The sequence below is a fragment of the Chiloscyllium plagiosum genome, unplaced genomic scaffold (genome assembly GCF_037043375.1).
Source record: "Chiloscyllium plagiosum isolate Xiang-an unplaced genomic scaffold, Cpla_swu_hap1 HiC_scaffold_37, whole genome shotgun sequence".
Taxonomy (NCBI): Eukaryota; Metazoa; Chordata; class Chondrichthyes; order Orectolobiformes; family Hemiscylliidae; genus Chiloscyllium; species Chiloscyllium plagiosum.
In genome coordinates, this window is record NW_028270175.1 from 17,270,284 (window position 1) to 17,321,392 (window position 51,109).

The following is a 51,109-nucleotide window of genomic DNA, read 5'->3' on the forward strand; positions in this document are numbered from 1 at the left end:
ACAAGGGGTCGAAATCATGTTCTTTCAGAAATTTTCTGGGGCTGTGGTCAGAAAGAGGAAACCCTATGATGAAGTAAAGAAGAGACTGAGAGACTCGAACATTCAATATTCTTTAAGGTACCTGGCAGTGTTCAGCAGAGAAGGCAAAAGATTTCCTAGATACTTTAAAATAGACTGGTTGGATCAAATACTATGGACCATGCTGTTTCCTTTGTTCTCCCGGCTGTTTACTTCGTTTGCCTGACTTGGTGCCTGTAATATGTGGGGTTAGTGAGTTTTGAGAAGATTTGTAACTCCGGTTGAGGTTTTGGATGTAGGTTTGCTCGCTGAGCTGGAAGGTTCAATTCCAGATGTTTCATTACCCTACTAGGTAACATCTTCAATGGGCCTCAGGCAAAGCGCTGCTGAAAATTCCTGTTTTCTATTTATAATTTTGGGTTGGTCCTGTTCCTTTTCTCACCCCCTAAAACGTAACCGGAAGTGACTTCACCACAGGAAATGACATCATCAACCCAAACTACAAACTTCTGGGTGGCACGGTGGCACAGTGGTTAGCACTGCTGCCTCACAGCGCCAGAGACCCGGGTTCAATTCCCGCCTCAGGCGACTGACTGTGTGGAGTTTGCACATTCTCCCCGTGTCTGCGTGGGTTTCCTCCGGGTGCTCCGGTTTCCTCCCACAGTCCAAAGATGTGCAGGTCAGGTGAATTGGCTATGCTAAATTGTCCGTAGTGTTAGGTAAGGGGTAAATGTAGGGGTATGGGTGGTTTGCGCTTCGGCGGGTCGGTGTGGACTTGTTGGGCCGAAGGGCCTGTTTCCACACTGTAAAGTAATCTAATCTAAAAAATCTAATCTACAAACAGAAAGCAGGAATATTTAGCAGTGCTTTGCCTGAGGCCCACTGAAGATGTTGGCTGAAAATGTGTTGCTGGGCTTTTCCAGCAACACATTTTCAGCTCTGATCTCCAGCATCTACAGACCTCACTTTCTCCACTGAAGATGTTACCTAGCAGGGTAACGAAACGTCTAGAAATTAACCTTCCAGCTCAACGAGCAAACCTACATCCAATATGGGGGCTGTTTCTTCTTTCCCTTTCTTGTTATCTTTACTAGTCCCTTTTATATCATTTTCCTGGTTAGGGGTGGTCATTTCTTTTGTTGATAACAAGTGGGATCAATGTATGGGCTAGATGCCCACTTTTAATTTCCAGGTATATAAGATATATGCGATTAGATTCCCTATAGTGTGGAAGCAGGCCCTTCAGGTCCACACTGACCACTTTGGATAGTTATGGCCAACTGGTGTCACTGGTCACTTTGGATAGTTATGGCCAACTGTTTTGTTTACATCGTGCACCTGGAATATAAAGGGGCGATACTCACCGGTTAAAAGAAACTGCTCTTGAATCTCAGAAAGGAGAGGGTCGCTGTTGCTCTGCTACAACAAACTCATTTTGATGATAAAGGACCATCTAAAGGTACAGCAGGGAGGGTTCTTCTCGGATGAGCTTGGGCGATCTGATCCTCAAAGCACTAATACACGGGGAGGAGTCTGTACAGCCCCTCACATTTTTAAGTCATGCATTTTCCAGGCTGATGGCCCTTGGAGTGCGCCACACGATTATAGGGGGAGACTTCAACGGTCTTATGGATCCTGATGTGGACAGAATGCCAAGGGGTTGTCTGGGCATCTCCCCGCAATCCAAACAGTTGGTAGACCTATGTGGGGAGTGGGGTTGGTGGATATGTGGCGATGTCTTTACCCTAAGGGAAGGGATTTTACTTTCTTCTCTAACCCGCACAAGTGTCATACATGGATTGATATGTTTTTTGCCCTGCTGACTTTTTTGGATTCGGTACTAACCTGTAAGATTGGGAATATAGCTATCTCGGACCATGCGGCAGTGTATTTGGAGATTAAGATCGGGGTAATAGGAGAGATACGTGGCATTGGCGCATGGATCCTTGTCTTTTGAAAGACAGTAAGTTTGAGTATTTCACAAGGGAGTTTAAGACTTTCTGGAATATTAATTTGAGTATGACCGGTAACCCATTGGGGATCGTGAAGACTGTCAAAGCCTATTCAAGGGGTAAAATTATCTCGTACTCAGTAAATCAGTACTCGAGTTATACCAGTCAGAGGGTTGTGGGGATGAGTTGGCGAGGATGGAGTCCTTTTTGGGAACTTGGATCTTCCAGGTATAACTTCAGAGCAAGCCTCCCTGCTGAATACTCCTCTGACAACACAAGAGATACAAGTAGTGGCAAAGCGCCTGGCCCAGGTGGATTCCTGAGTGAGTTTTATAAGGATTTTATAAAAACATTGGCCGAGCCAATGTTGGGCATGTATAACCATTCGTACAGTCAGGACTACCTCCTGCCCTCTCTCAGGGAGGCTAATTCTTTCCCTTATTCTTAAGAGAGGGGAGGATCCTCAAGACTGCATCTTGTACAGACCCATCTCGCTGCTAAATGTGGATTTTAAAATTCTGTCCAAAACATTAGCAATGACGCTGGAGAAGGTATTGCCCTCTATTGTAAAGGAGGGCCAGACAGGCCTTATTAAGGGTCACAGCTCCTCTAACAACATCAGAGGAGTGTTGAATATGCTCTATGTATGCTAGCAAAGGTCGATCTCTAGCTTGGTAATCTCCCTAGATGTGGAAAATGTGTTTGATCGGGTGGAATGGCCATACCTTTTTTACGTTCTTGGTTTGGTTTGGTCTGGTCTTGGACAGTGGTGGTGGGATGGGGTGGGGTGGGGGAAAAGATCTTTACTGGCTGTTGGATAGTGATCCCATGGCAGTGGTTCTCACAAATGGCATAAAAAAATTAAACAATTTCAGATTTGGTAGCGGCAGCCGACAACAGTGCCCCCTTTCGCCGCTACTGTTTGCTTTAGTGATCGAGCTGCTGGCGGAGAACATTCAGAAGGACCCCAAAATAGTTGCCCCAGAAGTGGGAATAAGCGAGCATAAAATCAGTCTCTGTGCCGACAACAGTCTTCTCTTTTTGGCTAACCTGCCAACGTCCGTGCCGTCTAGTACAAAATATTAATTTATTTGGCTTTTTCCAGGTATAAAATTAATTTGACTAAATCAGAGGCCATGTTCATGGGAGATCTTGTCAGATTGCTTGACCTTGAAGATGAAACTATTTTCTTTTAGGTGGTCACAGGGTGGTTTCCTATATTTAGGCATTTTCATTACCTCCATCTTTCATCAATTGCACAAAGCTAACTTGTGTAATTGCTCGAGAGGATAAGACAATACCTTCAACGTTGGGACATGGTACCAGTATCTTGATTGGGTCAAATAGCTCTGATCAAAATTAATATTCTTCCTCACCTATTATACCCCATGGGAATGCTCCCTCTGGTGCTACCTAGGCAAGTGCTGTGGAGACTTAATGGTTGGCTTGGATCTTTCATCTAGCGTTGCAAGCACTCTCAAAGTTGCTAAGCTGCAGCTTCCACAGAGAAGGTTGGGGGTGGGGGGGTGGGAAGAAGAGGGAAGGGTGTGCGTGTGTGTAGATCTCCCAGACTTCAAAATATATTAAGTAAGTTCTTACGTGAATGACTGGCCTTATCAGGATCCAGGCAAAACGCCCCCTTTAATCTGCTATTTATGGATAGGATGAGAACTGTCGGAATATTGTGAAAATTCAGTAGTCATTAACATGGTCAAAGCACAGAATGATGCAACAGAGCGAGGGTAATTTACATAAGACCTCCCTGCTCACCCCGCTAGTAGGAATATCAGGATTTAGGCCAGGATTGATGGATTCTGGTGTTAAGTTATGCAAATCTAGGAAAGTCTCCAGTTTGAGAGACTTATTGGAGGTCTTGATGTCCTTTGATCACCTCAGTCACAAATATGGATTTATCCAGTGGGACTTTTGCACCTATTTTCACATCAGGAACTTTTCCAGAAAAGGACCTCACTATTGGTTCATCCCTATAAGTCTGATGTGGAGAGGAGGAGTGTGCTTTGGCCCACAGACCCCTCTCGCTTAGTACCCCCAATCATTTACAGGGACAGGGGTGCCTTGCAAGATATTGAAAGGCTCTACAGAACCTGGAATCAAGAATTTGGAGCAGAAATTTTGTCAGCAGTATGGGAGGATATCTGGGAGAATGTTAAAAAGATTGAGTTGTAATAAACACAGGCCATGCAACTAAAGATTCTCCACAGGGCCCATCTGGCTGTGGAGTGGCGAGCAAAATTTAAAAATGGAGCATCTCCCAAGTGCCCTAAAATGTAAAACAGACATTAGTACTCTCATACATTGCTTGTGGTCGTGCTATAAGATTCATAGATATTAGGGCGCCATCGCAAATCTGTTGGAGGAGATCTTGGGGAACTGAGGTTAAGGCAGATCCGGTATCTTTCCTTCTGGGATTGCCCAATCTGCCTTGACTAGATGAGCAGGAGAAGAAACTTGAATATTCTCACATACTGCCAAAGGAAGAACATTCTGATGAGCTGGATCCCCTTCCGGATGGCACAAGTTAGCGATGGAGCATGTTCCCCGTGACTTTCCTGACAATTATGGTGCACCAGAAAATGGAACTTTTTTTAAAAACATAAGGCCCTTTTTGTATCACGTAGATGAAGACTTATCAGCTAAACTGATTAGGGCCTTTGTATAGCTGCAAAAACTGTCTGGCGGGCCGGGGACCCCGAAAGGAAGAATCCTGACCAAATTCAGGTTTGTTAACTGATGCTCCAGATGATGGCAGCTTTGGTGGAGTGACGCTGAGTGGTGTAAGTTCAGTCAGTTTAACTCAATTCAACCTAATTAAACTTAATATGTTTAATTATTTATTGAAGTATGGGAAGGTTTTTTTCCTTAGTTTATTATTATTAATGCACAATTAGATTGTTATACTTTTGTAATTTTATAATTTTGTAAAAAAAAATCTTTTTCAATAAAAAAAAAGCACAGCAAGGTCAGAGTGGGTATTTTCCTCTGTTAGTGAGTTGTGAGAAGATTTGTAGCTCAGGTTGAGGTTCTGGATGCAAGTTGCTCACTGAGCTGGAAGGTTTGGTTTGCAAATTCCCCCCCAAAAAATCTTGCACCTCAATCTCATTTACATAACAATTACCTCCACTACTTTATCAATAAATACCTAGTCGAATTTGGTAGCCAACCCACTAACCGAAGGAATGGACGAGACAAACAATTTGTTCCATCACATCTAATTTCTGCTATGGCCTGTTGAATTCTCCTGCCAACTTCCTCAGGTATGCAAAGAGGATTGAAGTGGAACAGTTGCTTTGATTTTTTTTCCTAGCATTTTCTCCAGACTTCAGAAATGTTGTAGCACTTTTTAAAAATAGAGGACCAGAGCCACTTTCAACTTGAGTGCATTCACTGATCATGTGCCAAGTCTCTGTTATTTGCTTAGTTCAGCTCAATTTGACATTGGGTTTCTTACAGATAAAGTCAAGTAACTAATTACCATCTAACAGCTCACTGCACACTTAAGTGATGATTCCAGGCATGTGATCTAAAAATCTTTGCAGGATCTTTCTTTCATTTAGCTACCTCACAAAATATTAATTCACCATAGCCAGCACGGAGTAAGAATTTACAGCGAGTGGTGCCAAAAGGCTGTTGTGAAATAGAGTTCACAATCTCAGCTTTTATGACACGCGTGAAGTCGCACCATACCTTTACCCACTAAAGCATGCCGATCAGACAACAGTAATTGACAAGAAGGAAAATCAGAATCATTTCTACAAAATTGCAGCAAAGCTCACATTAGCTTTGATAGAAACTAGTTTCTTGAGTGAAATGTTTTTTCCCTCAAGCACATACCTTTCAACTCTTGTATATATTGTCCCTTGTTATCTTGTTAAGGGGCAAAAGGAGAAGATCCTCTAGCGATTGTGCACAAAAAACATAGCTTTTAAAAGGCATAATTAGCTGGGCTGTGTCAGTCATGTCAATGAATTTATCAAGTTGCACTAAGTATTATTTAGTCTTTCAGATTCTGCATAGTTCCTGGAAGATGATGTCTTTGGATAAAGATTCCACTTGTTTTGCTCATTAGAAAGCACCAAGTGACATGCTCTGGATTGCCATTTTTCTTTGTTCTTAAAGTCTTTGAATTCAGTGACTGTAGATAGTGAAATTTTACTATTGAATGGCATATTTTGCTAGAAGATGGTAGATGTCAAGATTATTTTTCTAAACCATCAGCAAAAGGTGCTGTCATGTTCTCCATCCACAGTTTTCAGGCAGTGCCTTTCAGATCACAACTTACTGCAAAAAAAAACAAAAAACACTTTCTCTATATCACCTATTGTGTTCTCTGGTTACTGACCCTTCTGCCACTAGATGCAGTAATTGCCTACTCTCCATGTCTGATTGAGATTTAATCGAAATGTTAACAATGCTTTCTGCTCCAGGTATTACCTCCATTTCTTCATACAACTTCAAGTCTTGACACTAAATATAGTAGGAAACTAACTCTTCCTTCAAGTATTTGTAATAATTAGGACTTTCATGAAAGTTTTTGATGGGTGTTAGAATTTGGAAAGAGGTGGAATGAACAGTACTTCATTCACGTGCATGTCAAATAAACTACAGGTCTTTGGATTGCAAAATGTCTTTAATTAAGGCTTCTTTACAATTAAATACAATTGAACAAGCTTAGCTGCAATGCCAACCTGAACAATTACACTTTGTACAAAAAAGGTGAAGTGGGACACAAATAGCTCAAGAGGCACTTGTTTGGGTTTGAGTAATTGCTGGGCACTTCTGAAACCAGAGTAGCAGCAATTACAGCACTAAAGGCTGACAGCACGTCCTGACAAAGAAACACAAACCAAAGTTAAATTTGCAGGCTGAAGGCATTAAGGCACCCCAAGTTTACAAAATCATGTCAACTAATTTTCAAGAAGATTATTTGAAAAATACTGTTTAGAAAAAGATTTTTCGTGATCCATTATACTGACAACACAGCAGTGATGGTTAATTCAAACTTCAGTTTTCACAAAATGCCAATGAGCTTGACTAGACAGGCATCACCCATCAGGCACTAGATTTCAACCCCTTTTGAATACACCATCCCAATGATTAAAACCAGCCAATTAATGCTGCGATTCAGATTACACATTGGGCATGGTGGTGAAGTTCTCAGTTTGGATTCTCTCCCTATTCCAAAAAGGACAGCAAAGCAGCATCTGAATCACTTTGTGATTCAACACACAATAGCTGTTGGCGATGTCTACAAAATACCCATCACTAATGTATTGCTTACAATTTGCCAATAGTGCAATAAAAGCTAAACAGTGCTAGACAATATTCAACATTTGTCAGAGACCAATCATCAGCAAATAAGTGAACGTCAAGTGCAACCAGGCAGCATTATTGATGAGTGGGAGTGAGAGGTGGAGAATAGCCAATAGTACTCGCCCAACCATTCAGATGCTGTGTATGTGTTGACACTTGAAGTCCTATTCAGGAGTGTATAAAATTTCCTTTTAAAACTCTTGTGCGAAAAAGATTTTCTTGAGTTCATGAACCTAGGTCAATTGTTGATGACAAAATTAAAGGCTTACAACCAATCTTTTAGTTTAAAAAAAAGTGACGAGATAAGCCTTCAACCAGCACCAAAGTTACACCAAATGAACAGCATATCATAGGGAAGCATCCCCCTTAGCTTGGAATTTCTCTTTAAAAAAAAAGACAAAGAATTTCAAAATGAAACACCTAACCACTTGTCACAATTTATGCACGGCTCATGAAAGCCCAACTCCTGAGCGCAAGGCACATAGATTCAAAGCTGGTCTAAATACCCATATAAAAAGTTTAAGGCCGTAACTTGAACTTTTATCTGGGACATTGGGCAAATAAGGCACAAGGCAGTTGTTAAAATAAGCTTTGTTTTTGGCTTTTGAGTATTTGTAAAAAAGGATAGAGGGAACTGGCACATTGAGGACAATATTTTGTTTGACAACAGAAAAAAATCTCCATTATTGAGCAAATCTAATTGCAACACTCCACTACAGTTCATTCCAAGAGGTCACTGTCAGCTCACAGGACAGGACTTCACAGGCTTTTTCCAGACCCAACACTGACTACTTATGCTGAAGAGGATACAGTATGGATGGTCAAAAGTTACAATTTCCTTCAAGTTAATCAGAAGGCAGAAACAAGAATTCCCACAAAAAGGTAGTGGTGGTTTGAAAAGTACATTGTCGGTCCCCTGAAAAAAAAAGGAGAAACCTCTTCAGGAAGAGTTACTATGGGCATGATAAAAGCCAACAATGTGCAACAGAAATGAAATTGAAAGTGGAACAGTATTATAAACTTCAGGTTCAGGAACCATTCTCCTATTTCAGATCTACTAGCAAAAAGGAAACACACCACCCTCTGACTTTGGTACTATTAAAAGCCACAGATGCAAGGGGACAATACTACTGTTGACTAGCTGTCTCAACCTTTTGCTCCTCGTCTCCTTAAAAGGTTTAACATGCAGGTAGCCCTCATTTCTACGTGCACAACAAAATGTTCATGATCCATTACTCTATCTATGCCTAGTCCTAACGGCCAAGACTAGCAACTGCAGCCTGCCAACAATTTAATTTGCATTGTCACTTCATTTAAAACCTATGGGTTTTAATTGCCAAAAATTTATAAAGTGTGTATTTTTAAAAAAAGTGATAGCTTAGGAAAGTAGGGGGAGAAAGAAAGTCCCATCTGCTTATTTTGATAATTATAGTCAACAGACAGCTTGATAAATAATGATCATGACCAGGAGTTCAAGTGTTGAGCAGTTTCTGCATTAAGGTGACAAAGACAATTAAGAATTTATATTATTAGGACTTCAAGTCTCCTGTGGAAGGATTGGTCCCACCCAAGTCGAAGATGTCAACAGCAACATACATCTTTCTGAAGTTGTCAAGTATCATGTTGCCTTGTCAGTCTATCACTTAAGTACAGTGAGTGATCAACAATGGGGAAATTAAAAGATTAATGCTTTGTAATTTTACTTGAACTCCTGATTATAAATCAAATCTCCCCCAACACAATGTTTAAACCAACAGACAAACAAATGAACCCTTAAAAACATAGTAGATAAGGTGGGTTGAAACCAATAAAGTCCTCCTCTGCCTCCAATTTCCAACAGGCAAGAAGTTGGTCTTATGTGGTCTGCCAAACTATAAAGAGAGGGGGAAAAAAAAAAGGAAAAAGGTTTAGAGTACACAACCTTATTACTGATTTAAAGGTTTATTATGCTGAATCTCTTACACGCAAGGCAGCAGGAAACTGCTCAATACATATTACTCAAATGACAAGTTTCAGGGTTACTGCAGACACAACCTGAGCAGTAAAACACAAGTCCACATTATGAGGCATGAATTAAAGCTCAATTAACATCTCTGATCTCAGCCTTAATGCTGCATTTTTAAAAGAAAGATCCTGGAGACATGGGTGCTAATGGAAAGGGTGGCATTTATTTCCCTTTCCTGGTTACCAGATTTGATATCTGGAAGTTCCCAAGTAAGCTATTCCATTGCGTAGTTTAGAATTAATTTAGTTAGGTAGAACTTTCGATGGAGCAGTTTTTGTCAGGTATGTTCAGGAGGGTTTCCTTACTCAGTATGTAAACAGAGCAACAAGGGGAGAGGCCATTTTGGATTTGGTGCTCAGCAATGAGCCAGGACAAGTGTCAGGTCTCACGGTGGGAGAACACTTTGGTAACAGTGATCACAAATGCCTCACATTTACCATAGCCTTGGAGAGGGAAAGAAGCAGTTACCGAGGGAAGATATTTAATTGGGGAAAAGGAAATTTTGATACTATCAGACAGAAGTTGGGAAGTACAGACTGGGAGCAATTGTTCCCAGAAAGGACACAGCAGACATGTGAAGACTGTTTAAGGAGCAGTTGTTGCGAGCGATGCACGAATTTGTTCCTCTTAGACAGGTTAGAAGGGGTAAGATTAAGGAACCTTAGATGATGAGAACAGAGGACCTTCTCATCAAAAAAAGGCAGCAGCAAGGAGTGAGCATAGCTTTATAGGATTACAGGCTTGCTCGAAAAGGAGCTCAGAAATGGACAGAGGAGAGCCAGGAGGGGGCACGAAAAAGGCTTGGCAAGAGGGATAAGGGAGAACCCAAAGGCATTTTACTCGTAAGTGAGGAATAAGAGAATGATCATGGAGAAGATACGGCCGGTCAGGGATAGCGTAGGGAACTTGTGCGTGGAGTCTGAGCAGACAGGGGAAGCCTTAAAGGAGTTTTTTGCACTTCAGTTTTCACTAAGGGACTTTGTTGTGAATGAGACCTTTGAGGAGCTGGGATACAGGCTTGACCAGATCAAGATTGATGAAGTTGATGTGCTGGAAATTTTGGCAAACATTAAGATTGATAAGTCCCCATGGCTAGACCAGATTTACCCGAGGCTGCTCTGGGAAGTGAGAAACAAGGTTGCTAACCTGCTAGCAAAGATCTTTGCCTCCTCACTCGCCATGGGAGTCGTACCAGAGGATTGGAAGGAGGCAATGTTGTTTCTCTTTTCAAGAGGGGTAATAGGGAAATCTCTGGCAATTACAGACCAGGCAGTCTTGTGTCTGTGGTCAGCAAAGTTTTAGAAATATTTGAGGGATAGAATTTATGACTATGTAGAAAAGCATAGCATGAGTAAAGGCAGTCAACGTGCCTTGGGGGGGGGGCAAATCATGCCTCACACATCTTGAGTTCTTTGAAGAGGTGAAAAGACAGGTCGACAAAGGTCGAGTAGTGAATGTGAGCAAGGCATTTGCTAAGGCTCCCCATGGTAGGCTCATTCATAAAGTCCGGAAGTATGGGACACAGGAAGATTTGGCTATCTGGATTCAGAATTGGTTGGCTGACAGAGAGCAGAAAGTGGTTGTAGATGGAAAGTATTCTGTCTGGAGGTCAGTGTTGAGTGGGGTCCTGCAGGACTCTGTTCTTGGGCCTCTGCTCTTTGTAGTTTTTAATAAGTGACTTGTATGAGGTTGAGAGGTGGGTTAGTAAATTTGCAGATGACACAAAAGGATGGAAATGCCGTTGATAGCATAGAGGGCTATTGCAGGCTATAGTGTGACATAGACAAGATGCAGAACTGGGCTGAGAAATGGCAAATGGAGGAGTTCAACCTGGATAAATGCGAAGTGATGCATTTTGGAAGGTCGAACTCCAATGCTGAATATAGGATTAAAGACAAGATTCTTGGCAGTATGGAAGAACAGAGGCTCTTGGTGTTCAAGTGCATAGATCCCTCAAAAGTTGCCACCCAAGTGGATAGGGTTGTTAAGAAAGCATATGGTGTTTTGGCTTTCATTAACAAGGGGATTCAAGTTTAAGAGCCGCGAGGTTTTGCTACGGCTCTAAAAGTCCCTGGTGAGGCCACACTTGGAATATTGTGTCCAGGTCTGATCGCCCTACTATAGGATAGATACAGAGGCTTTGGAGAAGGTGCAAAGAAGGTTTACCAGGATGCCGCCTAGACTGGAGGGCTTGCCTTATGATAAGAGGTCGACTAAACTTGGACGGCGAGCAAGAGCGAGGTGACCTGATCGAGGTATACAGATAGAGAGGAATGGATAGAGTCAACAGCCAGAGAATTTTCCCCAGGGCAGGACTGACAGACATGAGGGACCCTAGTTTTAAGATATTAGGAGAAAGGTATTGAGGACATGTCAGAGGAAGGTTCTTTACGCAGAGAGTTGTGAATGCATGGAATGAGTTGCCAGCGGTGGTGGTGGAAGCAGAGTCATTAGGGACATTTAAGCAACTGCTGGACATGCATATGGACAGCAGTGAATTGAGAGGTCCGTTGGTTAAGTTATTTTATTTTACATTAGGATTAAAGCTTGGCCCACAATGTTGTGCCTAAGGGCCTGTTCTGTGCTGTACTTTTCTATGTTCTAACTGGAGTCTCTCAACCCAGATTGGCAAGGACTGCAGGTTTACTCCATTGAAGGGCTTGTACTGGTTTTACTAAGGCAGTCTAACTGATGTGTGATCACTTTATTTTAAAAGCAGAGACCAAAATCTTTTAAATTTCTAATTTAAAAACATCTAAATTCAGATTCTCAAAATTGAATTGATAAGCAGATGAAGTTGCTCCTTTCTAAATGGATTAATGAAACAAACAAAAACAACCAAGAATAATTTTTAAAAAAAAAGAAAGAAGAGGGGGCTTGGATACTCACCAATTATGATAACAATAATGATCAGGACCACAGCTATTAATATTGCCCACATCTGAGGGGGAAAAAAAGGCACTTAATATAATGAAGACATTACTATTAAAAGAAACAAGCAGCCATGAACAAAGTTCACAAGATCTATATTGCATCGGTTACATGCAAGCCAACATACTTCCTTCTCTAATCCATGAACATTAACAGCCTTACATTTTATTCAGCATCTAAACTGCACAGAGTGACTGCTATATTACCACCACTCACCCAAAAACAGTACTACACAACAAAGCTAACTAGCTGATCTGTTCCCAGCAGTGGGATGGAGGTAGGCCAGACACAATGAGAATATTGCCTTGGTTGTTCTCACAGAACCAAGGTCAGTGCAAACCAACAGAACCTTGGGTTGAATTGGTATCACTGGAAGGACAGCACTACAACAATAAGCATTCCTTACAAAGAAAGGAGTGTCATCCGAATAAAAAAAAAAGCCTTTTGTGACAACTAAGTCAGTTGAAATCTGATATGGTTATTGCAATGCTGGCAAGGCTGTTAAACTGGCTAGACAAAACCCAAACTAACAGCAAACAGAAGAAGAATCATAACCTTACCTTGCAGTTCTTCCACCAATATTTGCGTTTTAGTTTTGCAGCACTGGTCTCAAACTGAGATGCACCGGCTTGAAGTGCATCAGCTCGGTCATCCAACTCTGTAAGTTTCTGATCTCGTTCAAGGACTCTGTCCACATTCACTCTCATGATATCCACAACCTAAGGGTGACAAAGTACATGGGAGTGTGAAGAACAAAAAAAAATGTTGCTGTTGCATATTATCAATGACCCAAGGGTGGAGGACCCAGCACTACTTCTCTCATGAGTATCCAAACACTTAGAACAAAGTGCAGAAAAGTAAAATGAGGTTGTTAATTCATAGAGTTAGTGTCCTCTGCATGTGCTAGATACTCTGAATATAGATGGTATCAGGAACTCCAACATTCCAGACAGGAGGTTCATTGATACTCATGTCTACAGTCAGACAGCCAAAGAAAACAGACAGGTTTATTCCCACATGCCCCACTGTGGAGGTCTATAACCATCCATCGGAATGACACCGGTCACAAATCAAAATCAATGATTGAAAAGTTGTTTAAGTATAATTAAAGAAATCCTCAATTTGTCCACCACTGTAAAATACTTTGCAAGTAAGTGCAACAGAGAGCAGCCTCAGACAGACAGTGTCACAGTAACAAAGTAGTGCCAAAAGGATCAAGAAGGTCACATGCTGACTATATTTTACTCAAAGTAATAAAAGTTTAAAATGCAAATATTCCTAGTGTGTGCCAAATTTCAACCTAACCACCACTAATTCACTTCAAATATTTGAGATGGTCCTTGCAGCAACCTACTTTACAAGTCACAGAAATACTTACGTGAGGTGCTTTTGTACATGTGATGCTCCACCTAGGAAGTGGTATTGACTACAGGCTGTGAAAGTATACTGCAGAAGAAAACATTGGAGGCAATACATTCTACTCTTCATAATTGTGACAGTCTTATCTTGTGTGCTTCCATGTACCAATAGAAGTGTCTCATCATATGTTCAAGAAAAATGCACCTGCACTACAGCCTTTATTTACCATAAAAAGACATGCTAAAAAAGGAGTGCTTGAGAGTGCAAGAAGGGATTTTAAAAATAAAAATAGGATTGGGAAGACTGATCAAATACCACATCACAAGGAATGGGTTACAGGGAGTTGGAGGTTTAAAAGGAACATTTTTTTTTAAAAAAAAGGGATCATGAAGGGATCTGGAGCACGCAAAGATCAACGTGGAACACAGGGGAGCACGCAAAAGGAAAAGGAAAAAACATTTAAACACCAGTGAGAAAGTAAGGATAAATACATTTGGAAAAAAAAAGGACAGGTTCAAGTCTACAGAGTACCAGATAGGCATAACCTAAAAACTGGTTAATCAGAATGTTGGAGCAAACAAATAAATCAAGGGATTCAATTGCAGATGGGCTGAAGCAAGGAGGTGGTGATTCAGTGATTATCTGCTGGAGAGATAGCTTGGTACTCTGTATATCTCGTTTACTGCTACTTAAGTCGTAAACCAGAGGGAAAACAAGTACCAATATACCACAAAGTGAGTTTCACTCACGATGATTTAACATTTACACCTTCTGTCTCCACACCCAGTAAGGTTGTTGTTCCAGATATATTCTCAATAGCAACAGAAAAGGTCAGCTTCAGTACTTCTTTGTTTTGCAAACTGCAAACCTTGGCTGTAGTATTGAGATCATCTGTAGCAGGCAACAGGTATTGCAACATCACATCCTACCAGAGAGGTCAGATCCTCTTTAGACAGCTGAAATCAATAAGGATGATTCAGGGTTCATCTTTCAATTCTACCTCAGCATAATGCATATTGAATGGAAGAGGCCATGGACTCACTGTCTAAATTAACAATGCCTTTTATTAAGCCAATTAATAAGTCACTAGTTAGCTCAGCTAGACTATCCACTTCCGGAACATCTGATCATGGAGAGGGTACAGAAATTTATCAGAATTATACCAGATGCACACTCAATTATATAGCAAAACAAGAGCGGCTGGAATGGTTTATAGAGGGAAGGAAAAAGAAAAATGGGATATCTGAAATGGTAAAGGTTTTGGAAAAAATACATGTAAGGAGAAACTATGTCCCATGGCTGAAGGATCAATAAAAAGGGACAATGATTTGAGATATTGGCAAAAATATTAGAAGGAAACACAGGAGAATGACATTTGACATTGCAAGAACTGAAAATGTATGGGTAGAAAGAGTAGAGAGCAGATTTAACAGTGATTTTCAAAAGGGAATCGCATAAATGCTCAAAAGACTATGGTGAGAGGAGAGTGGGACTAATTGATTAGGTCTTTCAAAAAGAGAGAGAAAGAATGGGCGAAAATGCACCTTTTCGTTGTATCAATGAATTCATAAACTCAGTATTTTCCTAATTGTGCCTGATACTAAGCTGGGTTATCTATTGTAATGTGTCAAATCAGCTGAGTTGTGATGTACGCATGTCCCAACGACAAACTACATTTGCTCATTTCAGCTGAACTAAATAATCAAGGGAGGATGAAGAAACCACAAGGAAATGCAGATAGTGCCAGTGTCCTCTAATTGAAATTTCTGTAGTTCAATAACATCTCATTTATGAGCACTCAAAATATAGTTTATATCAAGTAACTTCAATGTAGAAAAATACCCAGGATACACACAGTGACATAAAAATTGAAACCAAGCCACAAACCAATATAACAGATTATCATATGCATGAAGAAAGAGAGGCAGGTTTTAAGCAACATCTTAGCTTTGACAACTTTGTTCTGAAGCCATGGTAGCCAATGGCAGAGCAATTAAAAAAGAGGCTGTTCAAATACCACTAATACCTTTGCAACAACCACATCCTCACCCAAGCCAAACTTTTCAAAAATAAAGCTTTAAATCACAGAAAACCAGCTCAGCTGGAAGGGACAATCTGTGTGTCTGACAGACTCATGAAGCAACTGTTTGAAACACAGTAACAGTAACACATGCCTAGGGAAATCTTTTAGAGATGTCCTCACAGCTTCAAATGCTTTGGTTCTGACAAAATCTTAACTGTTTTCAGACATTGCCAGGCTTGAATATTTCCAGCATTTTACTGTGCTTATTGTTTGTGTGTCAGGCCTACATCATGAGGGCATGCTACAGATGTGCAATTATAAAATAACACTGAACTGAAGCATTACACAGATAACCTTACCTCATCCACTTGGGCCTGGGTCTGCTGCAGTTTCCTGTTGCTGCCATAGGGTGTTGGTCCAGCTGATGGATTACTTGAGGTGCCTGGAGCTGACCTGCAATTGAATGAAGCAGATTATTCTGGTGGAATTTCACTAAAAAAGTATTTGTTTAAACTTGGAACAAGGCAACTCAGTGAATGACTGTCGGCTGAAGTAAAACAGATTCACAAGAGTTAGGTTTTTCTTATCCAACCTTTTTCTAAAAGAAATCTTTCATGGGACATAGGAGTTGCTGCCTTCATCAGCATTTGTTGGCCATCCCCAAATGCTGTTGGACTGAGTGGCTAACCAAACCATTGAGGGAAGTCATGAGCTAACCATATTGCTCAGGATCTGGAGTCATTTCAGTCAGATTTGAGAAAGCTGACAGATTTCTTTTTCTAAAATAGAATATTAGTGAACCAGATCAAACTTTGCTTGCACTGTGGTGAGGTTCAAGCCTGTCTCCAGAACATTAAATCAGAATTCTGGATTATGAGTCCAGTGACATTACCACTATGCCACAACCTCCTCCACAAAGACGAGGTCAGCCATTCAGAAGAATATAAAAACTAACAATTCAGCCCATCAAGCCTGCTCCACCACCTAACATGATCATTTCTGATTTCATCTTAGCCTCAACTCCACTTTCTTAACACTCCCCATAACCCTTCTACCCATTACTGATTAAAAATTAGTCTCATCAAATTTCAAGGTAGACAATGTCTCAGTATCCACCACACTCTGGGGTAGTGAATTCCAGATTCATTACTCTTAAGAATGAATTTCTCATCTGTTTTAAATCTGCTAACCTCTATCCTAAAACTATAGTCCAGAAGGAACCTATGTCTAATAAAAGAAAATACCAACTTAAAGTGCAGATGTTAAATCAAGTGCAAATAGATGTCACCAAAAAAAGAAAGTCACTCGGATCATATGGCACAGAAACAGATCCTTTCACCAATATCCCCCATGCTCACCAGGTTTCTCAAACTATACAGTCCCATTTACCTGCATTTGACCAATATCCCTCTAAAACTTTATGTCCCTGACAAAGGTGTCTTAAAAAAGTTCTAATTTTAGCTGCCACTACTTACGCTGGCAGCTCATTCCATACATTCACTACCCTCTGAAAAATGTTCTCCCTCAGGTCCCTTTTAAATTTGTTTCCTTCTTACCTTAAAATCGATGCACTCTACCTTTGGACTTTCTTACTCCAGGGACAAGATCTTGGCTATTTACCCTATTTATGCCTCCTCATTAATTTTAGACACCTCAATAAAAAGGTCACTTCTCAGCCTCTTGCGTTCTAGGGAGGAACGTCCCAGTCTATCCACCCTCTCCTTATGACTTAAACTCTCCAGACTCAGTACCATCTGTAGAGTTTTTGTTGCACTCTACAGTTTAAATAATAAAATCCTTTCCAATAGCAGGGCAACCAGAACTGTATGCAGTACGCCAAATATGGTCTCAAAACATCTAGTATAGATATTAGATGATTTCCCATCTTCTGTACCTGATGTTCTCAATGAAATCAAGCATGCCAAAACACCTTCACCATCCTGTCTACTTATGATGCCACTTTTAAACTATATACTTGCACCCATCGGTTGCTCTGTTTGACAAAGTCTTCAAAGATTATACAATGTTATATTCACGCAAGGTCATACAAAAATCGCACACTTCCAAAGCAAGCAGTGTAGTAGCAGTCCAGTTTACAATGTGTGCATTGTTTCACGATTGGTAATTCGTCTTTTACTTGTTCTGTTTTAAAAAAAATGGCTGGGGGGGGGGGACCAAGATGGAGATAACTCCTGACTCTTCTTGCAAACTGCTACTGTTCACCAGCATTTTCAGGATGAGGTACAACAGCGATGCCTGACACTGGTGAAGTGTGTGTTCTACATTAAGATTGGGCACTTCGGAAAATAGAATTACGAAGCTTGGGAAACCCAAACATAAGGATCTCTACAAAAGTGAGGGTTAATCCCCAATATGAAGTGGGGATAGGCTTCAAACGCAAGAATCTTTTGACATTAAATATCAACTAAAGAACATTCCAGTTCTATTACAAATGGAGTCCTTAAGCAGTTTCAAGTGTACAAGAGTCTATGACCTGAATTACTGAGAAGACAGCGAGACAGAGGATTGAAAATTTCATCCCAAAAGTCAAGGACTTATTAGTAAAGTGTTGGAACATAATTTGAACTTCGGACAGAGGGTATTCTAACCCATGTATAGGAACAAGCAGCTTGGAGCAACAATTCAAAATACATCAGCTTGGGAATAATTAGCTTCCAAAAGCTTTTCCAGTTATCTTTGCACCAGATCCTCCAGTGGCATTATAGTCTAACCAAAAAAATTCCAGAAAGTTAACCTTTGCTCATTAGATCCCATGCTAATTTCTAGAACACAACTTCCCAAGGTGTGGGTTGCAAATTAAGTTTTGGCATTGCAAGATCTGAGACAGTAATAACTGCCAGTGTTCAGACTAAGTTACAGCAGCCGTGCTCGCACACTAACAAGCGCTCGCAGTTCTGAGGGATTGTGACAATTTAAGCCTTCAAGTGGAGCGAAAGTGGAGGGAAAATGCTCGGGAAGTACTGCTCTCGAACAAAGCTTCCCTTAAAAAGAAAGAGAGAGAGAAATTCCAGAGCTATGGGCAGTAGAAGATCCATGTGAGCATGCAGATCTGATGGCACACGCTCTCATGTTACAAATGCCTTACACACGAGACAAATAGCATCTTTAAGAGAGAAAACATTAATGTTAATCCCACATGCTTGACAACCTACTCCCATTCCCACTTTTTCTCCCATAACCTTTGATCCCTTCAGCCCAAAGAACTATGAATATCTTCAAGGAGCTAGATAATGTTTTGGCCTCAACCACTTTCTGCAGAGAATTCCACAGGCTCATCGCTCCCTGGGTGAATAGATTCCTTCTCATCTTAGTTTTCTATCCTTAGACACCCCGGATTCTGGGCTCCCTGCTCATCAGGAACATCCTTCCTGTGTTTATCCTGTCTAGACTATTGTAGGTTTGAGATTCCCCACCTTCTTCCAAACCCTGTGTCACAGATAGACAGGGCTGTAAAGAAGCCGTTGAGTATGCTTGCATTCATTGCTCAGACCAGTGGGTATCAGAGTTGGGATATCATGAAGTTGCACAGAATGTTGGGGAGGCTGTTTTTGGAGTAATGTATGCAGCTCTGGTCACCTTGACTGTAGGAAGGTGATTATTAAATTGGAGAGAGCGCGGGAGCAAAGATTTACCTGGGACTGGAAGGTCTGAGCTATGGAAAGACTGGGCAGGCTAGGACCCTTTTTCCACTGGAGCGTAGGAGGTTCAACTGTGACTTTAAAAGTTTATAAAATCGTGAGGGGTATATTTTTTAAAAGAGAGGAGAAACATTTTCTTTTTTTTTTAAAAAAAAAGGGGACTTGGTGGACAATTCCACCCCCCAAGAGGGTGGTTCATATGTGGGATGAACTAATCAGAGGAAATGATGGATGCAGGTAGAGTTACAACATTTAAAGAGACATTTGGACAGGTACATGAATAGGGATTTAAGGGGATATGGGCCAAAACACCAAAATATACAACATACATAACTTCAGTAGTGCAAGGTCAGGGATCTTGAACATCATTCAAAAACAACTGGGGAAAAAAACAACACCTCATATCCTGTATGAACAATTCCTGCTATGAGCAAACTAATTGCATGCTCCACTCAACTGGGCAGTGGAGAATAAATGAGAATATTGCCAGGATTTGGAGGTGCTAGTGTTAGACTGAGGTTGACAAAGTTAAAAATCACAACACCAGGCTATAGTCCAACAGTTTATTTGAAAACACTAGCTTTTTTGGAACACTGCTCCATAACCACATTACTGGAAAAATAGCAAGAAACTTTTTTAAAAAAAAGTATATAAAAGATTCAATCACTACGTCTTTTAGAAACCGACAAACTGTCAACAACTAAGCAGTAACTACCCATGAGGTCACTGGAAGAATGGTCATGAGATATTGATGCAGGCAGGGAGAAATGAATCACTTGATAACAGTTTAACTACAAAAGAATAATGAAGCTCCTTATCTGTATTTGGTGATGTTTAGGAGCCAGTCTCCCTCATCTCTACTCTCTCAATTTGTATCTGCCAAAGGTGCTTCTAAAGTGTCACTAGGTTTCAGGGTTTTGACCTAGTGACTGTGACCGTCAAAATGTACTAGTCAAGAATGCAAGCAATTACAGAAGGGATGATGGACAGTGGGCAGCACGGTGGCACAGTGGTTAGCACTGCTGCCTCACAGCGCCAGAGACCCAGGTTCAATTCCTGCCTCAGGCGACTGACTGTGTGGAGTTTGCACGTTCTCCCAGTGTCTGCGTGGGTTTCCTCCCACAATCACAAAGATGTGCAGGTCAGGTGAATTGACCATGCTAAATTGCCCGTAGTGTTAGGTAAGGGGTAAATGTAGGGATATGGGTAGGTTGCGCTTCGGCGGGGCGGTGTGGACTTGTTGGGCCGAAGGGCCTGTTTCCACACTAAGTAATCTAATCTAAGTAAGATATTTAGTGAATTATTCAATTCATCTCATGAGCTTCATAGAGAGTCTCACTTTCATAACAAATCATTTATACTTGGACCTGTCTGGTCACTTGAAATCAACCACACAAACAGCAGTGATAGAAACAAGCAAGACATGCTCATGTACAGCAAAGTCCTGGTGTATGTACAAACTGGCCGTCATGTTTCACAACAATGGCTACACAAAGTATTTCATTGGATGTCAAATACTTCAGAATATCTCAGAATTGAGAAAGTGCAATTTGTTTTATTTACTGAATACAGCTCAAGAGCTGTTTCCCTATTGAAACACCAGACACGTGGGAAAAGTAGCCACATCTTGAAACAGGCTCACAGGCTTGATACCAATTTTTAACTACTGCTGAAAGTAAAGCAAGTATTGCCACAAAAGACCCTGGAAGGAGACAAGAAAGGGAGGGGTGCTTTATTCCTGAATTCCATTACACAATTTGGGACTAAAGAATCTGGGTGAATTTCAAAATAACTGTTTTGCAATTTACAGTAAAGCAAAAGAAGAATTTGTTAGTTCAAGTTTGATCAGCACAACTGCAAGACTGAAGGCCAAAAAATGTTCAGTAGGTCAGGCAGCAACTTCTGAAAAAAGAGCAATTCAACTCAAATTTAACTCTCTCTAAGTCATACCCATCAGGTCAGACAGTATTTCCAGCACCTTTTGTTTTTATTTCAGCTTGAGTGTTGCCTTCATAAAGGAAGCAGCCTGTTGAACAGGAAGAACCTCAAAAGCAAAGTTTGGCATCATGACTTCAAGCAAAACCCCTTCACATGTGCCAGTCCTCAATAAACTTACATTTTAAAATTAAGGTACTGTCATGTGCTCATTCTATTTTGCAAACCCATCCGTGGGATCAATCTTTCCACCCTTACAATGCTCCTAAAAACACTGCACCCCTTTAGGTGTGGATTCCTGCACATTTTAGTATTGTTCTGTCAAAGGTGCCTCAGTCTTCACATACCTACACATAAGCACTGCATTTCATTCACTTCAAGATGCTCAAAATCTGAATAATTTTGGTCTCCTGCCCCAACATCCAACAATACCTGGCAAGAAGTCACATGACACCAGGTTCTAGTCCAACAAGTTTACTTGAAATCTCAAACTTTTAGAGCGCTGACCCGTTGTCAGATGAAGACCCCCGTCCAACATCAGCACCTCCACATCATAACAAGAGTAGAGTATCAAACAAAATTTGATAAAAGGCTCTGTAAAGTGCTTCAGGAAGTTTTAAACAAACTACATAGAATCGAGATGCCGTTGGAGTAAATTTCATCTCCATGACTGCTCGTGAACTGTCTGGAGTTCTGCCAAGTGCCAGTGGATACAAGGGTTATCATTATACTGCTTTTTATTCCAGGTGTTTGGAAAAGAATTGAGAGTGCGCTGATATTGGCGAGTTATTAGGCTAGAAGATGATTTTATTTGTGAAATCAGGAGGGGTTTGAAGCAAATGAGATTTTTTCTCTTCAAATTCAGTTAGGCCAGTTGAAGTAATGAGCAAACAAAAACAAATACTGCAATAATAGATGTCAGTTTGCCAGAGCCCATCCTAATGCATACTTGGTCAATCCCAGTCACAGCAGCATTTGTAGCACATGGATTAAGATATTTAGAAATGTCCAGTTATAAATAGACAGGTTAGTTCAACAGCTCATTACACTACAAACACCATCATAGCTGTCAAAAGGTCCACACGAAAGCCAGGGTAATGGAGCGCAATTGGCACTTATTTTTTGTTCCACAAGGGATAATTCCTAAAATCTCTGGAAGGAAACTAAGCCTGAAGTTAAATCAACCAACCATTTGAAGTTGGAAACAACAGGTTAATATTTCATTGGAGCCTGTTCAGATTTTGTCCTTTCAAATGGGAAATGTTTGAACATCAGGGTAAAACAGTAGAAGCAAAATCATGAAGAGTTAGTTGTTGAAAAAAATTCAGATAGGCAGCAAATTTCAACACTAGCCTTAAATCTAAAAAAAAAGTCATTTAATCCTATCCTTATAACATGTTCAGTCATCACCCTTGTCCTTGCTAATCTACACTGGCTCTGGCAAGGCTTCCATTCCCAAAGGTTTATCCTTGATTTGAAGTCTTTCCACAGCTTCATTCCTTCCCATTTTTACCATGAGCCTTTCAATTGCAACCTCTCTGCTTTTTAAGAGGTACTTAGTACAAGCAAAAATCCAGTGTTCTATCATATGACTTCCTGTGAAATTTTGACTGACAACACTGAAGCACTGGAACATTTTATGTTAAAAGCACTGTACAAATAGGCTATTGTTATGTTGCTTGATCAGAGTACAAAAAACAATGCAATAAAATGAGCCAGAACACTAGACTGTTTACACAGCATGCTAAGCCCTGTAACAGGTCAGGATGCCTAAACATAGTTGATGACAAGTTATTTACACATTTTAGAGTCACTTCCTGGTTTCCTTGAGATGGATGGAATAAGTTGACATGTTTCTGAAGTTATTTACCATTATTAAATAGCTTGTTAATCTTTCAGTCATAAAGTAACACCAAATGAACAGTGCTCTAACCCTACCTGTTCAACACAATGACTCATTCTACAAAAACAAACTCAGTTTTGAAGGATTATGCAGTTTGGCACAAGTTCACACATCTAATCTACCACATAGCCATTTCAATGATTAACTGTCTCTAATTCTGGCCCAAATAGGCTGATGCCCCAGTGAACTGAGAAGTAGATCAGTTGCAGCCACAGACAAGTCTCCATTATGAATTATGCTTTAACTGAAAGCAAACTCAGAAATTGCAGCAATACAGCACCAGTTACTTCCCAAGTAGCACAATTTGCTCCAAGTTCGAGTGAGTGGTAAAGGAGTCAAGCTTCCAATAAATGGCTTGTTAAGAAAAAAAAACACTTTACGCCACATTTTACAAGAGACAAGAATGGTATATTAACATTTCTCTAAACCATGCTTATGCAGTTGAATTTCACAACATATTTTATTTAAACAGAAGAGATCAAGGAATATACTGAAATCTAGGGAGAGGGAACACAACTTTAGTGACTTTGGAAAGCAACAAATTTAATTGGGAACCAAAGTATTAACTCAAATCAACTGAGAATCATCAAATGATGCAAGTCTGACAGAACGGCTTTGTTACATAATGCATTTTTGCTAAAGTCCACCCTTGTCCAACTTTGTATCAAGTAAAAGTACAACAATAGCCTTAAGTAAAAAAGATAAGATGAAGAAATGTGATTTCTATTTCTTGCTGTTCTAGATTTTACTTCTGTTGTTGTTGTGTACAGAGAGAGATAACAGTCCATTAAGTAGAAATTCAGGAAAAGGATCTTTGAGGTCCACTCTGCTGGTTGCATGTAAAAGAAAATGCCCAATTTCATTTTACCCACTTACAAGTCACAAACACCAAGTTCCTTAAAATGAACTGAAAGCCCAAGTTCCTACCCCAGAAAAAAATTACACACAATTCCCAACTTGAAGCATTGGTATTTCCCCAGCAATCTTCCTTTCATGCTAAAAGGCAGCTAAAATCCAAGAGTGACAAAATATGTCAGTCTAACCTTTGAAGGCAGCAATATCTGTAAACACCAAGCCTGAACAGTAATTCATAAAATGCACAAGGTGAAAGCTACTCAGAATCAATACCGCAAGATACAGAAAATAAATACAAGAATGAAACAACAATAACATAGCACAACCAGGGAAATTAAATTGGTCAAGACACTTTACTTACTTTTCAAAAAAAAAATGCGTTAACTTCAACTCAACTTTAACACTTTGCATATTACTTCAAGTGTTAAGTTTAGAAGTTGTACCGATTTTTAACATTTAAAGAAATTAAGAGGCCGAGCCCCTATTAAATGCCTGGTTTCTGGCCTATGCAGCCAAATACAAGTTTGCGGCCTTGCCCCCCCAACACAAGCCTGCAGCTCGCCTGGAAACTCGATGGGGTTTCAGCAGCTCTCGCCCGGCCACGGTTTGGAGTCGGAGATCGTTCCAAAAACAAAAACTGATTTAAGCGGGCGGGAAGACGATAGAGAAACAAAAGCTGAGGTAACGTCAGAATAAACTTACATGTTTTCCAGCGAAATAAACCGTTCGATTCGGACACACGGATGTACTCAACGTTGGAAGTTGGGTGTTGTCAGCAGCTTGGAGACGTCACCGCTTCCCAACCCCCACCTCCTGCTGTCAGCAGCAATAAATCCTACTCCCAAAACCAATACTTCACTCTCCCCTTTCTCTCGCACATCCCAAATGCACCAATGAGGGCAACATTTGGGTAAATTTTCATTGGATGTTTCTAATTAAAAAGAAGAAAGCTCCACTTCGTTTTGAGCCAGCAATAACTTGCCTTCATTGCACCTTTGATATCCTTCACAGAAGCAATTAACAAACAAAAATGGACATTGAGTCAGCCACAAAAAGGAGGTAGAAAGGTGAAAATTCAACGTTTTTGTCTTAAATGTTTTTTGTACTCTGCCTAGTTAGCTGTGCTTTATAAACCAGAAAAGATTATTTTAATATGTAAACATTAAAATTGTATAACCACAGGGATCAAGGTTTACTTATGTTACTATGTTTGCATCATTATAAAGAAGCAGGAAAATACTTTTCTTTATGTTGTGGGAAAGGTGATGTAGTCAGCCTGATTGGTTTCTGAAAGTAGCACCATATACTATATTCACAATTTAAAATAACATGTAAATTAGGTTGATTTTAATTTATACAGTTAGAAAGGGAACTTTAGGAACAAAAACAAATTACTGGAAAAGTTCTACAGATCTGGTAGCATCTGCTGAGAGAAAGCAGAGTTAACATTTCAAGTTCAGTGACCCTTCTTCAGTTCTGACCTGAGTTTTTCCAGCAATTTCTGTTTTTGTTTCTGATTTCCGGCACCCGCAGTGGAGTGATTAAAACAGGATCAAGACGCACACAGAGAGCAGGGAACTTTTCTAGGATTGAAAGAGTTTACAGAGATTGGAATTAGTGAGACCGTGGAGTGATTTTAAAAAGTTGAGAATTTTAAAATTGGTGCGTTGCTTAACTGGGAACACTCAAGCTGAATAAGCCCAGATATGAATGCATGTTAGAATGTAGGAGGTAAATTTTGGATGACCTCAAGTTTACATCAATTCTGAGAGGGTGGCCACAAATTGGGATTTAAGGTAAGTTTTAAGGTAAAAATGTATTGGTGAGGATGTAGGGCGGAGATAGATGATGTTGCAGAGTTGTAAAAACACAGCATTGGTGAAGTTGCAGCTATATCGGCAGGATGTGATGCTGAGGGTATGAAATGTGAACAGACTTGGGCTGCCTCAGATAATTGCACCAAGAGGGATGAAGTCAGTGGCTAATTAACTAAGTTTGTGACAAGAACCAATGACTTCTTGCAATATTTGGTTGGAGAGCATATCTATTGATCCAGTACTGTATGCTGTTCAATGTTCTGACTCTTTAGAAACAAAGGAGAAGTCAAAAAAGGTGATAGTGAGGTAGAGCTAGGTGTTTTCAACATTTGGAAACTGACACTGCAATTATACAAAGATGGATGGCAGGTCAGAAAATTTGACAGGATATTTAAAACAAAAAAGGTAAAGCTTGCCAAAAATTATTATGAAGGGAAAAGTTAGAGTATGAGAGAAAGCTAGCTAGAAAAATAAAATCAGATGGTAATTGTTTCTATAAATATAAAACAGAAAACTTAGTGAGTATTAGTCCAATAGAAATCTGAGTCTGAGGAATTAATAATGGAAAATAAGCAGATGTCAGATGAATTAAACAGGTTTTTTGTACTGGTCTTTGTTATATAGGATACAATTAACATTGCAGAAATAACTGTAAACCAAAAAAGAAATGGAAGGTAGAGAGGAATCCCGGAATATTACAATTGCCGAGGAAGTGGCATTCAGAAAAGTGTTAGAAATACAGGCTGTCTGAACCCCAAATCCTGATGGATTTCAACATAAGGTTTAAGCAGAGTGGCTAATGAGGTAATTGATGCATTTGTTTTGACTTTCAAAAAAACCTGGGATTCAGGGAAGATTCAACTGAATTGGAAAATAGCTAGTGTGTCTTTAATCAAAACGGGAAGGAAGACAGAAAACAGGAAGCTACATGGTCAGTTGACTAAACATTTGTCATAGGGAAGATGTTAAAAGTTGTTGTTAATTACATTAAAGCGGGGCACTTAAAAACGTTCAAGATAAGTCGGCAGAGTCAACATGTTTTTGTGAAAAAAATCACGCTTAACCCATTTATTGGAATTATTTAAGTAACTTGCTGTAGATAAAGAGATACTGGTGGATATTATGTACTTAGATTTTAGAAGGCATTTGCTCAGATGCCACATCAAAGATTATTGTGGAAAAAAAAGCTCATGGTGTAGAGGGTAACATATTGGTTTGGACAGAAGTTGGACTGACTGACCTGAAACAGAGAATAGGAATAAATAGGTCATTTTCTAGTTGGCAAGATGTAATCATGGTGTGCCATGGGGGTCAATGCTGGGACCTCCACCTTTTACAATTTATATAAATGACTTGAATGGACTGAAGATAAGTTGCTAAATTTGCTGCAGACACAAAGAGAGGTAGGAAAGTAATATGGGAAGAGGACCTATGGAGGCTAAAAAGATATATAGATAGTTTAAGTGATAGGATAAAGATCTGGGAAATACACTGTGTGGGAAAATGTAGTATTGTCCATTTTCACAGAATGAAAAAGAAGCATATTATTTAAATGGAGAGAAATTGCAGAGCTCTGAGATGCAGAGGAATCTAAGTGTTCTAATGCATGATTTGTAAAAGGCAAGTAGACAGGTATAGTAAGTATTTAGAAAAACCAATAGAATGCAAGAGGATTAAATATAGAAATAGGGAGATTGTACATCATACAGGACGCAGGTGAGAACACCTCTGGAATACATGTGTACAGCATTGGTCTCCTTATTTAGTGAAGATGTAAATGTATGCAAGGTAATTCAGAGAAGTTCAGAAGACTAATATCTGGAATGGGTGAATTGTCTTCTGAGGAAAATTTGGACAGGCTAGGCTTGTATCCCCTGCATGTTGGAAAAGTAAAAGTTAACTGAAACATACAAGATCCTGAAAGGTCTTGACAAAGTAGATGTGGGAAGAATGTTTTGTTGGAGAATCTAAAACTAGGGGGATATTATTGAAAAATAAGGGGTCATTTATTTAAAACGGCGATAATCTTTCTCTTGCAGAGGGTTGTGAATCTTTGGAACTCCCTTCCTCACCAAGTAGTTAAAATAGAGTCTGAATATTTTTAAGGCAGAGGTAGGTTCTTGTTAAGCAAGAGAGTGATAGGTTATTGGGGCTAGATAGGAATGATAGTCAGCATGGTTTTGTGAAGGGCAAGTCGTGCCTCACAAACCTTATTGAATTCTTTGAAAAGGTGACGAAGGAGGTTGATGAGGGGAAAGCGGTAGATGTGGTATATATGGATTTTAGTAAGGCGTTTGATAAGGTTCCCCATGGTAGGCTACTGCAGAAAATACGGAGATATGGCATTGAGGGTGAGTTGGAGGTTTGGATTAGGAATTGGCTGGATGGAAGAAGACAGAGGGTAGTAGTTGATGGCAAAGTTTCTTCATGGAGTGCCGTCACTAGCGGTGTTCCGCAAGGATCTGTTTTGGGACCATTGCTGTTTGTCATTTTTATAAATGACCTGGAAGAGGGGTTAGAAGGTTGGGTGAGCAAGTTTGCGGATGACACGAAAGTCGGAGGAGTTGTTGACAGTGAGGAAGCATGTGGCAGGTTACAGCAGGATATAGAGAAGCTGCAGAGCTGGGCAGAAAGGTGGCAGATGGAATTCAATGTAGCTAAGTGCGAGGTGATTCACTTTGGGAAGAATAACAAAAAGATGGGGTACTGGGCTAATGGTCGGATACTTGGTAGTGTGGATGAGCAGAGGGATCTTGGTGTCCATGTACACAGATCTCTGAAAGTTGCCACCCAGGTAAATAGTGCGGTGAGGAAGGCATATGGCGTACTGGCTTTTATTGGTAGAGGAATTGAGTTCCGGAGTCCTGAGGTCATGATGCAGTTGTATAAGACTCTGGTACGGCCGCATCTGGAATATTGTGTGCAGTTTTGGTCGCCATACTATAGGAAGGATGTGGAGGCATTGGAACGGGTGCAGAGGAGGTTTACCAGGATGTTGCCTGGTATGGAAGGAAAATCGTATGAGGAAAGACTGAGGCACTTGGGGCTGTTTTCACTAGAGAAAAGAAGGTTTAGGGGTGACTTGATTGAGGTGTACAAGATGATTAGGGGGTTAGATAGGGTCGACAGTATGAACCTTTTCCCGCGTATTGAGTCGGGTATTACAAGGGGGCATAGCTTTAAATTAAGGGGGGGTAGATATAGGACTGATGTTAGGGGTAGGTTCTTCACTCAGCGAGTCGTTAGTTCATGGAATGCCCTGCCAGTAACAGTGGTGGACTCTCCCTCTTTATGGGCATTTAAGAGGGCATTGGATAGGTATATGGAGGATAGTGGGTTAGTGTAGTTTAGGTGGGCTTGGATCGGCGCAACATCGAGGGCCCAAGGGCCTGTACTGCGCTGTATTCTTCTATAAATCAGCAAGCTTATTGATATTATTGAAATGCAGAGCAGGCTCGAGGGATCAAGTGGCCTACTCCTGCTCCTTTTTTGTATGTGTTTTCAGATGTTGTCATTGAGTGGCAGTGGAACAACATATGTCAAGAGTTATAGAGAACTGAGTGCTGGCAGTTGGTGGGTAAGAGCATTTTAATCTTTTTTTAATCTTTAATTTTGTTTGTAGCTAACATTTAACTGAAATCTGCAGTTTAAATGAAAAAGTTCCCAGGTTTTAAACAAGGTCTTCTGGAAGTACAGCTGGGTTTAGTTAAATTCAAGAGTCTGCTGAAACTAGTTTCTCTGTAACTGGATCAACTAAGCCTTTTATACTAGGAGCATTCCAATAACACTAGCCAATTTAGTGTGACTTATGAGAGTTTTGGAAGATGAATGATTAGGGAATTAGGGTAAGAAAGGAAAGAGATGCTCTTTTGATTTTGCTTTTTCTGACTATTTCAGAAATTGGCTATTCCTCTGCTACAGCAGAATAAGCTTGTTATTTGGTGAATATCTAGCAAGTGACTAAGGTTCAATCTATCCTTAATTTCAAAAGGGTGATAAAGTTAACAAATATAGTTTTAAAAATGGGTAAATGTGTAAATGAATAAAATAATTAATTGGAACACATTAAGAGTGGCAGGGTGGGTTGTTTGTTCAAGATGTTATTGGTTCAAGATGCCAGCTTGATCCAGGATACCCATATCTGCAGCTTATATTTGAGAGTGGAACAGATTTGATTCAGTTTGAGATTCGGGCTGAAATAAAGACACTGCAACACTTTAATGAGAGAGAAACGTATCCGGGTATTTTGCATCTGGACCCAGTCACACCTCTATGGATCAGGTCTTCTTATTTGGTCAGTGTTCAGGAACAGGAGACTAAGGCTACAAATGAGGCAGCTAAGGAGACCTAGACAGCCGGAGCCTTTACAATTGTCAACAGGTTGAGATTATAATCTACCTGATGGATGCGCTAACTATGACACTGTCGTACAGAAATCATTCAAGTTGGAGAAAGGAAAAGGAATGTAGTGGTAGTAGGAGATAGTATAGTTAGAGAGATTGGAATCTTTCTTGACGAAAATATAAATGGGCAGCAATGTGGCTCAGTGGTTAGCACTGTTACCTCACAGTACCAGGGACCTGGGTTTGATTCCATCCTCGGGTGACTGCCTGTGTGGAGTTTGCACATTCTCCCCATGTCTGCATGGTTTCCTCTGGGTGCTCCAATTTCCTCCCACAGTCCAAAGATGTGCAGGTTAGGTGGATTGGCCAGGCTAAATTACCCATAGTGTCCAGAGAAGTGTAGGCTAGATGGATTAGCCATGGTAAATGGAGGATTACTGAGATTGGGGAAGGGTGTAGGTTTGGGTGGGTGTTCTTTGGAGGGTCAGTGCGGACTCAATGGGCTGAATGGCCCGCTTCCCCACTGTAGGGATTCTATGAAACAGCATAAATCTAGTTTGATGTGTTGCTTGACTGGTGCCAGCATTCAGGCCGTTGACTAAGGGTGGAAACAAACTTGCAATGGGAGGGGAAGGATCAAGTCTCACAGTCCATGTATGTACCAATGACATAGGCAGGACAAAGGAGGTGATTCTGGACAGTCAATATGAAGAGCTCGGCAATAAATTAAGAAACAGAGGTCATAACCTCTGGATTATTATTTGAACCATGTAAAAATTGACATAGGGAAAATCAGATAAGAGAGATGAATGCATGGCTCAAAGACTGATGTGGAAGAAGTGGATTTTAGTTCATGGGTTGTGTGCTGAGAGTTAAAATCAAGACTTGCCCACCTTGGTGGGAAGGAGGCTGAGTTAGGAATTTGAGAGTGATTCATAAACCTGTTGGTTAAAGGTAAGTCACATAGATTTAGAGTTGTCAGCTTTGTAAGAATTTCCTGGAGTCTTCGTGATTAATTTCTAAAACATTGTTATAGTAGAAACAGTGGGGGGGAGGAACACAAAATTGTAGAGGCTTTAAAAATAATGCTGTGAATTTTTCATTTTCTTTTAAACATTTATTAGTTTCAAAAGTGTTAGGGATGGGATTAAAAGATTATTTCACTGATGATTGAATGATTCTCAACTAGGTCATTAAAGGCCTGTTTGTTTTCTGATTGACCAAGGGAAAGTGGAGAGTTGCAGAGATGAGCTTGTTGGAAGTCCAACATCAGAATGGAGGGCAGAAGGAGGCTGGAGGTGAAAGTTCATGTGATAAAACCCCAGGAATATGTTCAACCACCACTGGCCACTGAGGTACCTGGGAGCAAAGTAGGAGTGGTATACTAAAGTGTCAATGATCAACCTCAAAATGAATGAGAAAGTCAATATAGTACCTGCCTCCCAGTTCAGCTCTGCTGCTAAACATAAGGGAGCTTCAATGGCCACACCCAGACCCCCCATTTGGGGAATGAAAATAAAAACATCAGGGTTCCAATGACTGATCCAGGGACTAGTATTGACATGTGGTTTTGTATAGTGAAAACAACATTAAGCTCAGCAATGATGTTCCTGCAATGATAAAATATTCCATCACTTACTAGAAACAAATGTAATACTGCAGGGATTCTATGATCAGTATGCATCCTGGGAAACAGACCGTACAGCAAAAGTCCTGCATCACTGAGCTATTCAGGATGAACTTGGATGAAAACCACTGCATCTTTCTCTAGACTTCCTTTGCAAAGGCATGTTCCAGAAGGAGATATGTGTCCGTCTCTAATCCCTCGTGACTGATTTAAGGACAGTATGCAGTGGCGTAGACAGACCAGGCATACAAGATTCTCACAGGTAGTGCCCTTCTCACTGCCAGCTCAGTTAGTCTTTTGAGATAGTGGGAAAATAGTGTAATATTGTAAAGTCAGTAATTGTACTGAGAAATTATGTCAAGGTCAGTGCTGGAACACCACGAACCACTTCTTCAACTAAGTGGAAACATCTGACTGCAATACTGTACTGCAAGAATTCAAACTTTGTGACTTGAGTTCTATTTGAAATGCATAGGCAAAGCACTGTCATGTGAAACCACTCCAGACACTTAAAATGGGAGACATTTGCTTTTATATTTATGGATTTAAATTTTTTGTGACATGCATAATGAATGTGAAGATCACCTATATCCTGTGAGTTACCTTGGATATACATTATCTCTGTCTATATCCTAACTGTGTAGATCAAGTTCAATGCTGTTTGAGAACAGATTATCAAAGCTTCTTCTTAAGTTTGGAGCAGTTTTGAAAAATACTTTCTGTATTAGTGATATTAATTAGTATATTCATGTGGGAGATCTAATTACTGAGAGGTAACTATGCAGGAGATAACAAATTACTCTTAGTTTTGCTCCATTCAAATGTCATTTGTGCCTTTATCTTCAGCCTTTCTGGAATAAAATAGGGTGTTAAGCATTTTTTTAAAAAACAATTTTCATAATCCAAAATTTCTTCAAGGATAAAAGATTATTTGAAATATTTGTTTTGAGTAAGTATTAATGAAATTAACACATGTTGGAACTTAGATGTGAGCACGTAACCAAAACATTAAAAATAGCACAAATCAAATTTAACATCTTAAATTGAGGCTACTCATTGACCTCCTCCCAAAAACAAAATTGAGAGAAAGAACTAGCTTGAAATGATACAGTCATTGAAGAGTAGAACACTGAAGAAGGTGATACAGTTCATTCTCCCTGTGCTGACTTGCACAGAGACTTTTATCATTCCCTTACATCACAAAGCACATTACAGCCTGAACTGTCCTCATCCTCTAGCACCCTCCTCCATCTCGTCCTCACTTTGAATAAATTCACCTTTAACTCCTCTTACTTTCTTCAGGCCAAAGGTATGGCCATGGGTACCTGCATGGGCCCCAGTTAGGCCGGTCACTTCGTGGGAACATTCCTTGTTCTGAACTTACTCGGGTTCCTCCCCATGACTCTTTCTATGTTACGTTGACAACATCATTGGTGTTGCTTTCCCTTCTTGTGACTGAGAATTCAGAATTGAAAACATTTAGCAATTTTGCTTCCAATTTACACTCTGCCCTCAGCTTCACCTGCTCCAGTTCTGACTGCTCTCTTTTCTTCTCTGACATCTCTGTTTACATTTCTGGGGATAGGCTGGCCACCGATTCCCACAGTTACCTCGACTATACATCCTCGCATCCTGTCTCTTGTAAGGACTCAATTCCATTCTCCCAGTTTCTCCGTCCCAATCGCGTCTATTCTGATGATGCTACCTTCCCAAGTGAGGGCCTCAGAAATGTCTGCCTTTTTCCTCCAGTGAGGATTTCCCACTACCGTGGTCGACAGTGCCCTCAGCTTTGTTCCTGCACTCTTCCCTCACCACTTCTCTCCCTTCAACAATAGTGATAAGGTTTTTCTGGTCCTCACTTTTCATCCCACTCACCTCCGTACCTAAAGGATTGTAAGCTGCCATTTCTGTCACCTTCAATGGGATGTCACAACCAGACACACAACCCCCTCCCCTCCCTTGACTGCATTCCACAGGGTCTGTTCACTCCGGGACACACTGGTACCCTCTTCCTTCACTCCCAACATCTCCTCACATCCCCACCGCACCTTCCCATGCAATTACAGAAGGTGTAATATCTGCTCATTTCCCTCCTCCCTCCTCACCATCAAGGTCCCAGACGTACCTTACAGGTAAGAGACAAAAAAACTGCAGATGCTGGAATCCAAGGTAGACAAGCAGGATGCTGGAAGAACACCGCAAGCCAGGCAGCATCAGGAGGAGTAGCGAGTTTGTTTCACGGTGTGGTCAAAGAGCCCTCTCTTCCATTCCTCTGACCGACCAACCAGATCATACCCTCTACCTGTGTTTGCCTATCACTACCTCACCACTCAGTCATAGAGTCAGAGAGATGTACAGCATGGAAACCGATCCTTTGGTCCAACTCGTCTATGCCGCCAACCCAATCTAGTCCCACCTGCCAGCACCTGGCCCATATCCCTCCAAACCCTTTCTATTCATATACCCATCCAGATACCTTTTAAATATTGCAATTTTACTAGCCTTCCCTTCTCACTTTCTTCAGGGAAAGACAGGGACATCATTTTAACAATGCATCCCAAGGACAGCACCTCTGCATGGGGCTAACCCTCGTCAATGAAAAGCACATTTGGTGCAATACTAAAGGCACAAGAATGAGAAGGCCCCTAAACATGTGGACCTCAGAACAAGATGATGTCCTCTATGTTCAACTATCTGGACACTGCCCTGTCAATGGACTCACCCCCACTGAGAAAGGTCACTTGAAAGAACGTGAATGGAGCTAGAGAAAATGCAGCAGAGAACAGGGGTAGATCCTGACTGTGTGATAATACAAAACAGGCGATAACTAGTCTGCAGCTTGTTGAACCTAATTTGAAAATCAATAGAAATGAAAATGAAGGGAGGTATAAAAGCAATGTTGACTTGCTATTACCCATCACACAAAGTCAAAATCATGCCAATTAATCTGGAGCTGAGAGAAATTTTATTGGACAAACACAAGAAGCATATTTGTGAAAAATTAGTTTAAAGAGAGAAAACTTTGTAAAACTGAAAGCAGACTGCTATGGTGAAGTAGCTCGAGACAAGCAGGGAAATAAAGTGTGATGTTATTGCATCTTGCCAGCCTCTGGAGTATTCTTTCTTCCTGTGTTTACAGCAGTTTTTTCCCCAATGGCTTCATGTGTTTTGTGGATATTTCCAGTGTTCACGAAGTGGTATATTAACCAGAGCTTGACCATTTTCTCCCATACCTAAGCAGGTGCCAAAATAAGAGTTCATGTAAATTCAGTGCCAGCTGCAGTTAAGTGGTAGTGTTCTTTCTTCTGAGACAGGAAGTTCCAGATGCAGGAGTCTAGATTAGAGTGGTGCTAGAAAAGCACAGCAGGTCAGGCAGCATCCGAGAAGCAGGAAAATCGATGTTTCAGGCAAAAGCCCTTCATCAGGAATCCTAGTTACAGGGTTGCCATCACTTTTGCCGAGTTCCAGATGCACTCTATGCCTTGAATGCATAATAGAGGAACTTGCACTCTGTAGTACTGAGGGAACACTGCATTGTCAGAGGTGCAAATGTTTGGATGAGAAATTAAAAAAGCCCTTGCCTATCCTCTCTGGTGGATGTGAAAATATTCCATGACACTGCTCACAGAAAAGCAGGGAAATTGTCCTCCAAGTTCTGTCCAATATTTATTGGTCAATTAAGTACTAGTCTTAACAAAACAATTCACTTTTCTTTGCAATCACTGAATTTAATCAGATCACAAAGATGCTGTAACTGATGTTTTGAGTGTCCAAGAGTTTTCATTTCGTAGTGACACAGATGTGAACCTTGGTTACCTTGTGGCCAGTTGAACTTTCCACCTTACTTAATTCCTATTGGTCTCCACTTGCTGCTATTAATGGACATCCATCAATGAGGTGACAACACTTGGAACCGCCCTTCCCACGAAAGCCAATTTAAAAAAAAACCTTGGAATAAAATATATAAAAGTAAATAGGACTAATTTGCCATTTGTCTGGATTGCAAGGCCACCATCCATTACAGGATTGAGAGAGAGTTGTATGACAAGAAGTACTTTCCTCCAGTCATTTCAGACATTGATGGAAATGTTGATAGAATATACATCCAATTCAGAACAGAGCACACTGACTTCAATCTGAAAAAATACATCAAATAAGGTAACAGGAGATGACATGGGAATTGCTGTTTGCCAATGACTCTGCCCTTATGTGACACTGTGAACATGGCCTTCAAAGAATCATCGAATGTTTTGTTCAAAGCAGCTGATGACTATGGGCTAATGGTCAGCTTAAGGAAGATAGAGTTACTTCATCATAAATTCTGACTTTGCCTCACACACAAAAACTATCAATGACATAGTCTTGAAGGCTTGAGATAATTTTGCCTACCCGAGAAGCACAATCTGCAGAAATGTCTGCATTGACATTGTATTCAGTTGCTGGAGGAAGCTCAGCATTCTCCCACTTACACAGGAGGCTCTGAAGGAAATGAGATATTAAACTTACAACAAAACTTGCTGTGTACAAAGCTTTGGTAAAGTCTACCCTTCTTTACATCTGTGAGACAAGAACCGCATATTCTAGTCTTATTAAGCAGTTGGCAAGGTTCCGCAAGAGATGCATTCGGAAAGCATATGTATTAAATGAGCGGAGAAAGTGCCAAAATTCCTAGAATCAAAGCACTCACGTCACAGACCATCAAGTTGAGTGGAAATGTGCCTTCTTGTTTTGGCATTCCTGTATCTTGTAAAATTTCCTACAGCATTAATTCAGTAAAGGCAGGGAAGTTCTCCCTGGTATTCTGACAAATTAGTTATCCTTTCACCTACATCTCTCAAACTGATATCCGGTCATTCTCACAATATTGTGTGTGGGAGTTTGTGGTGAGCAAACCAGCTGCATGGGTATTCTAAATGAATAAAATTCAAACAAGGAAATATGAAATTATAAGTTATCTCATTTCTTGCTTTGACAAATAAAAATGGTAACTATGGCTCAAGAAACAATGCCGTGGATGTACTAAGGTGCAAATGAACACAAACATTTTCCTTCCCGTTTTGCTGATTTGTGATACAATATGTAAAGGAGTTTACTACCTTACCCTGAACCAATTGTACAAGAGTAGTTCAGATATTTTTGCGAGACTTAAATATTTCTACCTATTTAGAGTCACAGAGTTGTACAGCATGGAAACAGACCTTTCGGTCCAACCTGTCCAAACTAACCAGATATTCTAAATTAATCTAGTCCCATTTGCCAGCATAATTCCATCTGAACCCTTCCTATTTATCTACCTATCCAGATGCCTTTTAAATGTTGAAATTCTACCCACCTCCATTAGTTCTTCTGGCAGCTCATTCCACAAACACACTACCATCTACGTCAAAAATCTGCCCCTTAGGTCCTTTTCATACCTTTCCTCTCTCACTTTAAACCTATGCCTTCTACTTTCGGACTGTCCTACCCTGAGAAAAAGACCTTGGCTATTAACCCTATCCATGCCCCTCATGATTTTATAAGCCACCATTAGGACACCCCTCAGTCTCTAGTGCTCAGGGAAATTAGCCCCATCCTATTCATCCTCTCCCCACAGCTCAAACCCTCCAACCCCAGCAACATCCTTATAAATCTTTTTTGAACCCTTTCAAGTTTAATAACAACTTTCCTATAGCAGGGAGATCAGAATTGAATGTAGTATTCTAAAAGTTGCCGAATCAATATCCTGTACAGTTCCAACATGACATCCCAACTTCTTTACTCAATGCATTGGCTAGTAAAGGCAAGCATACCAAGTGCCTTCTTTACTACCCTGTCTACCTATGAGTCCACTTCAAGGAACAATGAACCTGCACCCAAGGTCCCTTTGTTTGGCAACAGTCCCCAGGACCCTACTATTAACTCCTGCCCTGATTTGCGTTACCAAAATGCAACACCTCACATTTATCTATTTATTGAAAGAAGACACTTATAAATACTGTTAACAATAAGTGGAAAAAGGTAGACTTTCACAATTACCAGACATTGCAAAGCACTTTAAGGCCTATGAGGAGTTTTGAAGTACAGCCACTGTTTATATATAGAACATTGACATCTGTAACATTTCCCTGAACTGAAATGTCAAAACAATAAATATTCTGACGAAAAATTTGTGATTCACTAGATTTGGAGAAACATTCATTGTTCAATTCAAAATAGCGAAAGGGTTTATTGTCCCGTGGTATTACTCATTTCTTGCAACACCTTTGTGTTCATGGGTGAGAAAAAAGTTGTAGTGACCCACTCTCGTCATGGTCCTTCCACTCTTTTGGTTTTGGACCTAACTGGGCCTCAGAAGGTTAAGTGGCCATTACGTTTCCCAGGATGGTTTCTGAAATACTGGAGAAATCTGAAAATTTAAGTACATCAGCCTGTCTATACTAGTCATTTTCTCATCAACAAATGACAAGCTGAATTTATATATCAATGTAGACAAGAGAGGTGCTTCAAAGCAGAGGTATCCAACCACAAAGTCACATAAAGGGATAATAGGATGGATGATCAAAAGCATGCTGAAAGATACAGGGTTTCAGATGCATTTTGAAGGAGAGGAGAAGGATGGAGAGGAGAGACTTTCATGAAGAAGAATTCAATTAAAAATTGGGTCTTGGGTAGTGTTGCATAACAGAGAGATGGGGTTCAGATACATAATTCTTTGGAGTTTGTGTCACATATATACAATGTGGTTAAGAAGGCGTTTAGTGTTCTTGCCTTCATTGCTCAGATCTTTGAACGTAGGAGTTGGGACGTTATGTTGAGGTTGTTCTAGATGTTGGTGAGGCTTCTTCTGGAGTACCATCTCCAGTCTGGTTGCCCTGTTATATAAAGGATATTATTATCTGGGAGGGTTCAGAAGAGATTTTCCCAGGACATAGCCAGGAATGGAGACTCTTAGGTATAAGGAGAGGTTGGATAGTCTGTAGCTTTTTTCATTGGAGCATAGGAGATTGAGGGGTGATCTTATACAGCTTTATAAAGTCATGAGGGATACGGATGAGGTGAGTGCCAAATGTCTTTTCCCTAGGATGGGGGATTTCAAGACAAGGGGGCATATTTTCAAGGTGTGAGGAGAAAGATTTAAAAAGACATAAGGGGCATTTTTTTTACCAGAGAGAGTGGTTTGTGTGTGGCGTGAACTTCCAGAGAAAGCGATGGGTGTGGGGATGGCTACAACATATAAAATAAATTTGGATAAATACACAAATAAGAAAGGTTTGGAGGGATATGGGCTAAGCACAGGCAAGCGAGACTAGTTAATTTGGGATTATGGTTGGCATGGACTGGTTGGATCAAAGTGTGTATCCGTGCTGTATGACTCCATGACTCCAGAACTTAAGGCTCAAGTGACTGAAGGTATGGCTGCTAATGTTGGAGTTATTAAAACCAGGGATCCACAAAAGGCCAGATATTTGAGCAGCTCGCAGATCTCAGAGCCTTAGAGACTGGAGCAGGTTCCAGTGATCATTGGCAGCAAGGTCAAGAATCGGTTTGAAAAATGGGCTTGAGAATTTATGGATTTAATTTCACAACTTAATGTCTAGACAGATAAAGTTAATGGGGGAAACAAAAAAATCAGGGCATGCAAACTGACAGAGGAGTGAAACAAAACCAGATAGATAACCTGGTATCAACCTAGACAATGGAAATGATAATGGCCAAAAACCCTGCAAAGTCCTACATGTGGGGGCTGGTGCCAAAACTGGGAGAGCTATCTCACAGAATGGTCCAGTAGTGAGTACAATCTGCAAGATGCATTGAGGAAATTGTCATTAGACAGCACCTTCCAAACCCAGACTATTTCCATCTAGAAGGACAAGATAATGGGAACTCCACTACCATGGGTGGCACGGTGGCTCAGTGGTTAGCACTGCTGCCTCGTAGCACTGGGTCCCAGGTTCGATTTCAGCCTCGGACAACTGTCTGTGTGGAGTTTGCAAGTTCTCCCTGTGTCTGCGTGGGTTTCCTCTGGGTGCTCCGGTTTCCTCCCACAGTCCAAAGATGTGCAGGTTAGGTGAATTGGCCATGCTAAATTGTCCATATTGTTAGGTGCATTAGTCAGAGGGAAATGGGTCTGGGTGGGTTACTCTTTGGTGGGTCAGTGCGGACTGGTTGGGTGAAGGGCCTGTTTCCACACTATAGGGGATCTAATCTAATAAAGCCTGACTTGAAAATGTATTGCCATTGCTTCACTATCACTGGGTCAAAATCCTGGAATCCCCTCCCTAACAGCATTGTAGGTCTACCTACAGCACATGGACTGCAGCGGTTCAAGAAGGCATCTTACCACCCCCTTTTCAAGGGCAACTAGGGACGGGGAAAAAGTGCTGGCCAGCCAGCAATGTCCTGTGAGTTAAAAAAAAAAGTAGAGTTAATTTATTTCATTTGCTTTGTTAACCAGAATAAGCTAATGCAAAACTAGAACTTGTAGTGGGCTAAATTCTCCTAACCTTGGTCTTTACCTAGCCTATGTTTGCCCTAGTAGCAAATGAGGACTGCAGATGCTGGAGATCAGAGTCAAAACACGCAGCATCTGTTCTGCTGTTTGATTTCAAGTATCTCCGGACATCGGAGTTCCTCCAAGAAAAATTAACAAACAGCAAAATTCTCAGAGAAACTTGTATGGGAGAGCTCATAGCAGGGGAGCCGCTAAGTGGCTTTTTAAAGTGTAACCTTAGTGAGTTTTTTTTTGTAAATCCACAATAATGAGTACTGTGGGTTCTGTTTTGATTATATGTTTTGTTGAGATCTGTCTGTTGATTAAACTTTAAAAATATAAAACATAGGTACTAAGTTAGCCTGTAGCAGAGATTTTCTGCATCTGTAGATTGTTAAGTTGCAAAGATGGCCTTTAGTAGAGTGATGTGCTCTTCCTGTCGGATGTGGGAGATTAGGGAGAGTTCCCATGTTACTGATGATTATGTCTGCAGGAAGTGTGGTTGGTTGCAAATCCTACCGAATTGCATAGATTGGCAGTTAGAGTTATTGAGGAATTTACAGAATAGCTGGTCCATTGATTTGTCTTTGTACTGAATTCTAGATTCAGTACCCTAGAAATCAGTGTTCATTTTGACGTAATAATGCAAGAAGTGTGGTGCTGGAAAAGCACAGCAGTTCAGGCAGCTTCCGAGGAGCAGGAGAGTCAACATTTCGGGCATAAGCCCTTCATCAGGAATGTGTGATAGGGTTAGGGTTAGGATTAGGGGTTCACAACGCTACTTGACTATGCTTGCCCGAGTGTTGAGGTATTACAGCGCTATTTAGAATTATTAAAATTAAATGCATAGGGGGTAATTTTGACTTTGGATGCTCGTATCAAATAGATGATATTGGGTAGGTCAAATAATTTACACTCAAGGTTTGCATTTCCTTTCAAGTCAATGATGTAGAACAATAGCTGATCCAAAATCAGCTGTAAGACACCCCATCATTCAAAGACAAAATTGCTGACATTCAGGCAGGGACAGGGACAGGGATGAAAATCGCGGGCCCCCTAATATTGCTCTTGGCCCTGGACCCTACCCTCACACAGCTTTAACTCTCGACCTCTAACCCAAGCACTGCAGTCCCACCCCTGACTTGACCACAGTTGGACTGGCTTATTAGGTCCTAATGAACCCTGATGTCTCAGATCATGAATCCAGAATTCAGTACAAACAAAGACAAATCGATGGACCAGCTATTCTGTAAATACCTCAATGCCTCTAACTGCCAATCTATGCAATCCAGTAGGATTTGCAACCAACTACACTTCCTGCAAACATAATCATCAATAACGTGGGAATTCTCCCTAATCTCCCATATCCGACAGAAAGAGCACATCACTCTACTAAAGGCCATTTTTGAACCTTAACAATCTACAGATACAGAAAATAGCACAGTCTTAGTGCTCTAAAAATCTCTGCTCCGGGCTAACTTAGTACCTATATATTATATTTTTAAAGTTTAATCAAAAGACAGTTCTCAATAAAACATATAATCAAAACAGAACCCAGATTACTTACTATTGTAGATTTACAAAAAAAACAGGAAGGTTACACTTTAAAAAGTCACTTAGTGGCTCCCCTACTATGAGCACTCCCACACAGGTTTCTCCAAGGTCAGCTGTGAAATTTGCTGTTTGTTAATTTTTCTTTGAGGAACTCCAATGTCCAGAGATACTTGAAATTAAACAGCAGAACAGTCAGCTGTGCAGATTCACTGTTGGGTTAGACAGCAGTGCAAGTTTATTTCTCTGATTCACCTCCCTTGTGGTCACAACCTATCTTTGTCTTCCTCCTTTTTAAAGTGCTGTTATTTTGATATTTTCTCCTCCAAAGTTCCAAAATAATGCAACAGCTTATTAAACAGTAGTACTGCTCCTAGAATGAGGAAATCAGCTTCAACACTGAAAATACCTCAAAAAAGCAGCAGCTCTTAGAGCCACGTTTTTTTCCCCACCCTCCATCTTAGATTACCCAGAATCCGTTGACAGGGAAGGAAATCAAGAAGGGAATATGAACATTTTGGAGGTTATCTGGACTAAGAGGCTGACTACACGACTCACTGCATGAAGCATGACTGTTGTTTCTTTACATTGTGATTCACATAGCAGGTACACAATGGTGATGAAAATGGCTGCCACCACACCTGGAGTTGTTTCCTCCTTAGTATAGTGGTTAGTATTCCCATCTCTCCTTTGGGAAACTGGGGTTCAACTGGAGTTGACCTGGGGTATTTCTTTCTTGACCAGCTGCTGCCCCAATGAGGTGTCTGTATCTGAGCTGATGAAGGTTGCAAGAGGCAGTCTTGCTGGTGCTTCCTCTGAGGAATCTGAGGGATTGAAGACCAAAGAACAAAGAAAATTACAGCACAGGAACAGGCCCTTTGACCCTCCAAGCCTGTGCCAATTCAGATTCTCTATCTAAACCTGTCGTCTATTTTCCAAGATCTCTATCCCTCTGCACCCAGCCCATTCATGTAACTGCTAGATAAATCTTAAATGACGTTACCATGCCCGCCTCTACCATCTCCACTGGCAACATGTTCCAGGCACCCAGCACCCTCTGCGTAAAGAACTTTCCATGCGTATCTCCCAAAACTTTTCCCCCTCACTTTGAATTCATGATCCCTAAGAATTGAGCCCCCCACTCTGGGGAAAAACTTCTTGCTATCCACCCTGTCTACTCTGTCTATACCTCTCATGATTTTGTAGACCTCAATCAGGTAACCCCCCCCAACCCCTGTCTTTCTAATGAAAATAATTCTAATCTACTCAACCTTTCTTCATAGCCCTCCATACCAGACAACATGCTAGTGAACCTCGTATGCAACCTCTCCAAAGCATCCACATCCTTTTGGTAATGTGGCGACCAGAACTGTATGTAGTATTCCAAATGTGGCCGAATCAAGGTCTGATACAACTGTAACATGACCTGCCAATTCTGTACTCAATACCCCATCTGATGGAGGAAAGCATGCTGTATGCCTTCTTGACCTGCATTGCCACCTTCAGGGTAGAATGGACCTGAACACCCAGTTCTCTCTGTATATCAATTTTCTACAGGGTTTTTCCATTTATTGTATAGTTTGCTCTTGAATTGGATCTTCTAAAATGCATCGTCTTGCATTTGACCACATTGGACACCATCTGCCATTTTTCTGCCCAACTCTGTAATCTATCTATATTCTGCTGCATCCTCTGACAGTCCCCTTCATTATCTGCTACTCCACCAATCTTAGTGTCATCTGCAAACTTGCTAATCAGGCCACCTATACCTTCCTCCAGATCATTTATGTATATCACAAACAACAATAGTCCCAGCACAGATCTTTGTGGAACACCACTGGTCACAGGTCTCCATTTTGAGAAACATGCTTCCACTACTACTCTCTGTCTCCTGTTGCCCAGCCAGTTCTCTATCCATCAGCCTACCAGGGGGAACCTTATCAAACGCCTAAAGTCCATTTATATGACATCTATAGCCCTTCCCTCATCAATCAACTTTGTCACTTCCTCAAATAATTCTATTAGGTTTGTAAGACATGACCTTCCCTGCACAAAACCATGCTGCCTATCACTGATAAGTCCATTTTCTTCCAAATGGAAATAGATCCTATTGCTCAGTATCTTCTCCAGCAGCTTCCCTACTACTGATGTCAGGCTCATCAATCTATAATTACCTGCATTATCCTTGCTACCCTTCTTAAACAAGGCAACAACATTAGCAATTCTCCGAGACCTCACCCATATTCAAGGATGCTGCAAAGATATCTGTTAAGGCCCCAGCTATTTCCTCTCTCGCTTCCCTCAGTAATCTAGGATAGATCCCATCTGGACCTGGGGACTTGTCCATCTTAATACCCTTTAGAATACCTGACACTTCCACCCACCTTATGCCAACTTGACCTAGAGTAATCAAACATCTATCCCTAACCTCAACATCCATCATGTCCATTTCCTTCTACAGACGTGGTGGAGCAGGAAGTGTCTTATAGAGTCATTCTCTTGACTGTGGATATATGCAGACTCCAGTGGTACCTGCAGGAGACAAAAGACAGAATGCATGTAAGGGGATCATAGAATCCCTACAGTGTGGAAAGAGACCATTCAGCCCAATAGTCTACACCGACCCTCCAAACAGTATCCCACCCAGATCCAGCCTCCTAATCTATCCTTGTAGCCCTGAATTTACCATGGTTTATCTATCTAGCTTGCAAATCCCTGGACACAATGAGCTCTTAGAATGGCCAATCCATCTAACCTGCACATCTTTGGACTGTGGGAGGAAACCGAAGCACCTGGCAGAAACCTGTGCAGACACAGGAAGAACGTGCAGACTCCACACAGTCACACAAGGCTGGAATTGAACCTGGGTCCTGGTGCTGTGAAGCAGCAGTGCTAACTACTGTGCCACCATGCTGACCCTACATGATAATGGATAATGATTCTTACTTGGTTGCTGAGACATTTAAGTTTTGGCATCACCACAGGATTGGTCACAGTCCTAACTGACCTGGGTCAGGATCCTCTCCTTGTGAAAATCAGGTACCCCACCGCTTGTCATGGCACTCTCTGCCCTAGAGGAACTGAGATGAAAATGGCTGTTAGTGGTGACACAGATGGGGTCAAATGATGAGGTGTCATGAATAAGAGAATGGGTAGTGCAGAGGCCATGCAGGGTTAGTAATGTAGGGGAAATTGGGTAATTGAGGGTGAGTGAAGGAAGATGTTACATGCAATAGTGAGACTAGTAGAGACTGTTAGTAAGAGGTGGGTAAGATAGCAGACAGAATATTGTGGCACTGACCCCTGTGGAGTGGAGAAGCTCATTAATCTTCATTCTATATTGCTGGGTGTTGTCTGAACCAAGGAAACAGCACTGACCCAAGTGTCAACCTTGGACCAGAGATGGCAGTATCTAATGTTATAGTCTCCTCTGCCAGTCCTGAGGAAAGAGAACAGCCTTCCTCTGCACCATGCCATCCACAAGGACTTCCAGGTCCCTGTCAATAAAGTTGATGCCAATTTTCCTTTGTTTGTGACATCTGATCAATTCATGCAAACCGTGCAGGGCAGCTCCAGACTAACACATTTGACCTAGTGGATAACTGTGTTTTAAATATGATATTGGTGCCAAGAATGCCATGAGGCATTGGTATTGGCAAACACTTCTGCCTCAGGTGAGAGGGAAGATATGATGAGCAGGGTGCCATAGGGACATGGTGCATACTTAATGAGATGAGTTTTGGTAAACAGTGAGAAATCTTGCTAGGTCTCACGGATGGAAACCCAGCATGAAACTTGCCAATATTGACATTTAACTGATTTCTTGTAAACATTAGTTCAATTTTATATTATCCTGTAATGTTCTTATGGACCTGCCAGTGACTGTTTTAGAGGACCATTTTATGATTCCTTGCATACAGAATGTTGTGAGACACAAGAAGACCCAAATTGAGGAGTAGAAAATTCATCAGCAAATGATTTCCAAAAAGTGTATTAACTTTAAATATTTTAATAGCTTCTGAAAAATAAATATGATAAATGTTGGATTTGTAATTTGTGCCTCCCAATGACAGTTGTGTCTTGAATTCCAAAAGGAGAGAAATTTTGGCAATCAGGCTGCAAATCAAATGTGAACAGAATTTGGTAACAACTGCTAAACGTTTCAATGATTTTTTGAAATTAATATTCAAGATAAGCGTAACACTGACAGGGCCAGCAGTTACAGCCATTCCTACTGATTTGACTGAATGCTTTGTTAGGCAAATAAAGAGGCTGTTGAAGAGTCAACCACTTGATGTGAATTGAAGTCATAGATCATAATGGCTAAGGAGAATACGTTTACTTCCCAAAGATACATTTTTGAACCACTTGGGTTTATTACAACATCTGGTCACCTTTCATTTCTATATTATAATTTTAAGTCAATTCAATCTCTCCAATTGACCACAACATTGTCATGGCCCCATTGTTTCAGCATTCAGTTTAAGCAAACCACAGTGGGATGAGAGTTTTTAAAATAAACAAGCAAATGTAAAACAAGGACAGTTCGAATAGCTTATATCGACAAGTTTATTTCTTAATCGCTGCTCTTTCACACAGCAACATAGGCTTATATGTTGTCCATCACTTCACTGCCGTAATGCTTTCATAGTTCCCTACAGACTATTTGGCCCATTAAGCCTGCATGCTGGGTTTCCATCTGTGAGACCTAGCAAGATCTCTCACTGTTTACCAAAACTCATCTCATTAAGTACGCACCATGTCTCTATGGCACCCTGCTCATCATATCTTCCCTCTCACCTGAGGCGGAAGTGTTTGCCAATACCAATGCCTCATGGCATTCTTGGCACCAATATCATATTTAAAACACAGTTATCCACCAGGTCAAATGTGTTAGTCTGGAGCTGCCCTGCATGGTTTGCATGAATTGATCAGATGTCACAAACAAAGGAAAATTGGCATCCTACTTTATTGACAGGTGCAGGCTCAATGGGCCTGCACCAACAGCATTCCACCCCTCCACCCTATCCCCAAATTCCCCATGGCTAACCCACTTAGCCTGAACACTATGAGCCAGTCCACCTAACCTGCACATCTTTGGACCATGGGAGGAGCACTCTGAGGAAACTCATGCAGAGTCAGGGAGAATGTGCAAACCTCATACAGACTGGAAGGCTCGAATCAAACCCGGTGTCTGGGGCGATGAGGCAGCAGTGCTAACCACTGAGCTATCATGCCACCCATGGTTTTGGAGGGAGTTGTGACAGAGTTTTGTTATGTTTATTCACCACAGTGAACCAACTGCCAGTAACACTTCTGGTAGGAGGAGCTTCCAAAAGTTCTTTGATTCCAAAAGCAATTGAGTGGCACAAAACCTTTGGGACAGTAATATAATGATGTCCAATGCACCTGTGTGATCCTCCACAAGTGGCATCCCTCCAGGCTGCAACAGACTTGACCTATAGTGCTTCATGTGAGACCAGATCATTTCATCCTCTAGGATGAAATTGGGTGGCACAGTGGTTAGCAGTGCAGCCTCACAGCGCCAGAGACCCGGGTTCAATTCCCGCTTCAGGCGACTCTTTGTGTGGAGTTTGAATATTCTCCCCGTGTCTGTGTGGGTTTCCTCCGGATGCTCTGGTTTCCTCCCACAAACGTGCATGTTAGGTAAATTGCCTGTAGTGTTAGGTGAAGGGGTAAATGTGGGGAAATGGGTCTGGGTGGGTTGCACTTCGGCGGGTCGGTGTGGACTTGTTGGGCCGAAGGGCCTGTTTCCACACTGTAATCTAATCTAAATATGATCCAAACCCTGCCAAACCTGAAAGTTGTCTTGTTCACTTTGGGGGCCTTAATCAATTCTGAGAGAAGCTAAGCCAGTCTCATATTTCAAGTAATCTGTGAAAACAACATTTATTCTCATTTTCCACAGAGTAAATATGGAAAAATTATTTTTCGCAGCAGAAGCGTTGGTAAGCATGGGGTACAGACTTAAAGAGCTGTGAGAGGAACCAGAAGTGACATGAAGAAAAGCTTTTTACACAATATATTGGTCTGATCCGGAATACACTGCTGGGAGGTTGAAGCAGTGTTGACAGTAACATTCAAAGAGATCAGGAAAAGTATTTCAATGTAAAAATATTACAGGACAGGAGCAGGGAAGTAGGATTGGGGTTCTATCAAAGAACTGGCACCAGTATGAAGTGCCAAGTGGCTTCCTTCTATGCTATATCACACTGTGACTCTGGAGGGATAATATTAACCCAATTAGCCAGTTGCAAAACCCAAGGACTCTAGTTTTTCTGCTTGTTATTGCTATTCAGTGAGTGAGGTGTCAAAACAACACTCTACCAGTTTCCTGTTAAGCAGATTAGGTTTAAACTGTACCCATGGTCTTCTGAGCATTGCACTGAAGTCCTACAATTACAATGCAAGTCAGCGTTCTACATTGCCCATAGATACACCTGATGCCAAACCCGAACACTCATTTATAGGAAGACATTTTTAATTGCTGTCAATCTTTCCGGGCCAGAAAATGCATTAGACCTGATGCAGATTGTGTGTCTACTGATAATGATGTCATTTAAATGTAGACAAGAGGACCCATAGTGCATCATCTTTTACTATTGCCACACTTCCAGAACTGTTTAATGGAGATCATAACATGCACTGAAGTCCATTTTGCGTCACCTGTGCATAGCATCACAGAATCATACAATACAGAAGAGGCCCTTTAGCCTGTTGAGTGTGCACTACCAAAAACTATTTTAAATTTACAATAGTCCCATTTTCTAGTAGTTGAGTTGTGAAGGACTGATCAACAGAAATTTAAAAGATCAGTATGCCGTTCCTTTTCATTAGTTATTTACTTCTTGCTATCACTCCAGAATAGCTGAGCTCTACTTTTACATTGTGTTGCCTTGCTCTAGATTCCCCAACAAATGAAATAGAAGCATTTCTGTTCATCACCAAAGTGACTCATTTAATATAATACATCATTAAAGGCTGACAGTATGGAAAAATCCGGCTGGTCTATGATGGTGACTGGTGCATTGTGACCAGACAGTCTCCTCCCATCTATATACCGCACTCGCAAACCTCCACCATCTCTCCACAGCTAATGTAATCACTTAGGAAAAGCAAACATACATGCCAATGAAAAAGAAAACCACTGGTTGGGAATAAGTCAACTACATCTCTGATCTACTCAGACAATTGAAAGCAGTCCAAGAAATTCACAAAATGTTTAGAAAGGCACTCACCTTCTTTATGATGCAGTCATTGCTCCAGTCAAACGTTGGTCCATTTGCTTTATGTAGTTGGAAATAGAGTCAGCATCCATCATGTTCCACAGGCTTACTAATCTTAGGGAAAAAGATTCTCATAAGAACCTGACAATTTACACACTTGCTAAATGTAGATACTTGGCTTTTGGAATAGCACTATGTCAGGTAAAAAGGTTTTGGAAGTGCTGTTTCCTGGGTGTGTAAATCGATATTTTGCCTCAAGAAGTGTAAGATAGGTAGGAAGTAACACAGCACTGCAGGAACAAAGGGATAAACCACATACTTGTCACATCATTCAGAGTAGTATTTTGAGTTTCCATCCTTTCATTTTAGATTCTGAACTTTTTTCCTTTGTTTGTTGCCCAACCCCACTAATGTCCATGCCATTAATCATTGCAGAGGCCAGAGTGATGAGGCCTGCTGATTAGGAAAGTTAGTCTCGCTTAAGTGTTTGTACATTCACTCTGTGGAAACCTGTTGCTCCATTGGTGGAGCCAGTTGATTATGGCATGATGTGTTAAGGCAAACATTAACCATGATTCTTCATAGTGATTTTGCAATTTTTAGAGGAATACTGAGAAGAAGAGGCAATGGGGATGTCAGATGGTTCATTTTTAAGCAGATAGCAGAGTTCAGGGGTATTCAGCAAAGGCTGCCTATGTGCCGATGAGTTTATGGTCATTATTAGTTAGAGAGTGGTCTTGGTGGTCATTATTAGTCTTGGTGGATTTATCCTGTAATAATCCATTTCATTCACAGTTTTCTGTGTTTCAATTTTTCCTCTTGCTCACCTTAACTGTGACCAAAATGGCAGACAGCTGACGAGCTTCCAGGACTTAAAGCTATATTGCTTTCACATTAGCCATCGTGATTGTGCAGGCAACCAAAGAGGTTCACCCATTGATTTTGTCTGACAACTATAGAGCTGAGTTTGGAAAGTTGGTATTGTATTTCCGTTTAATTTGGTGCACTAAACCAGACCTTCAATCTGGATTACTCCTGCCTTTCAATAAAATCTGTCAGATGTTGCAGTCATCCATCTCCTTGGGTTTTAAAATTCACTCATACGAAAAGGCCATTGCTGGCTGTTCAGCACTTATTGCCTATCCCTAATTGCCTAAAGGACAGTTAAGCGTCAACTACATTGCTTTGGGTCTGGAGTCACATATAGGCCAGACCAGGTGAAGACATCAGTTTCCTTTCCTAAATGACTTTAATGAACCAGGTGGGTTTTTTCAACAATTGGCAATGGATTCATGGCCATCATTAGAGTTTTCATTCCAGATTTAGATTGAATTCAAATTCTACCATCAGCCGTGGCAGAATTCAAACCCAGGTCCCCAGAACATTAGCTGGGTCTCTGGATTAACAGTCCAGCGATAATACCACTAGGCCATTACCTCCCCTTGGTAGAGCAATTCTCATTGCTGGAGGCACAAGTTTGGCTTGAATGTTCAAGTGTTGGCTTTTTGTAAATCTTCAACAAAAGCACAATCAGTGGGGTATCTTCAATGAGAGCATCACTCTTTTTTAGTTTGACCTGTTGATTTCCTCCTCATTTGAAGACCATGCATCCAATTTGTTAGTTTACTTGAGCTTGATTGTTCTGCCTTTGAGGTTGCCATAGAGACACAACAAGCTAATGTTTCAGCCTCTGATTTAACGCCTAAGGGTGACACCATGCCTGGAAGAAGGCGGCACACAGAGGGGCAGCTGCTAAGGTATTATCTCATCAATAATTGCCCCTATTCTTGGTGGATTTTGCAACCAGTTATTGGGGCAGTTTCACAGCAATGCCTGAAGGCATGGCCTAACCAGTGAGATGTAAATTTATCGCACCAGCACTCATGGTGAAGGGATGGGGACAGAGGGACACAAATAGAAATCAGAGATTTAGTGTAGTTCAGAAGAATAGCATAGGTGGAGACAGAGAAATCTACTGCACTGGCCACAGAAATATGCATGAACATAGATGGAAAGAATGGGGATAAGTTGCTTTGATTGGCAACGCACAGTCATCCAGACCCAAGGTGCAATATTAAAATGC

At 40.9% G+C, this 51,109-nt stretch overlaps 1 protein-coding gene across 1 annotated transcript; it reads right to left on the reverse strand.

The window, feature by feature from the left end:
* Positions 1 to 6,599: 6,599 nt before the first annotated feature.
* Positions 6,600 to 24,787, reverse strand: vamp3 (vesicle-associated membrane protein 3 (cellubrevin)). The gene is made up of 5 exons (XM_043675999.2): positions 24,674 to 24,787; positions 15,979 to 16,072; positions 12,798 to 12,956; positions 12,196 to 12,247; positions 6,600 to 9,172 (listed from the first exon to the last, which is right to left on the reverse strand). Coding segments are annotated over exons 1-5 (324 nt in total). The 5' UTR covers positions 24,676 to 24,787; the 3' UTR covers positions 6,600 to 9,155.
* Between the last annotated feature and the right edge of the window lie 26,322 nt (positions 24,788 to 51,109).

Bases quoted from the DNA above. Each gene is read 5' to 3' on its own strand.
- vamp3 (XM_043675999.2), bottom strand. The intron at 12,957-15,978 runs GTAAGGTTATCT...TGTCACCCTTAG, and splicing joins CCCAGGCCCAAGTGGATGAG to GTTGTGGATATCATGAGAGT. The intron at 12,248-12,797 runs GTAAGGTTATGA...TTTCCCCCTCAG, and splicing joins ATTGGTGGAAGAACTGCAAG to ATGTGGGCAATATTAATAGC.